The 72,089-nt window shown below is 33.6% G+C and overlaps 4 protein-coding genes across 9 annotated transcripts; 3 read left to right on the forward strand and 1 right to left on the reverse strand.

The window, feature by feature from the left end:
- Positions 1–259: 259 nt before the first annotated feature.
- LOC113081526 (mitotic checkpoint serine/threonine-protein kinase BUB1 beta-like) lies at positions 260–3,681 on the forward strand (the record flags this gene model as incomplete). The annotated part of the gene is made up of 6 exons (XM_026253603.1): positions 260–348; positions 1,580–1,738; positions 1,823–1,959; positions 2,036–2,171; positions 3,015–3,130; positions 3,319–3,681. Coding segments are annotated over 6 exons (749 nt in total), but the record flags the coding sequence as incomplete, so codon positions are not given.
- Positions 3,682–10,078: 6,397 nt separating this feature from the next.
- Positions 10,079–29,104, forward strand: LOC113081516 (serine/threonine-protein kinase PAK 6-like). Of its 5 annotated transcripts, none has more exons than XM_026253586.1 (11): positions 10,079–10,313; positions 10,452–10,511; positions 11,778–11,870; positions 14,569–14,796; positions 17,153–17,620; positions 18,533–18,889; positions 19,751–19,884; positions 20,801–20,927; positions 22,627–22,752; positions 26,582–26,716; positions 28,570–29,104. In XM_026253586.1, the coding sequence occupies exons 4-11, from the start codon at positions 14,581–14,583 to the stop codon at positions 28,735–28,737; spliced, it is 1,731 nt and encodes a 576-aa protein (XP_026109371.1). In that variant the 5' UTR covers positions 10,079–10,313; positions 10,452–10,511; positions 11,778–11,870; positions 14,569–14,580; the 3' UTR covers positions 28,738–29,104. The 5 variants fall into 5 exon arrangements, with proteins under 5 accessions (XP_026109371.1, XP_026109372.1, XP_026109373.1 ...); XM_026253587.1 differs by having other exon boundaries at positions 14,572–14,796; XM_026253588.1 differs by having other exon boundaries at positions 11,781–11,870.
- A 3,340-nt stretch (positions 29,105–32,444) lies between these two features.
- LOC113081515 (myosin-6) lies at positions 32,445–38,843 on the forward strand. The gene has a single exon (XM_074559896.1). The coding sequence runs from the start codon at positions 32,534–32,536 to the stop codon at positions 38,342–38,344; it is 5,811 nt and encodes a 1,936-aa protein (XP_074415997.1). The 5' UTR covers positions 32,445–32,533; the 3' UTR covers positions 38,345–38,843.
- A 97-nt stretch (positions 38,844–38,940) lies between these two features.
- Positions 38,941–48,280, reverse strand: LOC113081517 (mitochondrial basic amino acids transporter-like). Of its 2 annotated transcripts, XM_026253591.1 has the most exons (5): positions 47,570–48,280; positions 45,432–45,592; positions 43,467–43,510; positions 42,877–42,960; positions 38,941–41,607 (listed from the first exon to the last, which is right to left on the reverse strand). In XM_026253591.1, the coding sequence occupies exon 5, from the start codon at positions 41,605–41,607 to the stop codon at positions 40,837–40,839; it is 771 nt and encodes a 256-aa protein (XP_026109376.1). In that variant the 5' UTR covers positions 42,877–42,960; positions 43,467–43,510; positions 45,432–45,592; positions 47,570–48,280; the 3' UTR covers positions 38,941–40,836. The 2 variants fall into 2 exon arrangements, with proteins under 2 accessions (XP_026109376.1, XP_026109374.1); XM_026253589.1 differs by lacking the exon at positions 45,432–45,592 and having other exon boundaries at positions 47,570–48,278.
- Positions 48,281–72,089: the final 23,809 nt, after the last annotated feature.

Consider the following 72,089-nt stretch of genomic DNA (forward strand, 5'->3'; position numbering starts at 1 on the left):
TCTCTCCCCCTCCCCCCCTCTCTCTCTCAGCAGTCAGTGAGTCGGAGCAGGTGTGTGGTCTGGGCGTCAGATCCCGCTTGTATCACCAGACAGACGTGTCGTGCTTCTGTAACCTCCAGCTGAACTCGAGTGGGTCTGCCGGACGCCAGCGGAGTGGATGACCTGTGTCTGGGTATCCTGCTCCTCTTCACGTCTCAGTCGTGTGTTTAGTGTCTCGTGGTCTGAGTAATGTCTAATACTGTCCTCCACACACTCTCAGACGGAGAGGTGTTGGTGTACCGCAGGACGCTGGAGACGCTGGAGGACTTCACCCTGTACTCGTCTGGAGACGCTGCTGTCTTTCTGAAGGTGACGCACGTGTGTTTAGGGCCCTAGGTAGTGCTCGACAGCTGATAATGACAAAAAAGATGTACACAAAAACTGCTGAAAATTGTTATTTTAGTATGATTATACACTTTTACTGTACTTGATATTTTGAATTATCGTTTTAATTTACACTAGCAGTCAAAAGTTTGAGATCAGTAAGATTTTTAATGTTTTTTTTATTATAAAGTCTCTTTTGCTCAGCAAGCGTGCATTTATATGATCAGAAAAATACAGCAAAATTGTGAAATATTTTTACTGTTTATAATAACTAATATCTATGTGAATCTGTGTTAAAGTGTAATTTATTTCTGTGATGCTCCGCTGTATTTTCAGCATCATTCCTCCAGTCTTCAGTGTCACATGATCTTCAGAAATCATGAAAATATGATGATTACTATTTCTGATTATTATCATTGTTGAAAACATTTGTGCTGCGCAATATTTTTGTGGAAACAGTGCTACTTTAAATGTTTCCTTTTTTTATTATTATGTTGAAAACAGCTACATTGTCTGAAAGATACATTTTTTTGATCAAGTGATGTAATATTAGAAATCACTTTTGATCAATTTAAAGCATCCTTGCAAAATTAAAATATTAATTTCTATAATTTCTTTCCCCCAAAAAGTGAGATTAACTCCAAGCTTTGAAATGGGAGAGTGTATAATGTTACAAAAGCTTTTATTTCACATAAATGCTGATCTTTTGATCTTTCTATTCATCAAAGAATCAGCAAATTGTATTCAACTGTTTTAAATATTAATAATATAATAATATTATTATAATTATAAATATAAATTTTTCTTGAGCAGTAAATCATCATATTATTCTGATTTCTGAGAATACAGCGGAGCATCACAGAAATACATTAGACTTTAACACAGATTCACATAGATATTATTTATTATAAACAGTAAAAATATTTCACAATTTTACTGCATTTGCTGTATTTTTCTGATCAAATAAAAGCACGCTTGCTGAGCAGAAGACACTTCTTAAAAAAATAAAAAATCTTTTTACTGCTAGTAATTTCAGTATTTAAATTTAAGGTTAGATTTTAGTAATTATGCTTTTATATATATATATATATATATATATATATATATTCCGTTCCATATATTCTGTTGTATAACCTTTATCTCAGTTTGATTAACTTCAGTCAGTTTTAGTTTAGCGTGTGATTCCCAGTTTGTCCTGTGATGGTGTTCCTGACAGGTGGAGCGCTCCGGAGTGCCGTGGGATTTCTTCATCAGCTCTCAGCTCCGGTGTCGCCGGTCCGGTGTCGAGCCGAAGCGTGAGGTTCAGATCTGCTGTCATGTGTTCGAGGACGGCTGCTTGACTCTCTGGAGGATTCCTCACGGAGAAACCCTTCAGGTTCGTCTCGCTGCGTCCCCGTCTCATCCTCCTCATCCGCTCGTCCTCTCTCAAACCTCTCTGTCTCCATCGCTCCTCCTCCAGGATCTTCTCGCTGAACCCGTTGCTCCAGACGATGTTTCTCTGATAGTCGTTCTGCTGCTGGAGCTGGTGAAAGAGTTTCATTCCTGTCGAGTGGTTCACGGAGGCCTGAAGCCAGAGTCGCTCTACTTTTATCACACGTATGTGAATATAACATGCATGGCTTCTGTACTGATGCTTGTTTCTGAGCTGATCGTCCTGTGTTTGTGTCTGCAGGGGCATCACAGCACTAGATTTCTCAGACTCGGTGGATCTGCAGCTCCAGACTGACGTCACAACAGCACGAGATCTTCCTTCTGCTCAGAAATACATCCAGCAGGGTCTCCTGTCGCCTTCTGACTCGCCCTATCACGTACATTCAGCCTCTAGTCATCTATTTTAATTCATAGAAAATTTTATATAATTATATTTATTTATTTTTAAATATATAATTATTTATATTTAATTATTTTTGTATTATTATTATTATTATTATTATTATTATTATTATTATTATTATTATTATTATTATTGAAAAAAAAAATTATATATAATTTTTTTTTTTCAAATGTAAAATCATGTCCCAGTCAAATTTTCTTGGTTAAATAAAATAAATTGCACTATTACAAACAGAAAACAATTCTATTATTTATTTTATTTTGTACATTTACAATGCAATCAATATTCTGCTTATTAAAGCCAAATATGAATCTCATCATGTTAATGTTTTTAAGGATTTTACATTTTATTCCAAAATAACGATATATATATATATATATATATTGCTTGTTTTATATAATTTTTATTATTCTTACGTATTTATATTGATTTTGTATTTATTAAAATGTGTATTTGTTTACATTTGTTTATACGCATTTAATTTTTTAATTTGTATTTATCTATTGCATAAATTTTTTTATTATAGTCATTTAATTATAATTTATTATACTAACTTATTTATTAGTCCGTTTTTGTTTTGATTTATTTTCAGTTACTTTAATTTTTTTATAATTTTTATATTCAGTCTCCTGAGGGTTCGCCATTATTTTATGCTGAATATCGTTTCACTGTGAAATATCACGTTAAATAAGTTTCACGGCGAATTTAAAACGCAGAAGTGAATCATCTTTAGAGCAGGAGAAAAGTCAAATGCTTAAAGTGTGTAAAAGCAGTATTGCATTTAACTTGTGCGGTTGTTTGTGCTCTCGTGCGACAGGTCGATCTGATCGGCGTCGCAGAAGTCGTTCACATGCTGCTGTTTAATCGGCCGATGAAAGTGACTCAGGAAAACTCGGCCTGGAGTTTAGATGAAGGATCCGGATCCCAGCACACGTAAGAACATCATCTCTGTGTAGAAATACATGTTAAAGACATGCTTCACCCCAAAACCAGCCTTTAACTTCTGCAAATGATATGTCACAGTTATGTTATATTAATAATGTGGTGCATGCGATGAAATGTGATGTTTTTGTGAGTTTAACCCATGCATGCACGTGACACGAGCTGTTCATGTTTCCCAGCGTTCCTGTCGAGGCTTTATGGAAGGACTTTTTCCACATGATTCTGAATCCAGAGGGAAAGTCTCCGGAGCTGGTTTTGTCCGAACTCATCCGTAACGTGAAGAACAACTGATGAAGTCAAGCTGCACTCATTCGTTGTACAGTAATGCCATTAGTTAAACAACAGCTCTGATTATGAATTGGTGGCTGTGAAATTAATGTTATATATATATTGTTTTTTACATGTTAATAAACTATTTTCACATCGTAATCTTAAAGAGTTTTTTGAATTAAGAGCGTCTGAAAGCGTTAGTCTTTGTATTAAAGAATGACTGAAGCTATGAGAGCTTGTTATATAATGAATAAAGGGTGTATGACACTAAATAATATCAGTATCTTTTGCTTTTTATGAAATTGCTGCTACATGATTAAAACATTTGTATTAATTTCATTGTATTAAGAAAATATTTAGATAATGATATTCAAAAACTATATATCATAAAAATAAATGTTTAGCCGTCCACCAGGTGGAGATGCAATCTAAGGTTTTCATTGGCGAGCACTACTCCAAGCTCTTCTTAGTTTAGTTTTTTGTCCTCAGGAGACCTGTATTTTGGGTTCAGATTATTAGACTGTTTTGAATCTCTCCAGTTTTCTTTGGGAACCTGAAAATCAATGCACAGATCACCTAAATGAGAGTGATTCTGCTGTATGGCAGTGATATTACAGCAGTTATCATTCAGTTCATTTAAACTCTTCATGTTTTCATCATTGCATTCTTTGATTGCACGTTACAATGAGTTCTTGCTTATTAACATTAGTTAAAACTAGAAATAGCAATGAGAAACTTTAATAACAATGTGTGTGTGTCTGAGTTTGAGCTGTGTGTGTGTGTCTGTCTGTCTGATGCGTGTGCATCTGTGTTTGTGTGTGTGTGAGAGCGAGAGTATGTATATCTGTGTGTGTGTGTGTGTGTGTGTGTGTATGTAAGAAAGAGAGAGTCTGTCTGTCCGTGTGTGAGAGAGAGAGAGAGAGAGTGTGTCTATCTATTTGTGTGTGTGTGAGTGAGTGTGTGTTTGTGTGTGTGACCAGAGTCTTGCAGCCATGAACTAGCTCACATTACAGCTAACAGCCAAAACATTAGCACTAACACCTTGCATGAAAAACACCGGACACACAATAAACATAACTGAACTTTGATGAGTTTAATTACAAAGCAGGGACTTATAAAAGTATAAATAGTTGCTTTCTTCTGCCACAGGGCTCTGCTTCCTCACATATGGAAAAAGAGCTAAACTGAGGATGTGTGAAGTCTATCAGGTGATGTGTAACTTGTTCCTTATTTGAGAGACTGGAAGTGTTACATCTGACAAATTACTATAAAGAGGAGCATTTTACTAAATATGTTAGTGCCTAAAGTGGACACGTTAGTACCTAAAAGACATGTTAGTACCTTAAGTGGACACGTTAGTACCTTAAGTGGACACGTTAGTGCCTAAAGTGGACACGTTAGTACCTAATAGACATGTTAGTACCTTAAGTGGACACGTTAGTGCCTAAAGTGGAGACGTTAGTACCTTAAGTGGACACGTTAGTACCTTAAGTGGACACGTTAGTACCTAATAGACATGTTAGTACCTTAAGTGGACACGTTAGTACCTAATAGACATGTTAGTACCTTAAGTGGACACGTTAGTGCCTAAAGTGGACACGTTAGTACCTTAAGTGGACACGTTAGTGCCTAAAGTGGACACGTTAGTACCTTAAGTGGACACGTTAGTACCTAATAGACATGTTAGTACCTTAAGTGGACACGTTAGTACCTAATAGACATGTTAGTACCTTAAGTGGACACGTTAGTGCCTAAAGTGGAGACGTTAGTGCCTAAAGTGGACACGTTAGTACCTTAAGTGGACACGTTAGTGCCTAAAGTGGAGACGTTAGTACCTTAAGTGGACACGTTAGTACCTAATAGACATGTTAGTCCCTTAAGTGGACACGTTAGTACCTAATAGACATGTTAGTACCTTAAGTGGACACGTTAGTGCCTAAAGTGGAGACGTTAGTACCTTAAGTGGACACGTTAGTGCCTAAAGTGGAGACGTTAGTACCTTAAGTGGACACGTTAGTGCCTAAAGTGGACACGTTAGTACCTTAAGTGGACACGTTAGTACCTTAAGTGGACACGTTAGTACCTAATAGACATGTTAGTACCTTAAGTGGACACGTTAGTGCCTAAAGTGGACACGTTAGTACCTTAAGTGGACACGTTAGTGCCTAAAGTGGACACGTTAGTGCCTAAAGTGGACACGTTAGTACCTTAAGTGGACACGTTAGTGCCTAAAGTGGACACGTTAGTACCTAATAGACATGTTAGTACCTTAAGTGGACACGTTAGTGCCTAAAGTGGAGACGTTAGTACCTTAAGTGGACACGTTAGTACCTTAAGTGGACACGTTAGTGCCTAAGTGGACACGTTAGTGCCTAAAGTGGAGACGTTAGTACCTCAAGTGGACACGTTAGTGCCTAAAGTGGAGACGTTAGTACCTTAAGTGGACACGTTTGTGCCTAAAGTGGACACGTTAGTACCTTAAGTGGACACGTTAGTACCTTAAGTGGACACGTTAGTACCTAATAGACATGTTAGTACCTTAAGTGGACACGTTAGTGCCTAAAGTGGACACGTTAGTACCTTAAGTGGACACGTTAGTGCCTAAAGTGGACACGTTAGTACCTTAAGTGGACACGTTAGTACCTAATAGACATGTTAGTACCTTAAGTGGACACGTTAGTGCCTAAAGTGGACACGTTAGTACCTTAAGTGGACACGTTAGTGCCTAAAGTGGACACGTTAGTACCTTAAGTGGACACGTTAGTACCTAATAGACATGTTAGTACCTTAAGTGGACACGTTAGTACCTAATAGACATGTTAGTACCTTAAGTGGACACGTTAGTGCCTAAAGTGGACACGTTAGTGCCTAAAGTGGAGACGTTAGTACCTTAAGTGGACACGTTAGTGCCTAAAGTGGACACGTTAGTGCCTAAAGTGGACACGTTAGTACCTAATAGACATGTTAGTACCTTAAGTGGACACGTTAGTGCCTAAAGTGGAGACGTTAGTACCTTAAGTGGACACGTTAGTGCCTAAAGTGGACACGTTAGTACCTTAAGTGGACACGTTAGTACCTAATAGACATGTTAGTACCTTAAGTGGACACGTTAGTGCCTAAAGTGGACACGTTAGTACCTTAAGTGGACACGTTAGTGCCTAAAGTGGACACGTTAGTACCTAATAGACATGTTAGTACCTTAAGTGGACACGTTAGTACCTAATAGACATGTTAGTACCTTAAGTGGACACGTTAGTACCTTAAGTGGACACGTTAGTGCCTAAAGTGGACACGTTAGTGCCTAAAGTGGACACGTTAGTACCTTAAGTGGACACGTTAGTGCCTAAAGTGGACACGTTAGTACCTTAAGTGGACACGTTAGTGCCTAAAGTGGACACGTTAGTACCTTAAGTGGACACGTTAGTGCCTAAAGTGGACACGTTAGTACCTTAAGTTGACACGTTAGTGCCTAAAGTGGACACGTTAGTGCCTTAAGTGGACACATTAGTACCTTAAGTGGAAATGTTAGCACCTTAAGTGGACATGTTAGTGCCTTAAGAGTACACGTTAGTTCCTAAAATGGACATGTTAGAGCCTACAGTGGAGTTTGACTTCTAACCCTATGGCTGAGGGATCGAATCTTGGGACGGCAATACCACGACTGAGGTGCCCTTGAGCAAGGCATCGAACCCCCAACTGCTCCTCGGGCACCGCAGCATAAATGATGCCCACTGCTCTGGGTGTGTGCGCTTTGGATGGGTTGAATGCAAAGCACGAATTCTGAGTATGGGTCACTATACTTGGCTGAATGTCACGTCACTATCACTAAAGTGGACATGTAACCTCAGTGAAAGCTTTTGTCCTTTTTTTTTCTGAGAGTGAAATAAACAATTATTTATGACTGTAAATAGTTCTCAAGTTGGAAAAGACATTTAGTTCCCAGCCAACCTTAGTTCCCAGGACATCTACAAAATGGATTGAAATGCTGATCAAGACGAGAGGAGGTGAGACCTAAACACATGACCGTGTGACCGAAATGTTAAAGTGTTAAAACATGCAAAACGTTTATACTTTAGCACATGCGATTGATTTTTTACAATTTTCTCTGGAATAAAACAGTATTGCATGATCGTATCAACCATTATCTTAAACGGCACCAACAAAATGGTACCAAAACATTGTCATGAAGCAGAATGTGATGAACACACAGATGTCCGGACTCCCATGGATCTCATGTACTGTGTGTGTGTTAATGTTTGACCTCCAGTGGGAGGAGTTTGCAGATCTTTTGCTAGTTAAATGACTTCTGTCTGTAGTACAGGAAAGATTGTGACGAGGAGTTATTCTTGTTGACCAGACTCACACTCCTGATGGGTAAGTGGCTTGTGTTAAGAATGAATTCACAATAGCACTTCCATATATCTTGTAATAAGTTACATAAATGTTAGAACAAAATGTTCTTAAAGCAATGTTCTGATGACTTTATTACTATCTGATACAAGTAATGTGGAGGAAAATCTTTCTGCGATCAACTGAGAAGCTTATAATAACCTGAACATTGGTGTGGACAATAATGAGTTATTATAAATCAATAATAGAGTTGTTTTAGTAGTTTATTCTCTTGTTTGACAGTGAATTAGTGAGTGTGGACAGCTGAGCAGCTCTGTTTTTTTTCTCCATATTCTCGCAATAAGAGCCATAAAAGCCTGATGTATCAAATATGATTTTCAACAAAATACATAAATGCACACTTTTTAAAGATTCTGTAAACTGGTCCATGAAAAAAAATAAAAAAAAATGCCATCCCCTATCGAAATATTCTTTTACCTTTACAGTGAATATTTGATAGTTATCATGTGCTTCTTGGGAAAACTCGGTCAGTTGTGTAAATATTTGTATAATATCTATAAAAACCGTGTGACTGTACATTGTCTCTCATAAGAACCCAACAGCAAACTTCACTTTTTTATTTTTTATTAAATCCATTCATCGTTGCTGTTTTGGGGAGTAAATAGACATTAGCTGATAAACAGTAATATAATTAATGTCTTGTTTCTTCAGGAACCAAACAAAAATGAATGACCTACTAAGAGTTGCCTTTTTTTTTTTTTTTTTTGGACCCAGAACAGCACAAGTGTAAAAAAAAAAACTTGGGTTGGGGTGGTAATTTTAGAAATAAAAAAAGATAATGTTTTTAAAAATAATTACACTTAATTTAACACATTGGTAGTTAATTAATTAATTAATATATTTTTTTGGAAATTTTTAACCTTGTGTCAGCAAAGTCACAAAGTTTTAGTCCAGTGTAATAACATAAATTAACATTTTCATTTTTCAATAAGACTGAATCCAATATTTGGTGATAATATCTCATATAAAAAGGTTTACAAACGATTTTTAAAAGGTCAGTTTTTTTTTTCTTTAATAATAATAATAATAATAGAAAATCGTTTTTTAAATAATTACAATTAAATTACCAAATTTGTAGTTAATTAATTAATTAATTAATACATTTTATGGAAGGTTGTCAACCATGTGAGAGCAAAGTCACAAAGTTTTAGTCCAAACGTGATCATGTTAACTAGTATTTCATAAAACGTTAGAAAACAATATTTGGTGATAATATCGCATATAAAGAGGTTTACAAATTATACATTTCTTTGGAAGTTTGTCAACCTTGTGTCAGTTTTAGTCCAGTGTAATAACATAAATGACCATTTCCATTTTCAAAAAGACTGAATCCATGATTTGGTGATAATATCTCATCATGACGTATTAGCAAGGAATTCTGAGCGGGAAGGCCAGGTTTGATGAAGGACTTCCTCTAGTAGCTCCTGATGAAGATGATGATGATGATGAAGAGACTAAAGCGCTGTGTGTCTGTCTGCTTTAACGGCCCGCAGCACACTAGAAGTCTGTCATGAGAGTGACTCGGAGAAGATAGAGACGCTCCCAAACCCTCAGAACATGCAGCAGCACGCAGATCTGTGTGTGTGTGTGTGTGTGTGTGTGTGTGTGTGTGTGTGTGTGTGTGCGTGTGCTGCGATCCTCAGGTAGGACCCTTCTCTCGTTCTGATCTCTCAACTCATCTTGATCCTCTTTCATCCCAGAAACGAAATGAATAAATGGTTTAAAGAACTGGAAATATGTTTTAGGATCATCGAGATCAATGTGGTTATTAAGTTTATTACTGTAATGATGTTATGATTGCATCTATACAGTGCTATTTCAGTGTCATTGATATACAATTATAGTTTTTGTTAATATTCAGAATTTGTTGTAATTTTATATTTTCTGTTTTCGTTTCATTAGATATTTTTAAAAAGTCTATATAGTTCTTCTTGCAGTTTCTGTTTTAGTTTTTTCAGCACCTAAAATTTAACTTTGTTTAAGATTTAGTTTTTTTTTTTAATCTTTATAAAAGTTTTTCTTTTTAAATGTGCTTATATTGTTTTGTCTTTTTTGTTTTGGTTTTATTTTTAGTTATTTTACTACCTACCTTTTTATTTAATGTTTACTTAATCTCAAGTAACAAATATATATGTATATATATATAAGTTATTAATTTATATTTATATTTTATAATTTATATTTATTATTATATTTATTTATAATTAATAATATATTAAATATAATAACCCTATTTAGAATTTGCTGTACTGATATTAATTTATAGTGAGTTAAATAAACATTATTTAACAGTATTTAGTTTATGAATAACAATAAATAAATTGCAGTAATTAAAATAAGAGGGAAAAAACCTCAAAAGCAGAACGTCCAGTGTTGAGAATATTGAGGAAAAAATGTGATTTACTTTTTCATAATGCATAAATGATAATTCTTGTCTTTTCTTTTGTTTCTGACGTGATCCAGATGTTTTAATGAGATGAGTAGTGCGTGTAAAGTAAGTATATTCAGCTGCTGAATCACTCATAGCATTGAAATGTTATGAATTATTGTTTAATGTTCTTGAACTCAATCGCTTGTGTCTTGCTCCAAACCAGCAGGAGTTGTGTTAAAGATCTTTTGCTTGTCTAAACAGAGCGTGACGTTCCTGGACCTGGGTTTTGCATGAACTTAAGCTCGATGAAGAGGAGAAACGGTGATTTCTAAAGCTTTCTTTATCTGTATGACAAAAATATATCAGCTATATTGAATGTAACTGGTGTACAAACACATATTACTATCTCTCTGGACGCCTCGTGTCAACACGTTTCCTGTAATTCCATCATTTGTGAATTTATATTCTGCAGTTGCATCTCAAAATCTATGAATGTTGAGTTTATTTCTCATAACTGGATTGATTTATGAATATTATGCCTAAAAGATGACGCGAATTCAACTAGTCATGTGACCGGGGTCATATGATGTTGCATTTATGTGGTTTAAGGTTCAAAAAACACATTATTTTCCACATAATCTACATTATTGCTGTTGTTTTATATATCATTCATGGAAAGTATTTCTGAAACATGTCAGATGACGCTCAGCGACTTCTTTCAAACTTCTTTTATTGATTGAAATGTTGCTACGTTGTCTCAGAACTCTCAGAACGTTCAAATGTAACATTGAGTGTTTGAAAAGTTACAGATTCTTCACTAAACATTTGCATACGACTCAGAAAAATACGCTTAAAAGCATTTAAAAAAAGGAGGTTTTGAACATTCAGATAACATTTAGAAATAACATTTTCATAACTCACTGGGAATATTAGCGAAATGTATTTTAGGACGAATTTTGCACATCTCAGAACTTTCCCAAAAGAGTTTTCTTCCAGTAACATTAATAGAACATTCCTACAGAGTTATCTGGTGTTTAATAATGTTCTCAAAAAGTTGGCATACAAATATTATTTGTATAAATATTCACGGACTGTCAGTGGGATGTTCGTCGAACATGTTATATGGCTTGTTTATGAGAAAACATTCAAATGTAACATTTCCACAATGTTTGCAAAGTGATACAATGGAATGTTCTCTTAAGATACATTTGTACAATGTTTAAAATAAAGAAAGAAACGGGATGTTTTCATTGTAACTCACTGGGAATGTTATCAGAATGTTCATTAAACGCATATTTCGCAGCTGGACACATGTAGTTTCTCAAGCTTCTTCTGAAGGATAAGACTGAGTCAACAGAAGGGTGTTCCTGTCCTGTTTAATGTAGTGTACAGGCATGCATTTCAGCCCAAACTAAAAGTGGAAAGTCTGGTTTTCTAGCTAAATACGCTCCTGCTGTAATAGCATGTGTGCGCTGGTATCTGATCTGTCCCGGTGTGATCAGATGTAGGTCAGGCTCTTTCTGTGACGTGTAACTCTCTGACTCTTCATCTGTCATGTGTTTGCCTCCACACCCGCTGATCAAACAGCAGCGAGCAGCGGATGAAGATAACAGGACAGCCTTTCAGTTCCTCGTGTCCGGAGCCGAAGATGAAGTGAGGGCAATCAGACACAATCCACAGGTAAGACACGGGTGAGAGAAACAGGAGTCAGGTTCAGTTGATTTATACTGACATTTATTTACTGCTTCGACAGTATATATATATATATATTACACACTAGCAGTCGAAAGTTTTTAAACAGTGAGATTAAATAAAAAAAAAGATCTTCTGCTCACCACGCCTGCATTTATTTGATTAGAAATACAGGAAAAGCAGTAAAAATTAGAAATATTATTCTAAAATAAATCATCTGTTTTCTGTGTGAATCTGTGTTAAAGTGTAATTTATTTCTGTGATGCTCCGCTGTATTTTCAGCATCATTCCTCCAGTCTTCAGGGTCACATGATCTTTTACTGCTCGAGAAACATTTATTATTAGTTATATATGTATATAGTTATATATAATGATATGATCAGTAAGTCATGGCAACTTGTGTTTTTGTTTGAAAATATATATAAAATATATATTTTTTGAATTATGGGATTCATTTAGTCAGGTTTATTTAATTTAAGTAGAAATGACTTGATTAAGTTGATGATTATACTTAAAAAATGAAGTTTTTAAGTTGAAATAGATGGAGATTTTTACTGTGATATATATATATATATATATATATATATATATATATATATATATATATATATATATATAAATATAATACAATAAAAACAAAAAAATATATTTTTTAAATATTTTTATATAAATATTTAGATGCATTATTTTTTTTAAAGTGTGGAGCCCTGAACGACATACTAGAAAAATCTATTAATTGTGTGCACGATTTAATAATTAATAATGTGCATGATTTATTTTACTGCATATTAAAGCATGTGTATTTCTATATTTTAATATCCAATATACACTTTTTATATTTAAATATAACATAAAAACAAGAGAACAGAAATGACATGCTTCACCTTTCAATATTAATATTTGAGGAAAGTGCCAGAAATTCTGGAACTATTTTATAGTTATTAATTGCCTTTTTTTAAAGTAAGACTTTATGCATAAACGTACTGAATAGAAAAGCCTCCTGCGGAATGCAAGCGATGCATGTGCGTGTCTAATCTTGTTGTGTGGTTTATTTATTGCTCACTGTGAGCAAATATTGATTGACAGCTTTCACAAGCTCTGTGTGGTTTAGGGAGATCCTGTGGCTTGTGTTTGTGCAGCTTTACTTCATGTACAGTATGTACAGTATGTTTACAGCGCACGCTCACTACTGTATTAGATGAGTCTGCTAAAGCAGGTCTGAATTAAATATCAGAGATGATTTGACTGACCACACGAGGAAGCGCAGGCTTTTATGGGTTAACAACAGTCGAGGAACATCTACTGTAAGATAAAGAGAGTCATCATAAATATGCATGTTGTTTTTATTTGATATCTGCAATGACACACAGTGTATCATATTCAGGACTAAAGAAAAAACAGCATCTTTTATTACGTGCATTAATTGTGCGAGGGTTTCGTTTGCGTCATGCATCAGGACGAACAGCGAGGGTCACAGACGGACTCGAGGACAAACCGAACTGTGAACCTTTCAGTCGATGTGCATCTGTTAGAAACACACGGCCTCGAGCTGATGGTGATCCACATTACTGTCATGATCATTAACACACACTCAGAGTCACTACAGCCAAAGAAGAGAGACATACACTTCAGACAAAAGCTAGAATCAAATCTGCAGATGGTTTTTGTTGGGAATCATATTTGATACATTAGGCTCTCATGGCTCATATAATCATATATAAGGGAAAAACAGCTCGGTAAAAACATGCATTTGATGCAGAGCAAATACATAAGGCAAAATAAATAATTAGTAGTCTTTTTGCAATTATATTTTAACATTATGTAATTATTATATGTATATTTAAAAATCACAGGCAAAAAATATAGAGAGCTGATATTAGTGTAAAGCATTTCACTGCATATATTCCTGTAAAACACTAATATTTTTTAACATTATTATGTAATTATTATATAAAGTCACTAGGTGCCTAAATCTAAAAAAATAAATAAAAAAAAATCATAATGTACTGCAAAAAAAAAAAAAAAAAAAAAAAAAAAAAAAAAAAACAGTACATATATATATATATGTTTATGTATATATTATTTATTTTTTTGTGACACTTTATATGGCCTAAGAGTTTGATAACTTCCAATGTAAGTCACTGAGATCAGATGAGACAGTGTAGCATACTGACACACAATTATAGAAACATCAGTTTTGGCATATAATGCAATGATTGAGAGATTCAGTTCAGTTATTCTGACCTTTACTTGATCAAAACCAGTCAAGATTTGACACGTGAAGCTCGAGCTGAAGCTGTTACACTAAAAGAGCTTTGAGTTTAACAAAAGATTTAGAAGAGATTGAGTGTGAAACAGCAACGAGGCTTTAGGAAACCTAATACAGTGGTTTTATCGGTTTAGAAACATCTCTTTATGGGTTTCTCCTTCTCAGAAACATCTGATCACTTCTACAGCAAGATCGATCCTCTCACTAGATTGGTTCCCACGGTTCATTAGTGAAGAACCGGTCCGGCCTCGGTCTGTCTCTGTGTTTAAGTGTGAAAGGGGCGTGTCCTCGGGTGTCTGATTGACAGCTCCGCCCCTCTCCGCTCTGGTTTTGACAGCTCTTGTGTTGTGTGTTCTCCAGAGCGGACTCATGGCTCTGCTGTCGTCTCATGATGACGGGACTCTCTCTTGTTTCCAGCAGGCTCTCAGGATGTTCCAGAGGAAGAAGAAGAAGAAGAAGAAGAGGCGGCTGGAGATCTCCACACCGAGGAACTTCGAGCACAGGGTGCACACGTCCTTCGACCCGGTGCAGGGCTGTTTCGTGGGTCTGCCACCTCAATGGCAAAGCATTATAGACACGCTCCGGAGACCCAAACCTGTGGTGGACCCCTGCAGCTTCACACAGGTGCAGCTCAGGCCCCAGAGGGTAAACATGTGTGTGTGTGTGTGTGTGTGTTTTTTATCAGTGCTATGTTGTTGTGCATCTGTTAAATGCATGCACTCATGTTATTGTTAAGTAGAGCTGATGTTATAGTGCGATGCATTTTACTGCAGGAGTATTCACAGTAATGAAGGACTATTGTATCATTCTGTAACTGTTCAAATTTAGTAGCATTATTTTTATGAATGTTTATGAAAGCAAAACTATAAAGCAAAAAAAAATTACAAGCATTCCACTGAATAATAGGTTTTATTATATAATTATTTATTAAAACTTGTCCAAATTCAAAAAATAATCATATAATATATATATATATATATATATATATATATATATATATATATATATATATATATATATATATATATATATATATAAATATTGAATTGTTTGCAGAACTTAATGACATTATTTTTATGAAAATTAAGCAAACATATAATTAAAATATATATATATATATATATATATATATATATATATATATATATATATATATATATACAGATTTCATATTATAATGCATAGCATTTCACTGCAGGGATATATTGTATATTCTAGTAATACAATTATATTATTAAGATTATTATGTAATTATTATATAGTCTCTAGGTAGGTGAATCTCATAAAAACATTTTCAGATCATATTTCACTCTATAAACTATTTTTAGATATTGCTTAAGGAAAGCGATGTGTTTTTTCAAGTTTTTTGCATAATTTTATGAAAAATAAGGAAACAATTTAGTATAGCCAAAGAACAATACATTGCATTTGGAATGTTGAAATTCCTGTAATATATTTCTGTAAAATTCTTGTACACACACACACACACACACACACGCATATATATAGCATTTACTTTTTTGCATCATTCGCAAAACTAAAACAAAAAATTATTATGTAAAAATCTGTATTTTATCTTCTGATTTCACCGTGAAATGGAGGCATATTCCTGTGATTTCTTGACAGTCGTCACAGAAACTCAATCTTTCATCGAGAACGTGTGTGTGGTTGTTAAACAGGTTCGTGTTTCCCCAGGGTTCTCACGTGTCAGCAACACTATTCAGATCATGAGCTGACAGACCTGCTCCACGCCGCTCTTATATAACCACCATCTTCATCTTCATCTTCATCATCTAGATTGCTTTCTCATGCCCAGTCCCTGATTAAAATATCTCATGCATATTGATTCATGCAGTTTCAGTATGAATTTGTTTCATACTCTATTTTTAGGAGAAAACGTCCGATTTATTATTTTATGAATATAGTCACAAGATGAATCTCAAAAACATACCTAGGACATATTTCAATTCAAAAAGAAAAAAATTTGAAATGTATTTCTTGCAGAAAATGTTATATATATATATATATATTTTTTAATGTATTTATTTATTTATTTATTTTATTTTTTATTATTTTATTCTGCATTATTTTCACTGAGTAACATTGTTTAAATGTAAAAACAAAACAAAAAAAAACGTGTATATATATATATATATATATATAATTTTGCAATATTTGGGAAACTGACATTATTTTGACAATTAAGTAATGAATATTATTCCAGTAATGCAATGCTATTTTTATCATTACTATGTATTTATTATATGGTCACTATGTGAATCTCCCCCAAAACATTTCCAGATCATATTTTATGTATGCATAATAAATAAATGAAATAAATAACATTGCTTAAAGAAATTGTTATATTTTATGAATGATTTGCATAACAATCCATTATTTTTCTTATGTTATTTTTATGATAATTAAGCAGAAATATTAGACAAGCAGTATATAGTTAATATTAAATTGCAAATAAAAATGTCACTGCATAGATATACAGTATATTCCAGTAATACAGCATTATTTTTTTTACATAATGTAATAATAACACGTAATTATAATTTAAATAGTTAAATAGTCAATAGTTCCCAATCATATTTCACTCTAGAAATATATTTTGCATTACAAAATCAATATTTTTGGCATTATTTCCAAATATTATTGACATTAATTTTGTAAACAACATGCAAAACTTATAATGCATATAATTTTACTGCATAGATATTTTGTATATTCCAGTAATAGAATACAGCATCTTATCACTGATCCTCTTATTATTAAAATATAATAGTAGTGACATCATTAATGAAGACGGTTCTAGATGTTACAAATAAAAAGGTGCTTAGGAAAAACATCTAGATCTGTCAGCTGTCAATCAAACTGGATTTTTGGGAGTCAAGGGATGAAGCTCGGTCTTTCTAGCAGCTGTTTGGACTCTCCTTCTGACGGCACCCATTCACTTGCAGAGGAGTTCTGATGACTTGTTTGATTTGTCTTCTAGAGCATTGTTCGCGGCAGCTTCATCGGACACGAGGACTACATTTCTGCGGCGATCGCCGAGATGAGTCGACTCTCTGTGTCCAGCTCGAACTCGTTGAGGAGAACCAGCCCGTCTTTAAGGAAACGAGCGCGGTCTCTGGGTCGTCTGGGGGAGGAAGCTGAAGGAGAGACTTACGAATATCAGGAGCTCAATGAGGCTGATCAGAGAAACGTCCAGTCGGTGTCAGACAGGAGCTCCAGATCCAGAGCGATCCAGAGCGAGAGCGGATCCTCCACACGACCCCGAGCCAGGTCCGTGTTCATGGGACAGACGGCGCTGATGCCCCGGGACATCTCACTGGTGTCTAACCCTGACCGTGAAGGACCCGGGGTCTCTGAACCCGAGCAGACGGCCGTCTGGAGTCATGATGGAGACAGACTGAACTCAGATCAGCTCCAGAGGAGACCGCAGTCCACTTCTGACCTCACCGTGTGTAGAAACACTCTCTCAGAACGCTTAGAAACATTCTCTTTTTAAACCATTTCAAAACTCCGGCAACATTCCGTTTTATAGAATTTAGAACATTTGTTACATTTGAACGTTCTAGGAATGTTTTCGAAACAAGGAGTTACATTTAAAAAAAGAATTGACACATTTTTGACTAATTCTAATGTATATTATAATTAAAATAATTATATATAATTAGTATAATAAATAAAAATGTTTTTTAATATATATATATATATATGTTATTTTTTACTCACATTTTTAATTTGCTTTTTGTTTTATATTTTCAGTTCACAGTTTAATCTTAGTTTAGGCTTTTATGTGCTTTTGTCCGTTTTTTTTTTGTTTTTTTTTTGTTCTATTAGTTTTAAATGTTTTCAAAAAATAGTTTTTTAATTTTAATTATTTCACCATGATAATTTTTTTTTTTTGTTTACAATTGATTTATTTTTCATTACTTAAGCTTACTTTCTTTTTTATTTGGCTATGCAACATTTCTCATTTTCATTAACAATATATATATATATACACAGAACCTTTCACAAATATTAGCACACCTTGGTAAATATGATATATATATATATATATATAATTTAAATTGAATGTATGCATTTAGCAGATGCTTTTATCCAAAGTGACTTACAGTGCATTCAGGCTATCAGTTTTTACCTATCATATATATATAGTTAATTTTATTTCAGCTGTTTTTTTTTTATAACTTCTATTTGCTCTCAAGGAAATCTATTTTTAATGTTTCTATAGTAATAGTTTTAATTATCAATAACAACACTGCCCAGCTCGACTTTTTTTGGTAATTAAAAACTACTTAAATGAATTCAAATAGAACGCACTTCCTAGGTTTATCTGAAGAACTCATGTTTCCTCTGATTACAGGTGAATTCATCGGGATTCCCAGCCATTTCCAAACCCAATGGCACTAGCAGTCCCAAACCAGGCCTTGTGACGCCGAGCGGTGACCCGAGAGCACGGCGTTCCTCTTCTCCCGTCAGATCCCCGGTGACTCCGAGTCCCAGCGGACACACACCCGTCACACACACACAGTTCAGAGCCGCGCTGCAGATGGTGGTGGACCCCGGAGACCCTCGCCCCTCTCTGGAGAACTTCGTGAAGATCGGCGAGGGCTCCACGGGTGTAGTGTGCATCGCCCGAGAGAAGCAGAGCGGGCGGCAGGTCGCCGTCAAGATGATGGACCTCCGCAAACAGCAGAGGAGAGAACTGCTCTTCAACGAGGTGTGAGCGTCCCCAAACGAAACATTTCACCCGACACAATCTGCATGAGATTCATCACAATCACACAATCACACAATCACACAATCACACAATCACACAATCACACAATCACACAATCACATGCTGTAAATGTTAGCTTTAAAAGACTCAAATCATTCATGAACAGGGAACATTAGTCTCTCAGTGACTCCATGAAACATATACAGACATAAATACAGCATCCTCAACTAATATAAATACTCTTGGTAAATATGAGCAAAACGTTTTTTTTAGCTGTGAAAAAAAAATATTTTTTTGATTATTTTTGATATTTCATTAAAACAAAAATTCTAAATTCTAACCTTTTATTGAAGTAAAATAATGGAAATTGGGTGGGAAATCTCATCATTAAATTCATTAATTACTTAATTTATAAAAATATATTGTGCATATGTATATGTGTGTGTATAAATTAAAAACATTTTAGTTACTTGACAAAATAAACATTAACCTTGAAATAGAATAAAAATAGATTTAAAATGAAATAGAATATAAGAAATAAGAAAGAATATATATATATATATATATATATATATATATATATATATATATATATATATATATATATATATATATATAAATCACAAAACAGTAAAAATTACAAAAACACACAACTAAATTGCTAAAGCTAACAAAATGGAATTTTAAAAAATAAAATAAACAAAAAATATTAACAAAAACTATTATAGTATATCAGTGTTAAAAAATAACCCTCATAAATTTGTACAAAAATAAAAATATAAATACTTCTAATATTTATATATATTTATATATCATTAAAAAAAAAGTAATACTAAGTGTTTTGTGTCTGTGTCCACACAGGTGGTGATCATGCGAGACTACAGACACAGAAGCGTGGTGGAGATGTTCCGGAGCGCTCTGGTGGGTGAAGAGCTGTGGGTGATCATGGAGTACCTGCAGGGCGGCGCTCTCACCAACATCGTCTCACAGACCAGGTGACAAACACTGTCTAACAGATCATGGACACGGATGATTCCTCAAACCATGTGTTACTGATGACAGGATGTGTATTAATGTGCACTGTTTCCACCTGAAATCATGCTGATGTTGTTCAGACGTAGAAACCTTCACTAAAGCACCAGCGACTCGCTCAAGTGAGGAAAGAGTTACAGAACAAGCTGGAAACTGGTTTGTTTTGACACTGTTTGCACAGCAGCTCTTTGTTGATGTTCACACATCCTTCGTTCTGAGCCTCTTTCATCCTCGACCGCAGACTTGTGTAATAGTTCATGCAATACTTTATGCAAGAAATTGAAATGCAGTGCATTAGATGCACATTCACAATCACAATGTGCTCCAAAGTTTGCGGTCAGTAAGATTTTTTGAATGCATTGCATTTATTTGATCACAAATACAGTAAAAATTGTGAAATATTATTACGATTCAAAATATATGTTTTCCGTGTGAATATTTATTAACATGTAATTTATTTCTGTGATGCTCCGCTGTATTTTCAGCATCATTCCTCCAGTCTTCAGTGTCACATGATCTTCAGAAATCATGAAAATATGATGATTTACTGCTGGAGAAACATTTCTGATTATTATCAATGTTGTAAACAGTTAATATGTTTGTGGAAACTGTGATGCATTTCATTTTTCAGAATTCACAGATGAACAGAAAGTTCAAAATTTATTTGAAATATATATATATTTGATCAATTTAATGCATCCTCAATTAATACAAGTATTAATTTCATTTGAAAAAAGTCAGAATGACCCAAACTTTTGAACAGTAGCGCACTAAACATGCATCAGAGGGAGCGATGGAGGTGTGTTATCATTCCTGAGGAGTGTAAAGAGGCACAGCCCGTGTTTATCTTTCATTATGTGTGTGTGTGTGTGTGTTTAGGCTAACAGAGGAGCAGATTGCTACAGTGTGTGAAGCTGTTCTTCAGGCTCTCTGTTATCTTCACGCTCAGGGCGTCATACACAGAGACATCAAGAGCGACTCGATCTTACTGACGCTGGACGGCCGGGTGAGACACGGTTTAATTAGGACAAGAAGCACGAACTGCATAGACTTGACAATACTCTATCTCAAATTATTAACATGCATTAGACATTTACTAGGGTTTTTTCAGATGTTTAAGAATGTACTTTTCTACACTGTAAAGATTTTTTTTTCTTTTTTTGAAGTTGTAAATAAAACAAAATACTACAATAATTAGCAATTTTTTTGTGAAAATTGTTTCTACACCAGTTCGGTTTTCCCTTGTTTACCACGGTTACACTTAAATAGATAAAAAAAAAAAGAAAAACGTTTTCTTTATCTGAAATAAAAATAAATCATAAACCAAACTAAACTAAAATATTTTGTAAAAATTAAACTTATTTTATTTCAGTCCACTGCCAAGGCAATTTAAATGAAAATACAATATATATATAAAAATATTAAAATATTTAAAAAGAAATAAAGTAATAAAATTGCAACAACTTTATCTAAAATGAAAATGAAAACTGATAGTATAAAATAAAAACTAAATAGAAAAATTTTTAAAACTCAAAAACTAAATACCAAAACTTTGACTAAAGTTAAAATGAAAACAGAAAATATTAAAATTACAGTTATATAGAAATTTTTTAAAATAAAAAATAAAAATAAAATCAATAATATTTCTAAAAGTCAAATTAAATGAAAAATATAAAATATTTAGAACAGTTTGAAAAGAACTAATAAAAATAAAAACATAATATAATTACTAAAACTAACTAAACTTAAAATGAAAATGGATAATATATAAATAAAAATGAGATAGAAATCTAAAAAACTAATAAAAATAATCACAACTAAATTAGTAAAATTAACTAAAGTTAAAATTAAGACAGAAAATATTAAAATTACAATTATATAGAAATTAAAAAAGTAATAAAAACATAGTAAAATTACTAAAACTAACTAAATTTAAAATGAAAATGGATAATATAAAAATAAAAATGAGAATGAAATATAAAAAAATGAATTAAAATAATCACTGTTAAATTACTAAAATTTTAACTAAATTCTAAATGAAAACAGAATCATATTAAACTTATGATAATGTTGAAATGTTTTAAAAGAAATAAAAATGAATAAATATAAAACACAGTAAAATTACTAAAACTAACTTAACTTAAAATCAAAACAGAAAAACTAAAAATCACAATAATATAGAAGTTTTAAAAGAACCAAAAACGAATAAAAATAAAAACACAATAAAATTACTAAAACTAACTAAACTTAAAATGAAAATGGATAATATAAAAAATAAAAATGAGACCGAAATATATAAAAAAAATCAAATTAAGTTAAAATTAAAACAGAAAATATATAAATATAAATTATATAGAAATGTTTTAAAAGAAACAACAACTAATAAAAAAGACAAAGACATAACAAAATTACTAAAACTAACTAAAATGAGATCAAATATAACAAATAATAAAAATAATCCCAGCTAAATTACTAAAACTTTAAACTTAAAATCAAAACAGAAAATAAAAAAATAAAATCTATATACAAATACTTTAAAGGAAACAAAAACTAACATAAAACTGACCAAAACGCACACAAAATGAACTAAATCTGGAAAACGGAAAATATAGAACATGCATTTATTGCAGTAGACATGTATGATGGAAATGCGACTGGTTTTAGTTTTAGGAAGCAGGATTGATGTGTGATTCTCTGTTTTACAGGTCAAACTGTCCGACTTTGGATTCTGTGCTCAGATCAGTAAAGACATCCCGAAGCGGAAGTCTTTAGTCGGGACTCCGTACTGGATGGCGCCCGAAGTGGTTTCAAAGAAGCTGTACGGCACCGAGGTGAACGAACCACATCCATCATGCATGCACAGAAAAAACTAATCTAGCCTTTAATTTAATCAGATAATACAGTTTTATACTAACATCTATATGAATATGATTTATAATGCTAATTTCTGTCCAATAGGTTTATTAAATGTAGACCTAAAAGTGCTAACAAAGTAGGCAAAGACACTTTTAATCCTCACTTTAAATGGATGCATGACGGAATTCAATATTTGGCCCTAATTTAGAGAATATTATGAGTTTTAATCACTTTATTTAAGTTTATGCGACAGATGAATATAACAAAGAAGCCACAGTTTGATTCTGGTTCATGTCACACCAAATGTTTATATGATTTAATGCTGTAATTAAGGCCTTTTAATGGAAAGAATGGGAGTCAATAAATGATATTTGAATAGAGATGAAGCTGTTAACATCATCTCAACATGTTCTTCTAAGAACATTTAGCTAACGTTCCCATTTTGTTGTGAAAATGTTATTTCTGAAGGTTAAAAACTTCCCGTTTTTAGAGTGTTTGAAATCTTTAGTTTTTATTGCAAGTGAAACAAAGAACATTCCATTTTAGAATTCTGGCAAATGTTACGGGAAAGGTTAGTTTCGAATGTTCTCTGACAGAAATGGTAACATTTAAAAAACTGCTACATGAAAGTCCAAAAGAGAAAATTCTATGAATGATGTGGAGATGTGTAAATTGTGTTTATTTTATTTTTGAGAGACAAAAACTTTATTTATCGTGACTTCCAGCTTTACGATTTTTTGCAAATCGTTTACATTCACGAAGCTGCATTACACACTGCATGAAAGACAGTTTTTAAAAATCCATGTTGGGCACTTTAAAAGATATATATATTTTTGATCATATAAACATTGATGGAACATTACATTGTATCATTTTTGGGAGATTAATGGAATGCAACTTTTGAATGTTCTGAAACAATAATATAAAATAAAAACATTAGGCCGGGTTCACACCGCAAGTTTCAGCAGAGCAGAAGCAGCGCGTTAACAGCAGGTAGGCAGAGCAGAAGCAGCGTGCGCCTATTTTGCTTTCACACCGACAGCGGAGGCAGCGCGCAACTGAACAGCAGATTTTGGTCAGAGTGCTCTATAATGGGTACGTTCGCATTGCTTTATTTCCCATTTAAAATACATTTAAATAAAAAGACTAGGCAAGAAGCTTTTTTAATTAATAATTTAATTGTTACTTTTGTTGGATCTTTGTTTTGCTGTCTTTGTTTTCCGTGCAGTACGTGTTGTTGATAGAAGAAAGGCCATCGCGCTATATTTGTTATTAAGGAGACTAAAAAGACCCAGACTTTGGGTTCATCCCATTAACCGACGTAGGAGAGAACATGGTGCATATTACCATCTTGTCACTGGGTTTGTTTGCAATCAAATTTACCAAAAAACACCCTGAAAACCAATTTAATAAACGGTTTTAAATTATGTGTATTGTAGATGGTTCACAGCCTTGACTTCCTGCTCATCTTGAAATCAGCATTTACTTGTTTATTATATATGCATGTATCACCTGCTTTTGTTATTTGTGTGCTTATGTGTAATTTAGAAATTGTAAATAAATGGTTCCAATTGAATCAATTTTGAATCAAATATTGAGTTGCTTGCTCGTGTGCCAGCGAAAGCGTCAAAAACACTATAAAATTAATTACCATCTGCAATAAGAGCCGCTGCAACTTCATCCTATGCTTTTTCCTTCTCCTGCAAGTCTTTATAAAGTACATTGTGTGGATCATAAAGAACTTGATATTTCTCAACTTCCACGATGAGACGAGTGTCGTCCATTATTGTCTTTCCAGGTGCACTCTGAAGACCACCGCCTGTGACACCACGTGCTGTTGTTTATGATTGTTAGCACGACATCCGTTCTTCTGCCAATACATAGGCCTAGTTATTAAAAGAATACTACTAATAATAAATAAATCTCCAAGGCTAAGCTAGCAATATAAATTATTTAAAGTTGTTTTTGTATTTCGGCAAAAAAAAAGTCTATTTTTGGATAGAACTGTAAGTACTTTAACAGATTTTGTAAAAAAAAAAAAAAAAAAAAAATATATATATATATATATATATATATATATATATATATATATATATATATTAAAAATAAAATTATAATAAAAAATATAAAAATATGTGGTTTTAAATATCATACATTTTTTATGAAATTTGCTAAGAACACAGTAGATATCATTAATGCAAATTTTGGGCAAATTTTCGTTTAAGTACATGTGTATTTTGGCCATGATCATGATCATTTTGGCCATGGTCACTTTATCTTCTATACATATTTTTTATATTAATTTCCTTTTCGTAACATACTCTAGTTCTTGTTAAAACACCCTAGAGGTGCTTTTTTTGTGCAGTTAGAGCACTTTTTGTGTGAAATCATATTTATTTTGTCCATCAAAGGTGTACTTTCACTTTAACTGAGCGTCAGCAGCGCTGCAAAAATAGACCCAGCGCCGAAACGATCGCGGCACTGCTGCTTCTGCTCTGCTTCTGCAACGCTCTGCCGCGCAGCTTCTGCGTGCGGTGTGAACGCTCTCATCTGTTAACATGGGCACCGAAAAAAATACGCGCTGCTTCTGCTCTGCTGCAGCTTGCGGTGTGAACCCGGCCTTAGACAAACAACAGAATAAAGCAAAACTACAATTTTAAAAATCAAAACTGATGATATAAAATAAAAACTCTATAGAAATATACAAAAACATAACTTAAAAAATAAACACACAAACTAAATCACAAAAACTTTAACTGAAAATAGAAAAATATATAAAAATATTCTAAAAGACACAAAATATAATAAAAATAAACAACAGTTACTAAAACTTAAACTAAAATAAAAAATTAAAACTATATAGAAATGTTTAAAAATAAACAACAACAAATAAAAAAACAAAGACACAACAGAATTACTAAAACAATAAAAATGGATAATATAAAAATAAAAACTATATAGAAATGTAAAAATAAACTAAATTCCAAAATGTTTTACTAAAATTAAAAATTACAATATAAACATTACATTATATAGAAATGTTTTTGAAGAAACTAAAACTGTAAAAAAAAATTTTTTTAAATTACAAAAACTAACTTAAAAAGAAAAACAACGTAAACCTTCACAGAAAATTTTATAAAACAACTTATTTAAGCGACTCAGAGTCAATTCTTTCTTTTGAAAAGAAAGAGTCAATTCTTTCTTCTCACTTTTTTTTGTAAGTGATACAAACGTTAAAGGAACATTCCATTGTATCATTTTCAAGATTATGGGAATGTAACGTTTAAATGTTCTCTTAACATTCTGAAATAAATACTAACATAAAAAAAAATGTTAGACAGACATCCGAATAAAGCTTTTCAGAAAAAAACAATCCGTGAACGACCGTGGGATGTGAATAACATCTTTGTGCTTCAAGGCAATGTTCTGAGAGTGTTCTCTGTTATCTGGATGTTACTGGAGGTATTTTAGTCTCAACAGATACTGGAAGGACACAATCTCATGCACCTAAAATATATGCACCGCATCAGTGATGATATATGCTGGCAAAACTCATTTAGACATTCACTTCTATTTCTATTGCCTTCCAACTTCTTCTTGCTGTGCATTATCTCCTGTTTTTGTGGTTTTGTGTCTGTTGTGTTGACCTTTTGTTTGTATCAGCTGTTATGACACGCATAATGAAAACCAATACAAAATTTATATCCAAAAAGGAAAAGAATGAATGGAAATGTCATGGAGAAAGCCTTGAGAAACCTATATTTATTACAAAATGTAAATATGAATGTTTTGTGGTGATTGTAGGTGGACGTGTGGTCTCTGGGGATCATGGTGGTGGAGATGATCGATGGAGAACCTCCGTATTTCAGCGAGACGCCGATAGCAGCGATGAAGAGACTGAGGGACGAGCCGGCGCCGACCGCAAGAAACATCAGCACGGTGAAGCAGAGGATCACTGAAAACATAACTAGAGAAGAGAAACTGCCAAGGAAATAAAAATGATTGAAAACTAGATAGACATGAAAAGAAAAAGTGAAAAAAAAAATACAAAAAACACACAACAAAATGACCTAAACTTTAACTAAAATTAAAATGTAAACTGAATATATAAAAACAAAAACTTTCACAGAATACTACAAAGTCATATTTTACAATAAAGCTGAATCTGAAATCATAACATGTAAAATTTATAACATTATTTTTTTTTTTGGCGAAATGTAAAGTTATAATTGTGAGAAATAAAGTCAGAAATGGGAGAATTTTTCTTTGTTGTGAGATATAAAGTCAGAATTACAAGAAAAAAAAAATAATTGTGAGATATAAAGTCAGAATAGAAAACAAGAAAAGAAAAAAATCAGAATTGCAGGAAAAAAAATTTGTAAAGTTAGAATTTTAGGAGAAAAAGTCAGAATTGTTAGAAATAAGGTCCGAAATGGGAGATATATATTATGAGAAAAAAGTCAGAATGGCAAGAAAAATGTAAATAAAATTAAAATAAAAAATAAATAAAAATGAATTGTGTTTAAACTCATAATTGCAAAATAAAATAAAAATATTCCAAGATATAAAGTCAGTATTGAAAAAAAAACTGAATTGTGAAATATAAACTCTGAATTGCGAGAAATATTTTTAATTGCAAAACATAGTCAGAATTGTTTATTTCAGCTATTTGCAAAGGAAATACAAATGAATAAAAACTAGATAGACATGAAAATAAAAAGTACAAATTACAAAACACACAACAAATTGACTAAAATTAAATTGGAAAACTGAATATATAAAAACAAAAACCTTCACAAAATATGAATAAAAACTATATGTAACCCAGTCATACTAAAATAACACTGAATGTGAAATCTTAACATGCATGTACATTTTTTTGCACATTTAAATCAATGCTGTTATTATGCACTAAAATTATTTAAATAAATATCAATTATTGATTGAAATTAAGCTGAAATAAAATACAATACAAATATTAGATGAAAAAAAATTATACAAGTTTAAAAAGTAAAACGATTAATAAATACAAAAATAAAGCTAAATAGAACTTTATAAACATGGCAAAAGCAAATAAAACTGCTAATAATAAAATAGTAAAAAAAATACTAATACAAATCTAAAATATAAAGATAAAAGCCTGTTCAAAATAATAACAAATGCTGTAAATAAAATATAAATAATACTAAAACATCAATGAATACACTCAGAAAAAAAAAGATTAAAATGTATATTCATTAATAAAAAAGCCTAAATGGAATAAAATAAAATAAACATTAGATTAAACCCTTAAACTTAAAAAAGAAAGTTCTGCGCTTTCTAAAACTAAATACAAGTATATACTGTAAAACATAAAAATACAAATGACAAAAACATTACAAAACAGTAAAATTACTAAACTTAAAACTGTAAAAAATAAAAGCTAAAATAAATGCATAATATAATTATAAAATAGTAAAACAGTTAATAAAAATGCTATAAATAGTTTATGAACAATAAAATAATATAACATAAAACGCTTAATTTAAAAAATGAATATGATAAATGTCGAATAGTACTACACTAAACTGAAAAATAAATTGGAAATAGCTAAATAGAAATATAAAAATGACAAAAGCATGACAAAATTATAAAAAAAACTTAAAATTGTACAAATAAAAGCTAATACACACACATATATATATATACACCAAAAATAATAGCAAATACTGTTATGAATAATACTAAAAAAAGACTTTTATCATGTTATTATGATGTTAATTGGATAATAATGTTAATAATCCTGTGATCAGATCTCTCCGGTCCTGAGGGACTTTCTGGACTCGATGTTGACCCGTGATCCTCTGAAGCGAGCGAGCGCTAGAGATCTGCTCCAGCATCCCTTCATGCTTCAGGCCACTTCTCCTCGCTGTCTGGTGCCTCTAGTGGAGCAGCACCGCAAGCGCATGTCCCACTGCTGACCTGCGGCTCCCACATCAGCACTGTGGACTGGGAATGTTCCTGATCTGCTGAAACACTTCCCTCTGGAGACTCGCAGGAACAATTCATCCCAAACCCATCATCCTGTCGGCATCCATTCAGCTTATTCTAATGCATCTGCACAGAAACTTTGACATTGTGTTGTGTGTAATATAGACTGAGCTGCTGGGTTTATTAAAGCCGTCTGATGATCCTTCACAATATGCTGCAGGACAATGAATTAAAAGGTAATTTGTGTCCTTATTTCTCGCAATTCTGAGAAAAAAAAAATCATAATTGTGAAACGTTAACTTACAATTGCAAGACAATAAAAAAAGGTAATTAAAAAAAAAAGTCAGAATTGTGAGATATATACCAGAATTACAGTAAAAATGTAATTGTGAGAAATAAGTCAGAATTCTGAAAAAAATGTCAGAATTGTAGGAAAAAAATTGGAATTGGGGAAAAGTGAAGTTAGAATTGTTGGAGAAAGTCAGAATTGTCAGATATAAAGTTAGAAATTGGAGAAAAAATATTTATATTGAGAGAAAAAAGTCAGAAAAAATAGAAATGTGAGATTTGACATTAGAATTGCAAAAAAAGGGACTGTTAGGAAAACAAAGTGGAATTGCGAATAAAAAGAAGCCGGAATTGCAAGAGAAAAAATGTAATTGCCAGATTTAAACTCAGTATTGCAAAAAAAAAAATAAAATAAAATAAAATTGTAATAAAGTCAGAATTGCAAGAAGAAAAATTTAATTGTGAAATATAGTCAGAATTTAGGGAAAAAAAAATTATTTTAAGATACAAAGTCAGAATTGTAAGAAACAAATAGAATTGTGAGATTTAAACTTAGAATTGCAAAATAAATAAAAAATGTATTCTAAGATATAAAGTCACATTGCATTTTTTTTTTAGAAAATATAAATAAAAAATAAAATAATTGGGAAATATGAAGTCAAAATTGCAAGAAAAAAAAGTGAATAGTGAGATATAGTCAGAATTGCGAGAAATGAATTAGAATTGTGAGATATAAACACTAAACTCTGAACTAAAAAAGTCACAATTACCTTGTTTTATTTTTTATCCCCTGGCAGAAATAAGTGACCAGTGCGATGAAACCAGAAACATAATTTATAAATCATGTTTACATTAAAATGTAACTTTTACTGTTGTACAGCTTTGGATAAAAGCATCTGCTAAATAATATTAAATGTTATGATTAATGTGTCCAGGAAACTGAACTGGAGCTCTTCTGTAAACCAGCAGGCTGTGGAGAAGCTCAATGCTGTTTTTATTTTGTATTCCAAGACTTTAAAATGATTTTTATAATTCATAAACTGTCTGCAATTGTGTTGTCAAATCTGCTTCACATTTTTAATCAAGCATTAAATTTACAAAATGCATTGGAGGTACTATATAAAGCACTGACTGCATTGAATGCATGGTTTAACCACAGCACAGGACGCTTTTAAAGCATGTCTGATGATTGATCGCTGTTTAATAAGAGGCCACACACTGATTATATCAGCCGTTGTGTAGTGAACACGTGTTTTTAACATCGAGCGAATGAGCACGAACACTTCTGTCTGCTAATCTACTTCCTGATAAGCTCGTTATTTACTTAAGCAGCACTTAAACACTTGTGAGAGGACATTTCTGACACTGACAAATATTTCAAGTGTTCTTACTCGAGCTCAATTTAAATAAATAAATAAAACTAAATAGAAATATAAAGTAAAAATGATAAAATGACAAAAACTTAACATGCATCTTAAGTCTTTTTTTTGCACATTTCATGAAGTGCTGTTATTGAAATAAATATAATTTTTGTGAACTCAGGCAAAGCTGAAATTAAATTCAATATAAATGAAACTTAAAAATGTAAACGAAAATTATAAATGTTTAAAATTTTTACTATTACTAAAACTAAAAAATAAAGCTAAATAGATATATAAATACAAAAAAAAAAAAGCCCGTCAAATTGACTAAACTTGTTTCAGTAAAAATTGAATAATATAAATCTATATACATCTCGTTGACTAAAACTATTAAAATATTTTTGTTCATTGAAATACGTGAAATAAATATAAAATTTAAATATTAGATAAATATGTATTGTAAACGTTGCCTTAGCAGCTAACTGAAATAAGTTATATATATATATATATATATATATATATATATATATATATAAAGGAAACTAAAATAACACTGAATTTGAAACATTTTACTTATAAAAATAAAAGCTATATCATAATGTTAAGCAATAGCATACAAAAACCAAATACAGATGATACTAAACCAACGCTGATCTCATGCATTAAATAAAATCACTTCATTACATCCTGACCATGAACACCTCACTCCATTGTAATAATTCTGCACAAATTCAGCTTAATGAGATTTCAATTAAAGTTTGCATAAAGAAAACACTTGATGATTTTATTAGGAACACTGGGCCTCATTCGTGAAACAGAAGTCATTCATAAAGCCACTCTTACAGATGTTTTGCATTGAATTGCATGCATGCATACATTTATAAGAATGGATTTAGAGATGAGTTTCAGAGAGTGTTTTCCTCGTTTCATGAATGAGGCTCAGTGACAGTACAGAGAGAGACAGATGATCACAGAAGAGGCACAGCCTTCTTTTCATTCCTGTTCTATTTCAGGGGTGTTTCTGAGCGAGGATGAGTCGGGACGTCCTTCACTGTCGGGATCTCAGAGGCGTCTGCAGCATCTATCAGAGGAGCACTGATAAAGTCACAGCCGAACAAAGATAACACAGATTCCTGAGTCTCAGCTCCCATAAGAGCACAATAGCTTTGTCCTACTTAACTCAAACATTATATAAACTGTTTTCGGTTTAGTGTTTCCAATGCAATATTTTCCTAAATTATTATTTTATTATATTAATTTCCCAAATATGGTTTGGGAACTGTAAGAGTTATAGTATATATATATATATATATATAGTCTCTTTTGCTCACCAAGGCTACATTTATTGTACATAAATACAGTAAAAAACATTAATGTTGTGAAATATTATTAAGATTTAATAGCTGTTTTCTCTTTGAATGGATTGTAAACTTTAATTTATTTCTGTGATGCTCCGCTGTATTTTCAGCATCATTCCTCCAGTCTTCAGTGTCACATGATCTCCAGAAATCATGAAAATATGATGATTTACTGCTCAAGAAACATTTCTGATTATTATCAATATTAAAAATAGTCTAATATTTAAAACATAAACCTTTTTTTTTCAGGATTCTTTGATGAATAGAAAGCATTTAATTAAAATGGAAATCTTTCGTAACATTATAAATGTCTTTATTGCTTCTTTGCTGAATAAAAATATACATTTATGAAGTTACTTTTGATCAATTAAATGTGCCCTTACTAAATACAAACATTAATTGCTAAAAAACAAAAAACAAAACGTATATATGAACATACATCTATATATATATATGTGAGTGTGTGTGTGTGTGTGTGTGTGAAGGTCATGCTTATTGCTAGAGGTATGTGTAATATTTCTAAAGGGTGGAAACAATCAGAGAGGTGTTTGTTGTCTATATAAGGATCTCAACCACTAAAAGGTCTTGTTACTGACCCCACACCGCTTTTAACTCTTGATAAAAAACCCTGTCCCCTGTGTTCTTTCCTTTCACATCCTTATTTGGATCTCAGTAACTCTCTATAAAAACCCATCACTAGTGGTTTGTGTCACTGAAGTTTCCTCAGCCGAGGTGTGCTCATCAACTCTCAGTGTAGCTGGAAATCTGAAGCAGTCACTATGGGTGATGCTATGATGGCAGAGTTCGGAAAGGCTGCTCCCTTCTTGAGGAAGTCGGATAAAGAACGTCTGGAAGCTCAGACAAGAGCCTTTGACATCAAGACCGAATGCTTTGTTGTTGATGATAAGGTGGAGTTTGTGAAGGGGAAAATTGTCAACAAGGAAGGAGGGAAAGTCACTGTAAAGACTGATGATGGGAGGACAGTGACTGTCAAGGATGGAGACGTCCATCCCCAGAACCCGCCTAAATTCGATAAAATCGAAGACATGGCGATGCTTACTTTCCTTCACGAGCCTGCAGTGCTGTTCAACCTCAAAGAGCGTTATGCAGCCTGGATGATCTACACCTACTCTGGGCTGTTCTGTGTTACCGTCAACCCTTACAAGTGGTTACCCGTGTACGACTCAGAAGTAGTCGCTGCTTACAGAGGTAAGAAGAGATCAGAGGCCCCGCCTCACATCTTTTCTATCTCTGATAACGCTTATCAATACATGCTAACTGACCGGGAGAACCAGTCCATCCTTATCACCGGAGAATCCGGTGCTGGGAAGACTGTCAACACCAAGAGAGTCATCCAGTATTTTGCAAGCATTGCTGCCGCTGGTGGAGCAGCTGGAAAGAAAGACTCCAGCAAGGGAACCCTGGAGGATCAGATCATTCAGGCTAACCCTGCACTTGAGGCTTTTGGCAATGCTAAAACCGTGAGAAATGACAACTCCTCTCGCTTTGGGAAATTCATCCGCATTCATTTTGGGACAAGCGGTAAACTCTCCTCTGCTGATATAGAAACGTACCTGCTAGAGAAGTCTCGGGTGACCTTCCAACTAAAATCTGAGAGGAACTACCATATCTTCTTCCAAATACTGTCCAATGAAAAGCCCGAACTACTGGACATGATGTTAATAACCAATAATCCATATGACTACTCTTACATCTCCCAAGGAGAAGTAACCGTCGCGTCCATCAATGACAATGAAGAGCTGGTTGCTACTGACAAAGCATTTGATGTACTTGGCTTCACGACCGAAGAAAAGATGGGAGTCTACAAGCTGACAGGTGCTATCATGCACTATGGCAATATGAAGTTCAAGCAGAAACAGCGTGAAGAGCAGGCAGAGTCTGACGGTACTGAAGATGCAGATAAGGCAGCTTATCTAATGGGGCTGAACTCTGCTGACCTGCTCAAAGGACTCTGCCATCCCAGAGTCAAGGTAGGCAATGAGTACGTCACAAAAGGACAGAGTGTGGACCAAGTGTATTACTCAATTGGTGCACTGGCAAAGTCAGTGTATGAGAAAATGTTCAACTGGATGGTGGTAAGAATTAACCACTCTCTTGACACAAAGCAACATCGCCAGCATTTCATTGGTGTACTAGACATTGCTGGCTTTGAGATCTTTGATTTCAACACGTTTGAACAACTCTGCATCAATTTCACAAATGAAAAGCTGCAGCAGTTTTTCAATCACCACATGTTCGTTCTGGAACAAGAGGAATACAAAAAAGAGGGGATTGACTGGGAGTTCATTGACTTCGGGATGGATCTGCAATCCTGCATTGATCTGATTGAGAAACCCCTAGGGATCATGTCCATTCTGGAGGAAGAGTGCATGTTTCCAAAGGCCAGTGATCAGACATTCAAAGCAAAGCTATACGACAACCATCTGGGAAAGACAAACATTTTCCAAAAGCCACGAGTTGTGAAGGGAAAGGCAGAAGCACACTTTGCCTTATCCCATTATGCAGGTACTGTGGACTATAATATTTCTGGCTGGTTGGTGAAGAACAAAGACCCATTGAATGAAACTGTAGTTGGTCTCTATCAGAAATCCTCTTTGAAGTTGTTGAGTCATCTATTCTCAACCTATGCAGCAGGAGATGCAGCAGAAAAGTCAGGTGGGAAAGGGGCCAAGAAAAAGGGGTCATCTTTTCAGACCGTGTCCGCCCTGCACAGAGAAAACCTTAACAAATTAATGACCAATCTGAAAACCACAAACCCACACTTTGTCCGTTGTCTGATTCCAAATGAGAGCAAAACTCCTGGAATCATGGACAACTGTCTGGTCATGCACCAGCTTCGCTGCAACGGTGTACTGGAGGGTATCAGGATTTGCAGGAAAGGTTTCCCAAACAGGATCCTCTATGGTGATTTCAAACAGAGGTACAGAATCCTAAATGCATCTGCCATCCCTGAAGGACAGTTCATCGAAAACAAGAAAAGTGCTGAGAAGCTGTTAGGCTCACTAGACATCGATCACACGCAATACAAATTTGGCCACACAAAAGTCTTTTTTAAAGCGGGCCTGCTTGGTACGTTAGAAGAGATGCGAGATGACCAACTCGCTCGTATCCTCACTAGGATCCAGTCTTATGCTCGTGGATTACTGATGAGAGTTGAGTTTCAGAAACTTGTGGAACGTAGAGATGCCCTCATGGTCATCCAGTGGAACCTTCGTTCTTTCCTTGGTGTGAAAAACTGGCCATGGATGAAACTGTTCTTTAAGATAAAACCTTTGCTAAGGAGTGCTGAGTCTGAAAAGGAGATGGCAAACATGAAGGATGAATTCAATACGTTAAAAGAAGCTTTGGAGAAATCTGAGGCCAGGAGGAAAGAGTTAGAAGAGAAAATGGTCACTCTTCTTCAAGAGAAGAATGATTTACTTCTTCAGGTGCAATCAGAGCAGGACACGCTAATGGATTCCGAAGAACGATGTGAACAGCTCATAAAAAGCAAAATCCAGCTAGAGGCTAAAGTCAAAGAGCTGGCAGAACGTATAGAGGATGAGGAAGAGATAAATGCAGACCTCACAGCCAAGAAACGCAAGTTGGAGGATGAATGTTCTGAGCTCAAGAAAGATATAGATGACCTGGAGCTGACATTGGCCAAGGTGGAAAAGGAAAAGCATGCCACTGAGAACAAAGTGAAGAATCTAACAGAGGAAATGTCATCCCTTGATGAAAACATAATGAAACTCACCAAAGAGAAAAAAGCTCTACAAGAGGCTCAGCAGCAAACACTGGATGACCTTCAAAGTGAGGAGGACAAAGTAAATATATTGACAAAAGCAAAAGCTAAGCTTGAACAACAGGTGGATGATCTTGAGGGCTCATTGGAACAAGAAAAAAAAGTTAGGATGGACTTGGAGCGTATCAAGAGAAAGATGGAAGGAGATGTGAAACTGACTCAGGAGAGTGTAATGGACTTGGAGAATGACAAACAGCAACTAGAAGAAAAACTTAAAAAGAAAGACTTTGAAATTAATCAGCTGAACGGAAAGATTGAAGATGAGCAAACGGCTTCAGTACAGTTGCAAAAAAAACTAAAAGAAAACCAAGCTCGAATTGAAGAACTGGAGGAGGAGCTGGATGCGGAGCGTGCGGCTCGTGCAAAGGTGGAGAAACAACGATCTGAAATTTCTAGAGAACTGGAGGACATCAGTGAGCGCCTAGAGGAGGCAGGTGGGGCCACATGTGCTCAGGTAGAACTCAATAAAAAAAGGGAAGCAGAGTTTCAAAAGTTGCGCAGGGACCTTGAGGAAGCCACTCTTCATCATGAGGCCACCACTGCCTCCCTTCGGAAGAAGCATGCAGACAGTGTGGCAGAACTAGGGGAACAGATTGACAATTTGCAAAGGGTCAAACAGAAGTTAGAGAAAGAAAAAGTTGAATTCAAGTTGGAATTGGATGACCTTTCCTCGAACATGGAGAGTGTGGTAAAGGCCAAGGTAAATCTTGAAAAGATGTGCCGCTCCCTGGAAGATCAGATGAATGAGCATAGGTCAAAAGCTGAAGAAGCCCAGAGAGCACTGAATGATACGTCCACCCAGAAAGCCAAGTTGCTGACTGAAAATGGGGAACTTGGACGACAATTGGAGGAGAAGGAATGTCTAATCTCCCAACTCACTAGAGGAAAGACCTCATACACCCAGCAACTTGAAGACTTGAAAAGACAACTTGAGGAAGAGGTGAAAGCAAAGAGTGCTCTTGCTCATGCTGTACAGTCAGCCCGCCATGATTGTGACTTACTAAGAGAGCAATTTGAAGAGGAGCAAGAAGCAAAAGCTGAGCTCCAACGGGCATTATCCAAAGCCAATACAGAGGTAGCAACATGGAGGGCAAGGTATGAGACTGATGGAATCCAGAGAACGGAGGAACTGGAGGAAGCCAAGAAGAAACTTGTACAAAAATTGCAAGAAGCAGAGGAAGCAGTGGAAGCAGTGAATGCAAAGTGTTCTTCTCTTGAGAAAACAAAACATCGCCTGCAAAATGAGATTGAAGATCTGATGCTGGATCTTGAACGGTCAAATGCAGCATCTGCGGCCCTGGACAAAAAACAGAGATCCTTTGACAAAGTCATTGCAGAGTGGAAACAAAAATATGAAGAGTCACAGTGTGAGCTTGAGGGAGCACAAAAGGAAGCCCGTAGCTTAAGTACAGAGCTCTTTAAACTGAAGAACTCTTATGAAGAAACGCTAGATCACCTTGAGACCATCAAAAGGGAAAACAAGAATCTTCAGGAGGAGATCTCAGACTTAACAGATCAAGTGGGTGAAGGACGAAAGAGTATTCACGAGTTAGAAAAACTGAGGAAACAGCTGGAACAGGAGAAAGCAGAGTTGCAGTCAGCACTTGAAGAAGCTGATGCTTCAGTCGAGCACGAAGAAGGTAAGATTCTACGAACTCAGCTGGAATTCAACCAGTTGAAGGCAGATGTTGAGCGCAAGATGGCTGAGAAGGATGAGGAAATGGAACAAGCAAAAAGAAACTACCAGCGTATGGTTGAATCCTTGCAGGCGTCTCTTGAGGCAGAGAATAGAAGCCGCAACGAGGCCTTAAGAGTAAAAAAGAAGATGGAGGGAGACCTTAATGAAATGGAAATTCAATTAAGCCAGGCCAACAGACAGGCAGCTGATGCCCAGAAGCAGCTGAAGATGATCCAGTCATGCTTAAAGGACACTCAACTCCAGCTGGACGAGACACTTCACAGTAATGATGATCTCAAAGAAAACATTTCCCTGTTGGAGCGCAGAAACAACCTGATTCAAGCAGAACTAGAAGAACTGAGAGCAGTGCTGGAACAAACAGAGAGGTGTCGCAAACTAGCTGAACATGAACTTACTGAAGCAACTGAGAGGATGCAACTCTTGCACTCCCAAAACACTAGCCTCATCAATCAAAAGAAAAAGCAAGAATCTGATCTGCTTCAGTTGCAGAATGAAATTGAGGAGTTAGTGCAAGAGAATCGCAATGCAGATGAAAAGGCAAAGAAAGCCATTACTGATGCAGCTATGATGGCCGAAGAGTTAAAGAAGGAACAAGACACTAGTGCACACCTTGAAAGGATGAAAAAGAACATGGAACAGACCATCAAGGACCTACAGCACCGTCTAGATGAAGCAGAGCAAGTAGCAATGAAAGGAGGGAAAAAGCAGCTACAAAAAATGGAGGCACGTATCCGTGACCTTGAGAATGAGTTAGATGCAGAGCAAAAGCGAGGTTCAGAGTCCATTAAAAGTGTGAGAAAGTATGAACGACGCATAAAGGAGCTGACTTATCAGACAGACGAGGATCGCAAGAACCTGGCAAGACTGCAAGACTTAGTGGACAAGCTACAGCTGAAAGTAAAATCTTACAAACGTTCTGCTGAAGAAGCCGAGGAACAGGCAAATGCCAACCTGGCCAAATTACGAAAACTGCAGCACGAGCTGGAAGAGGCAGAGGAGCGGGCGGATATTGCAGAATCTCAAGTAAACAAGCTGCGTGCTAAAACTAGAGATGGTGTACCCGGAAAGAAATCCCAGGATGAGTAATGTGTCTTGAGTAGTTGTGTAATCTCACCTAGATTTGTTTGTTCACTAGTTTGAAGATAAGTACCAGGAATCCCTCTAAAAGATTAAACATTAGTCAAACCATAAATGTGTCCCTAGGCCACAAAACCAAAGTCTTAAGTCTCTGGGGTATATTTGTAGCAAATGCCAAAAATACATTGTATGGGTCAAAATTATAGATTATTATTATGATTATTAATATGCAGTTCTAGATTTTTTTGCTCCCTAAGATTTCAGATTTTCAAATAGTTGTATCTCAGCCAAATACCATCCTCCAAACAAACCATACATCAATGGAAAGATTAATATTATTCAGGTTCCAGATTGTGTAAAATTGATTCTTATGACTGGTTTTGTGGTCCAGGGTGCAGGGTCAAAATTATCACTAAAAAACAACATGGAGGCAAAACTAAGTAATGAATATTTGGCTAATAATTTGAAATGCAATGAAAACTGAAATAAAATACAGTACTTTTAAATTACAGAATCTCATTTTTGTGTTTAACGCACCACATGACATGTCAACATCAATTGACAACAAGTTATATATATATATAAATAAAGACAAAAAACAAGACTTATTAGTTATCCCATTTATTTTCACATATTTTAGATGACCAAAAACAATTGGTAAATTGTTTGAGGCCAACCACTTGGGAGCAGCACAGAACAGTTTTTTATACAAAAATAGGACGAACATTTTATTCGATTCAGTACAGTTCAATCTGTTCAGCAACGGCAGTAACAACGAACATGAAAAAGAAAGAAAACTAATCAAATTAAAACCACTTTAGTACTTCTGCAACCAATCTAGCTCCATAACATACAGTTTATTTACATCTCTCACAGACATCACACACAACATATTTAGTTTTCAATGAATCTATCTAAACTTCCCTTTTTAATGAAATACTACATATTTACATTTAATACAACAAACAATCTGTAACCGTTACAGAAACATCTTCTGTCTGTTATACACTCCTATCCCACGTGTATGTTTTAGTCTCTTACATTCAGTACTTTGAAATCTAACATATGCAAATCCATTAATTTCTGTATGCTGAGAAAATTCCAGCGTCGATACACACGATCATAAAATATATTGATCTTACAGTATAACTCAAGAGACAACCCACATGCGTCAGTCAATCAAAAGATGTTACTTGAACACAGCAGGTCATTTAAAACTCTAATAGCAGTATAGATATAGATACAGTGGACCTCCAATGGGGCCGATACAACTTGTATCCCAACACTTTAATAAGTTACAGAAAACATGCAAATACTTCATTAATTTTATAGATAATAAACCATAAGTCTAGGGCAGAAGACTTACACTGAGGGGACAGAATTTGATTTGTCAGACAAAAAAAACTTTGGTTCATTCTCTTTTCAGTACACCAGCAACAAGGTAATACATTTTGAAGTAGACAATATCAACAGTTCCTCATACATCACAATAGTGATTTAGAAACTTCGGAACATTGGTGTCTACTATATTCATTACACAGCTTTAAAAGTGGGCCAAGATATTGTAACCTTTTAGGCAATTTCACCAGCAGCTTCCACTAAAAGGAGGTTCTCACTCCTCAGATTAAAACATCATAATAACAAAGACTATATTCTCCAGGGCCAGAATCATATTAGTCCAAGTCTTGGTGGAGTTGACCTTACAAATTGTATCTTATGTCCGGGGCTTTAACTTAGTCAGGGTAGAGACCATGTTAGATTAGATGCAAACAAAAACAAGGCTGAGAAGGACCTTGGTAACTACCTTTCCAAAAATGAATTTACAGTTGACCAGAAACCTCTGGAAATAACTATAACCTTAAGAAGGCACAACCTACATCCACACGTCTACACATTACAGCCTCTTTTCATTCACATCAATTGGTGTCCAGCCTAGCTAAACTTGATATATGCTTTGGAGGATTTGTTTAGACACTGGTTTCTCTTCAGTGTAGCAATAATTTGCAATGTCGAAGCAAGTTTTTCTAGTTTTCCCCAAGTAACAACAAAAGTAGTTGACTACATCAACATGCAAATTCTTACTTTCAGAGGTCGGATTCTTTCATCTCTCATAAGGCAGACACAGGGAAGTGTTTGTTAAATTTACATTTATGCATTTAGCAGACGCTTTTATCTTAAGCGACTTACATTGCATTCAGTCTAACAACTTTTCCTAACATGTGTTCCCCGGGATTCAAACTCCCAACCTTGCGCTTGCTACGCAATGCTCTACCACTTGAGCCACAGGGACACTATAATTATATATATATATTGAATTGAATATAAAAAAAATATTTACAAATGCAAAGCTCAAGTCAGTGTACAGATAGAAGTTGTGCAATTCCATTTACAGTGGACAGATGTGCTCACTGCACAGCAACTGTTCGTTTAGTAACAGGTCAGCCATGATTTGGGAAGTGCTACGCGTCAAGCTAGTTGATATCCCAGAGAGATGAGGTTACTCACAGACTGGATGGTTGCACTTGTTGCTGCAATGGCGCGTGATGTGTACCTGGAGCAGCTTCGCAATCTTTCGGAGCGTCATCCGAACGTACGTACAAAAGGAAGAGGGTGACCGTTGCGAAAGTGGCTGCGTTAACTGGAAAAGCCCGTAGAAGAGTGGAAGTAAGTCCGCGTGTGAAAACACGCCAACCTTCGCGCTGGATGCTCTTCCTCGTGCAGTCCATGATGCTACTGTACTGGTACTTTCCTCCGACCCCGTCGGCCTGAAGCCGGGATTTTATCACATCCACCGGGTACGTCGAAAGCCAAGATGCGATTCCCGACATCCCGCCGGCGAACAGCAGTTTGGGAATCATGTACGGATCTTCCGGCTCGCATCCCAGCGAACGCGTCAGGAGGTCGTACGTGAGGAAATAAACGCCGAAGCCCGGTGTCTCCCGGATAAGAGTTGTAACCATTCCTCGGTTGACTCCTCGCAAACCCTCGCGCTGGTAAATGCGAGCTAGGCAATCCAGTGAGTTTTTGTAGACCTTCCGAGAGGACGACTTCTTCTCGCCTGTTCCTTGCATCTGCATTCGGGTCTTGGCCAGTTCCATCGGGCAGCAGATCACACACTGGATGGCGCCAGCCGCCGCTCCGGCTAGGAACTGGTTCATAGGTGTATCCTTGCTTAACATACGCATGGTGTTGCCCTGAACACCAAAGACGATGGCGTTGATGAACGTAAGGCCCATCATGGGCGACCCAATGCCTTTATAAAGACCAAGCATCTGCAGAAAAGGTGAAGCAAAGTGATCCAAGCTGCATTTATGTACATGTGTAAATGCAAAGATATCAAAGAGATGTCAAATATTTGAGTAATTGTTGCCATATCAGCATCAACGACTCAAGAATGATAAAATATACAAGTCTTAAGAACTATAATTCAATGACTTGTATAAAATAATTTAACAATATTTTACAAACTGTAAAAAAGTAATGAAATAATTTATTTAAATAATAAGTATTAATAAAGTACAATATAAAATGACTACAATATTAATAAAATCAAAGTTAAATATTAATTTAAATATTACTGTAGTTTTACTATAAACACTACTATAGTTTAAAAAAAATCGATTGTTATAATTTATTCATCCCTCATCTTTTGAACAATTATACTTTTTTCTAATAATTGAGAAGTGTTTAAGAATAGCAATGAAGTTAATTAAAATATTTGTCAAATTATTAAATTTAATAAATAGTAACAAAATAAATAATGTAAAAAGTATTTTTATTTTATTTTTAAAAGTAAGATTTTTTATATAAAGTATACATTGTCTACATTTTTTACTGTTTTCATTGACCAGCTAATATATATATATATATTTTCAGTATTTATCTGGCGCAAAAATAATGGAGATCTCGATGAATGTGAAGCATTAAACTTAAAAAGATAAATTCAAATTAAATAAATAAATAAAAATGTAATAAAAACAGCAGCATTAAAAATATTAATTAAATTAATTAAATTATAAAATAAGAAAAAATATCAAATTATTAAATAAATTTACCAATTTATTGTGTGTATGTTCGTGTACACACACACACACTTTTCATCAAAAAGTACTAAAATCAGAAAATCTCCAAAGAACAACTAAAGTATAATTACATTTTACTTCTTAGTCAGACGCTGATAAGGTTCACGTTTAAATATTCATTTGAACAACCTTAAAACAAATCTAAATAGTTTACATGGGCAAGCATAGGGAAATCAAATTAAATTTATTTATATAGTCCTTTTCACAATATGACTATTCAAAGCAGATTTACTGAAAATCATGATGTTAATGATTATAATATCTGAATATCTTCATGCCTTACAGTTGCATTAAGTAGATTAGATCTGGCTGATAGTATAGTTATATTTTGTGACAAAAATATAAATAAAACCATCAGCTAGTTGAGATATGCTCTAAAAATATATGGCTTTATGTGAGTGTAGGTGTTTGTGATGCAGTTAAAGAGAAGAATATAAAACCACTGAAGTTTTCACTCACTGATTCTTGACGTATGATGGACTGGAAACAATGAAAAGTGCCTCGGTAAAGTGGTTTATCAACACTCTGGACCTGAAGACGAACCTACAGGACAGACAACATGATTACTACAAGCCCATGATATAAAGAGCTCGTACTTCAGAGTTTCTTTTGAATATGGAAACAGATGAACTGCCATTGTGGTTAAATGATTGAAAACCATCAATTGCAATGTATGGCCTAAATATTCAAGACCGTAAACAGAATACATTTTTTTTTATTAATAATAATAATATAAATAAACATAGTTAATAGCGTCACTACTAAGTTATTATTTACCCTGTAACCACAGGACTAGTATGATGTGCTTACACAGGAGTAATTTTTAAGTCACAGGGTTCAGCATGAAATGGATAGGATGGAGTAAAGTGTCACGACACAAACAAGCTCCCTGCGTTAAACATCAGCCAAAAATAGCAATGATAAGTGTTTGCTCGTTTGTTTTAAGAGAGTTCCTAAGAAATCAACAGCCGGTTCAGATGACAGATTTGCTCAACCTACGTGCAGCAAAAGCACTGACACTCGAACAACACGAGTCAATGATTACTAACCTTAACTGTGTCGAAAGGATGTCCGACGAGGACCCCGGCAGCACCTGGACAGAAAAGAGAAATTATATGAGTTTGTAATGCTTAACTATTGAGCAATATACTCTGTATACCGTATTTCTCGGACTATAAGTCGGACCTAAGTATAAGTCACATCAGTCCAAAAATACATCATGACAAGGAAAAAAAACATATATAAGTCGCACTGGACTATAAGTCACATTTATTTAGAACTAAGAACCAAAAGAAAACATTACCGTCTCCAGCCGCGAGAAGGCGCTCTATGATTTCAGTGTAGACTACAGGAGAACTGAGCAACATAGAGCGCCCTCTCGCAGCTGTAGACGGTAATGTTTTTTCTTGGTTTATGTCTAATAAATTTTGATAAATAAGTTGCACCTGACTATGAGTCGCAGAACCAGCCAAACTATGAAAAAAAGTGTGACTTCTAGTCTGGAAAATACGGTACCTAAAGAAACCTGTTTGTGTCACCTAAAAAAAAAAATTCTTAAAGGTAATTGCATATTTTCTTAAAATTGTGACCTTTTCTCAGAATTCTTAGTTTACGACTTGCAAATCTGAGTTTGTATCTTTTTTCTCCAAAAACATCTTGCTTAATTCAGAGTTTACGACTCGCTATCCAGAGGTTACGACTCACTAAACACTTGCTATCCATAGATTATGACTCGCTATTCATAGTTTACGACTCGCTATCTAGAGTTTACCACTCGCTATTCAGAGTTTATGGATCGCTATTTAGTTTACCACTCGCTATTCAAAGTTTACCACTCGCTATCCATAGTTTATGACTCTCTATTCATAGTTTACGAATCGCTATCTAGAGTTTACTACTCGCTATCTAGAGTTTACCACTCGCTATTCAGAGTTTATGGATCACTATTCAGTTTACCACTCGCTATTCAGAGTTTACCACTCGCTATCCATAGTTTACGACTCTCTATTCATAGTTTACGACTCGCTATCTAGAGTTTACTACTCGCTATCTAGAGTTTACCACTCGCTATTCAGAATTTATGGATCGCTATTCAGTTTACCACTCGCTATTCAGAGTTTACGACTCGCTATTCATAGTGTACGACTCGCTATTCATAGTTTACGACTCGCTATTCATAGTGTACGACTCGCTATTCATAGTTTACGACTCGCTATTCATAGTTTACGACTCGCTATCCAGAGTTTACGACTCGCTATCCAGAGTTTACGACTCGCTATCCAGGGTTTACGACTCGCTATCCAGGGTTTACGACTCGCTATCCAGGGTTTACGACTCGCTATCCAGGGTTTACGACTCGCTATTCAGGGTTTACGACTCGCTATTCAGGGTTTACGACTTGCTATTCAGGGTTTACGACTCGCTATTCAGGGTTTACGACTCGCTATTCAGGGTTTTACGACTAGCTATCCAGAGTTTTACGACTAGCTATTCAGAGTTTTACGACTCGCTATTCAGGGTTTACGACTCGCTATTCAGGGTTTACGACTCGCTATTCAGAGTTTACGACTCGCTATTCAGAGTTTACGACTCACTATTCAGAGTTTACGACTCGCTATTCAGAGTCTACGACTCGCTATTCAGAGTCTATCTCTCGCTATTCATAGTTTACCACTCGCTATCTAGAGTTTACCACTCGCTATTCAGAGTTATTACTCGCTATCCAGAGTTTACCACTCGCTGTCCAGAGTTTACAACTCGTGTGAGAAAAAAAAAAATAATTCCTACATTTGTATGCTATATTGCCCCATGACCACATTTAGTGCTAAATTTAGCATAAAATGGTTGTAAGCACAGCTGTATATGAACAACAGAGTCAATTCTAGGATCGTCAGTGTTTTATTTCCATCTTTTTAGATTCAGAACAACAACAAAGTCAGTCATTGATTGGCAGACACTGAAAGATGCTAATGTAGGACTGGAAATCTCACAGGAGATCTATCTGAGAATCTCACAGGGTATTACATATCAGCGGTTACTGCTCCATGCCAAGGAGACCAATGACTCCTCAGGGATCCACATGGCTGGACGCACATGGCCTCGGGTCGATGGGAGTCAGCCTAGACCGAAGGCGTTGGTCCATCCTGACCAATCAAAACATGTCCTTTGCTACAAACTCAAGTCGTCAAATGGGGACAAGAGCTGACTTAAGAAAAGATACAGTAAAGGAAAAATTACATAAACACTATTTTTCAATATATTTGCAGTTGACAAAAATTTGACTTCATAAAATTTGTAATTCTGAAAGTGTTCACACAGATATTTTAATAGTCAATAAGTTTGATTAGATCACTGTTAATTATTAAATATTGTTACATTGGCGCACATAAAAAAGATTAAATACCACTATTACTTGTGTTGTTCATTTAGAGAAAAACAGCAAGCAAAACATGCCTTTTTATTAACTGATTTAAAAATGTATGTTTAAACCAGTTTAAACAAATTGAAACAAATATATGTATAACATTTATATTTGTTTATATATATATATATAAACATACATATTAGTACATGCATCTATTTGATTTATTATTGAGTGTGTGTGTATATACACTCACACTCATAATAAATGACCAAGTAATAATGAATTAGTATATTTTTTATAGATCTATATAGACATATTAGTGAAGGAAAAAATACTTCAGTTCTATTTCTAGGTCTAGTTCAATTAATATTGAAAAAATGACGAGCCACATTATCAATCATTCATCAGTAAACAAAGGGAAACATAAACTGGGCTCATAATGACACCTGTGATCCAACTTTTATGAAGCACTGTGTCTTCACATCTGTAATATGAAACACGAGCCGGGAGGGGCTTTGAGAGAGATGTGACCCCGTCCTGTGGCTGGGATTGGCTCCCGCAGGGGTGTGTGGGATGCCTCTGCTTTTGACAGGACATGGACAGGCGTATGGGAGGGGGTTATTCTGGGCTCTTCCGGGAAACACATTTCACAGCAGCTCATGCACGACTGTTATTCTCATAAGAGAATAGGATGACTTCAAGGAGAATCCAGACTATTACACTGAATACAGATAAGCACGCTATTATGACCACATTTGCATTACAGTGGAATTTATAACGAAAGCTGAATAATTAATGAATCCCAAATTCTGTCTTGTGCAAGCGAAACCTATTCAAATTAGATGTAGAAAACATGTGTAGGCTACTCCATAAATACTGCAACTTCATCTGTTAATCAATCAAAAATGTGATTAAGGCCTAAACTGGTTTCCTCCACAGGCTAAAAAATAAATTAATAAACAGGTAATTGTGGCTCTCACAACTTTTCCCACATATAATTTATACATAATCTCAAATTTGTGGTATATAAACACAGTTTTAAGAAGAAATATCAGAATTGTGAGATATAAACTCACAACACTGAGATAAATAAATAAATATATATATATATATTTATTTTTATTTTTTAATTAGAATTAAAAGCCAGAAAGAAAGAAAAGAAAGAAAAACGAAAGCAAGACGTTATAAAAAAATTATCAATTACTTTCTAAATAAGCTTTTCCACCACAAAGGAAAATGTTGCCGATTTAACCCAATTTAGAACACGTCAATCATTCAGAAGCAGTCAATCAGTCACAATGTAACATTCTTTACTTCAAAGGCGGCAGAGTAGAACTCCGTCACGTGACTCACCCACCTCAACACACAGCTCACTAACAACAAACTGAATATCAAACCAAAAGCGAAAAAAAGAGTTGCAGAAATAGATTTGAAATTATTGCTCATTAAAGCACATTAAAAATATAGATTTAGCATGAGTATTTAACAGAATTCAATAAAACCAAACTCTTTTCACGTGTCCAGCGTGATGTGGCTTCCTGCTACAAATAATTCAGCACGTGTGAATCGATCTGACCGTGTGAATTACATCAACTCACTTCAAAATAAACTCCACACATATGCATGACAGACTACTGAATCTGAATGTACAAATACAAGCTATATTTGATCAACACGCTGACTGTGCGTGGGTTAGACCCTCTTAACGAGCTTAACTAAGTCCTAATCGAGCACACACGGATTTACTGTACTCTACTGTACTCTACTGTACTGGTAGAGATGCCTTACCTCCTATGCATCCAGCAAGGAAGTCCATCACTGCTTGAAGCTGTGTTCGTTTAGATGAGATGAGCTCAAACCTGCTTTAGTTCCTCGGGCCTGTCCTGTGCTGAATGTCTGTGAGGAGGTGATGCGGTGTAGCGGTAACGCAGCAGGGAGCTCGAGTCTGCGCCAGCTGTAAGTCACTAATCGGGTCGTAGTGGAAAATTTCACCTCCTAGCTTGTCTGGCACCTGCTGGGTGCACCGGCTCTGCTTGTGCAGCGGGTTCTGGGTGGATAATAGATGATGGATGGGTGTTGGTGAGGAGGAGGTGTGTTGTGCACGCGCCCAATCGCGACCCGCGGATTTAAAAAGGATTTCTGTTCCTCTTTGCTCTCGGATTTTATTACTGCGAAGACTCGTTCACGAGGCATTAGGATGGTTACCAAGAAGGTCATTTTTTAAATATTCAGTAGTCTAGCTAAGCCATAGGCGGTTGAGCTAATTAATATTCATGACGTGCCTTCGCGTCGGGGAGTCCGACTCGTTGAAGTGAATCGGTTCGTTCCGATGAATTGATTCGATCGCACAGCTCTTTACTCAGCAAACCCAGAGCACATCTTCAAGATGTCTGTTAAAGTTAAAGAACACATCTGCTGTGAACATACATCTGATAGACGTCTTAAAGATGTCGGTTTTACATCACAAACATCTTACAGATGTATTATGAGCAATCACTTTAAAAAAATAAGTCTTTAATATGTAAATCCAGACGTGATATATGTTTGCTATCAGGGATATTGCGATTTTAAATTTAACCTTGATTTATTATTTATATTGAAGAGATACTTACAATAAACAAATCTGGGCTACTGTGTGATTTGGCTTCATGTTCCATTATTATGTGTGAATCCTATCCATCTAAACTTGTAAATGACATTAGTAACATAAAACAAAATTACTCCTTTTATTTTTATTTTTTTAGATAGACTAAATAATTATTTGGCACAGTACTGTGGTCGCCGCTGTATTTTCAAGATTAACCGTCAGTGACTCGCGAATCGACTCAATAGAATCTTTCAAAAGGAATCGGGTCGAAAAAGATTCATTGCACTCGTAATTTCTCTTCCGCGTTGCATCATCCTGTTTGTGCCGACGATCCAAACGCGAATGCTGCAATGCGCGTGCTGTTAAACTCCCTCATCAATCCGAGCTAATGAAATAAAGCTTTATTCATCAAAAACGACGAGTTATAACGTCACACAGAGACGATCAAATGCACACCTCGTGATAAGCACGCACTGGTGGCAATGAAAATAAAGTAGCTTTTTAATAAGAGCATGCATTATCGAGCTGCAGATGCACAAGAACCACGTGAGGATGAGGGACTAGATCAGAAACACTGGAGCACCTCAGTGTTGCACTGTGTAATTAATAATTAAATACTGTATAATAATGTCATGGGCGTTTAGAATGAATAGACGATGCATTTCGCCGACTAACTTACAGTACAGTTCAAAACGTGTTGTTTGTTTATTTATTTATTTTTGTAGAGAGATTTGAGAGAAGACCTAAGCTATACAGTATTTTTTTTTTTTTTTTTTTTGCATAAAAGCAAATTAGTGCATATCAGTAGTATGTTTATATATAAAATCTAAATGTTATATATTTTTTTAATTATAAAAACAGCTAAATTGTAGGTCTTCATTGGATACAAACCTTTCGTTGAATGGAGCACAGCATTAATTTTGTTTTTTAAAGTCAATTTTAACTGGAAAAGAAATTTACTATTAAGAAAAGAAAAAATGCATTAAAATGAATAAAATCTAATGATTAATCTCTTGATTTAATAATGATAGATCTTCATGCCAAATCCTTGTGTTGAATGGAGCACTACATTTAAAAAAGTCAATTTTAATTAAAAATAAATAAATGTATTAATAAGAAAAAATTAAATAAAAAATACAATTTTTACTTTAAAAATACTTTTTAATTAATCTCTTAATTTAATTAGAAAAACAGTGATGTTAGGTAATTATATATATATATATATATATATATATAATTATGTCACACATTTATTTCTGTATTGCTCAGAATTGTTAGTTTGTATCTCAAAAGTTTGTCTTTAAGTATATATATATATATATATATATATATATATATATATATATATATATATAATTATAATGATTAATTATTAAATTCATATTTTAATAAATCCATCATGAAAATTTGTTTTTATTACTGCCACTGTTTAAATACTGTATTTGCAGAAGCAATTACAGTAAAATACATTATATCAATATTTATATGCAACCCTGATTCTGAGTCTTTGATTATTAAATAAATTTGTTTATTAAAATGTAACATTAGAATGATTTCTGAAGGATCACGTGACACTGAAGACTGGTGCTGAAAATTCAGCTTTGGTCACAGAAATAAATACAATTTTACTATATATTCACCTATTTTCAATTGTAATAAAAATGTTTTCATCACTTTACATGCATGTTTTATTAATAATCATAAGTGTTTCTTGGTTTAAAATACTTTTTTTATTCTTTCTGCTTTAATTCAGAGTCGCTGTTCCTTACCATTGTTTTTTTTCCAGTGGCTGTAGAGATAATAGCACTATATTATAATGGGAAAATATTGAAATATATGAGTTTCTCAATGAAATAATGCAGTTTACATACAAACCATGTTTCATACAAAATAATAAAAACTGTTACACAGGTCTACTTTAATGATTACAAATGTATCAGACTCTATACTGATAATCAATGCTGTTCTTCATTGCTACAGTATTAATCTGCTGGTGAACAGCGCCATCTAGTGGCAGCAGTACTGAACTGTTCAGATCTCTCAGGGAAGGATTGACGCACTTCAGCGGCGTTTGTGTGAAATTGACCTACTTTATCACTGGATTTATTAAACACTAATAACTGCTTATGAAAGTGGCTTTTGTTGAGCTGAGGGCAGGAATCAGACATTAAATCTTAATCTCCAGAGTTAAACAGATCAAAATCTAACCCAATAAATCCCAAACACGAAAAGAATCCAATTAGAGCTTTTACACATTCAATATTATTATGCATAACACCTTTGTGCTCATCAGTGTGCATCATAAAGCATTTTTTATTTTTATATATATCCGGTTTCATTTAACTTTTTTTTTTTTTTAGGACTAGTTTTTGTGGTTTGTGTGTGTGTGTGTGTTTTAATTTGCGTGTGTTTTAATTAGCTTTTTATATATTTGTCTATGTAGTTTTTTTATGTCATATTATATTATGAAATAATTTACATTTAGAATAATTTGTAATTATATTTTTACATCAATTTTACATTTTCTAAAAACAATTTATTTAGAATTAATTTAGTTATTATTAATATTTTCATTTCTTTTATATTGTATTTTTATTAAATGAGAATATATATAATTTCTATTTTTATCATTTTTAGTACACACACACACACACACACACACACAATTAATTACCAGCTCTAATATATATATATATAAATTAATTAAAATAAATGCAAACGGTGTAATTAAGATTCAGTGCTGAGGTTTGAACTTGGTAAAGCGCGATGGCTTTTCACAAACGATGACTATAACAATATACTGTCAGATTAATCTGTTTTATGATCTTCTGCAGTTCATTCAAGTTGATTATTTCAGATGTTGATGTCCATGTTGCTTTTATAAAACCAAATGAATACTTTTGTTCATCAAGGATGCATTAAATTGACGAAAAGTGACATTTATAATGTTACAATAGATTTATTTTTTAAAATTTCTTTTCATCTGTGAATTCTGAAAAATTAAATGCATCACATATTTATGTTTTCAACACTGATAATAATCAGAAATGTTTCTTGAGCAGTAAATCATCATATTTTCATGATTTCTGAAGATCATGTGACACTGAAGACTGGAGGAATGATGCTGAAAATACAGCGGAGCATCACAGAAATACATTACACTTTAACACAGATTCACACAGAACACAGATGATTTAAATAACAATAATATTTCACAATTTTTACTGTATTTTTGATCATTTAAATGCAGAGACTTTCTTCACTTTTTGCTGAAACACAATCAGTGCCGGTTTATGTTTTATTGGTGTTCTATTTAGAATTTTAATATTTTGTTTTCATTTGAATTTGAAAGTTTAAGTTTTCACTATTCATTTTATTTATTTATTAATTTAAAAAAGTGTTTTACATGTTTAGGGTCGGTTTAAAAAAGTTTATTATTATTAACTATTTAAATGTATCTTTTATTCAGTTTTAGTTTTTTTATTTCATTATCATTTTAGTATTTTAACTTAGTTATTTCATGTAATTTGTATATTTTATTTTATTTTATTCCAAAAAAAAAATATATATATTTTTTATAGTTTTTATAATTTGTTTTGAAATAGCTTTTATCATGTATTTTTTAGTTTAAATTTTAAGTTTATTTAATTTTGTTTTTCTTTTTTTTATTAACAAATGTATATATATATATATATATATATATATATATATATATATATATATATATATATATATATATATATATATATATTCTTTTTTTTTTAATTAAATAAAAAAATACTAACTAGAAGCAAATATAAATTAAATGAAATAAAATAAATCAAACAGTAATAATAATATTTAAAATAAAAAATACAAACAATAAACAAATAAATTAATGAAAAATAAAAATATAGCGATAAAAGCTGTAATAAAAACTATAATAGAATATAAAGAATACCAAAATAACAAATAAACTATACTCATACATACACAGAAATATTAATGTAAAAATATTGGCTGAAAATCTGAAACTACGAGAATATCAGAATTGTTGCATTGTAATAAATTAAATAAGTTTAAGTACCTGGAAATAAATAAATGTAACCTAAATAGTAATATTTAATTTGATAATTTAATTTAATAATATTTAAATGCTAAAATATTTAATAATAGTAATAAAAAATAAAACTAATAAGACATTAATATTAGAATCCATGACAATGTTTGGGCTTCATATCAATATTTATTTCATTTTATTATTTTAGTATAAATTATATATTATTATAGTTTTTATTAATATTAATATTAGTATTGTTTTTTTATTTTTTTATTTTAATAAAAATGTTATCATCTTACCATCACTTTAAATTTAAGTGTTAGTAATCTGATTAGTGTTTATGTTATTATTATTATTATTATTATTAATTAATTAATTATATTTATATATATGTGTATATATTTATTTCAGTTTTAGTTATTTTAGTACATCAGGTTAAACTAAATGAAAATGACAAATGAAATAAAAATGAAATAATATAAATGTTAGTCAAAAAATATATAAATGAAAAACTGAAGCTAAACTAAAATATGTAATATTGAAATATTGCCTAAATAAAATAAATTTAATCTCAAGCAGTAAAATTACTAACCAGGAATAAATTCAACGTAAAAAGTAAAATAAAGCTGAAAATATTAATATAAAAACTATTAATATAATTACTAAAAATTTTAATATATATATATATATATATATATATATTTATATATATTTATATATATATATAATACAAATAAAATATTAGATGAAAAACTTTAAATGAAAAATAGAAATTAAATATGTTTACTAAAATTACTAATTGGAAATAAATATAAACTAAAAAAAAATTATATTTAGTTTAGGATTTTTTAAAATTATTTATATAGTTTAAATTCAAGTTTATTTAAAATAACAAAAAGTTTATGCTTTTAGATTTAGTAAAGTATAATAACCCTGTGTTAGTACATTATATGCAGTAATACAGAAATATTGATTTATTTACTTACACATCACACCCATAGCTGATATGACGACTGATATTATGATGTTTTCACAAAACAATCGAATATTACTTGTTTCAAACATAGTGCACAGAAAAGATGATGTTTAATATTAACTGATGCATACAGCACAACGTGAATCTTTAACATGAAATCATAAATAAGTGTAGCTTTGGTGCTGGAGTCAATAACGCGGGTCATTCACCCAGAAAACATGGGTTTAGCTCAGCTCAGCTTTCAGGCTCCTAGACTCCTACAAGGACGAGGACGAGCGTATCATCACATATCACTAACAGTACACTAGATATTTATTATATTATACTTGTGGACTTCTATATGTGAAACATGTATGCTTAAGTAACAGACAGAGTTTGGGGAATGTTACTTTTTTAAGTAATGCATTACAATGTTGCGTTACTCCATAAAAATGTAACTAATTATGTGTCTTGTTACTTTTGTCTTTTTGATGTTTTTTTTTTTTTTTTTTGTTTTTTTTTATATGGACAGGGCTTGCTTGTTTTTAAAATAAAAAAGTTCTGTTTTTGGCCGATATTAAAGCCTGTTCACACCAGAAGTGAATAATAATACAAAATAATAATTATAATAATAATAATTTTATATATATATATATATATATATATATAATTCTTTTTTTTTTTACATATAGTTTGTTTAGTTTAATTTTAAGTACTAAAATAACTAAAACAAGTCATTTAAAAATCAATGCAAACCTAATTGGACATTTTAAAAATAATAATAAAAATTACAAAAACAAACAACGAAATTAATAAACCTTTATAACAAATTAAAACGTTAATAAAAACTACAGTGTACTGTAATGTGGAAAAAAAATGTATGTATACTACAATATATAAAGATATAATGTAATGGAATTATATTTCCATGTTATTCTCGAACAAACAAAACAAGTGTTTCCATTAACTCTTGCACAAATGCCCAGAACAGAAACGGATCAATTTAACCGTTCGTGTGCTTTAACCCATGAAGCTGTAAAGTGCACCGACAGCAGATCTGCTGGGTTGGGTTTGTGACCCGCTGTGACCCGAGGCGAGGTCAGATTGGGGGAAAAGTGTCCCATCAGCACAAGGAAGCGTCTTCAAACAGGTAAAGGTTAACCGCTGTGTGTTCGTGACATCGAGTGGTTTATGGATTTGACGTTAGCCTTTGATCTGTGCACAAGAACAGACAGTTCTCTGGCTTTAGAACATATATATACACACAAATCAGGAATTATTATATGATAAATCGCTTTCAGACGAAAATATATTAAAAGCAAAAATTATTTAAGGGTAAATCTTTATTATATTTGTTTTGAATTTCATTTCAAGACAACAAATTAATATTTTTAAGAAAGAAAATTAAGTTTTTGCATTGGAGCAGTTTTTTCATGATATTCACGATCGCAAGCTGAAAAAAAAAATTGTATGCTATAATATTTTACACATACATCTAACTAAAATAATAATAAAAAAACTGATTTAAAATGAATTATAATAAAATAAAAAAATGTTATGCAGCCACACAAGAGAACATTTCTTATTTTTGTTTAGTATCACTTTAAATCTAAAATAACTAAAAACTAAAATTAGAATGAAAAAAAACAAAATGTGCAATTAAAATTAATAATAAAAAAAGAATAATTTATGTATACTGTAATATTTTAAATACATTTTTCATATATTATTTCATGAACAATAACATTGTTACTTGAAATAAACTAAATGTCTACTGAATAATAATATTAAATATATATTTTTTTTATTTGAATTTCACATGAGTTTGATGACCTTTAATTTTCAGCACTAAAATAACTCAAAAAAATAATATATATTGTAATTTTTATTCATATTTTGAATTAAATTTAATTTGGATATTTTGTGGTTTTATTTTAATTTCAGTTTTATTTTAATTTCAGTTTTAGTAATTTTGTTGTGTTCTTTTGTCATTTTTTCTTTTTTATGTCTATACATATTATATATATATATATATATATATATATATATATATATATATATATATATTTAGACATAAAAAAGCAATAAAAAATGACCAAAGCACACAACAAAATTACTAAAACTGAAATTAAAATAAAACCACAAAATATCCAAATTAAATTTAATTCAAAATATGAATAAAAATTACAATATATATTATTAATGCTATGTAAATATACATCATGAAATCAGGGTTATTATAGTTAACTAAAATAAAATCATTTAAAAAGAAAACATTTCTGTTACTTGAAATAAAATACTAGATTAGATAGATAGATTAAAATAAATAAATAAATAAATAAACAAATGCATTAATTAATTAATTTTCAGCTAGTTGCCAAGGCCTCATTTCTAATTTTTGTTTAGTTGCATTTTGAGTACTAAAATAACTAAAAACCAATAAAGTAGAAATTAATAAAACTATATACACTATATAGAATAAAATTACATATACACATGATATTTATACTAAATACACAAAGATAAAAACCTAATGAAAATGACAAAAACAGAAAGTTTTATTTTTATTCTGTATAAAAATGAACTAAATTAGTTTATTGAGCTGCTTAACATGTAAAACTGATTTTGCTTAACATTTGATGATTTTTCATTTTTTATTTATTTTAACTTTATATCGACGTTAAATATATATGTTAAAATAATAATAAAAATAAAAAACTAATTAAAAAAACATAAACAAACAACAGCATTTTTAATTATTGTTTGATTTTGTTTTGTATTTTTACTGGAAAATTAATAACCTTTTTTATAACCTTTGTGTTTTGTGTTGTATTTTTCCTCTGAAATCAATAATTAATATAATTATTATCTGAACTCTTATTTTATACAAAATGTCATTAAACAGTAAAATTTAAATCTTATGTTAGTAAATGTTAACTAGTAAAATTTTAATAAATAAATATGTGAATTAATTAATTTTCAGCTAGTTGTGAAAGACTTGCATTTAAAACCAATAAAGTAGAAATACATAAAACTATACAGACATGTTAAAACTAAAAAACTAATAAAAATGACATAAACAAACAACAACAAAAAATAAAATGAAAATGTACTTTTTCCTTTTATAAATTATAATGAATATAATTGCTATCTGAACTATTTATTATCTTATACTATGTGTTATACTAATAGTAGTACAGCTTTAGTGTATCCTTACAAGTACAATTTTTTTGCTGGATTATTTGTTTCCCTTCAAAAATAGTTCTCGAGATATTTTATGTTTATGCCGTTGTAGCGAAGTAATGTGGAGTAATAAATGAACATCAGAGATCCTGAGCTCCTTACAAACAAACAAATCATCAGACTGAGGAAAAACTCTCCTGGTGTGCCTTCGCGGGCTAATAATAGCACCGCTGTTCAAAGTTAACAGAGGACTCGCATTTACATTCATGTGACACTGAAGACTGGAGGAATGATGCTGAAAATACACCTGTGCATCACAGAAATAAATTATACCTTAACACAGATTCACACAGAAAACAGATGTTTTAGATTACAAAACTATTTCGCAATTTTTACTGTATTTTTGATCAAACAAATGCAGCCTTTATGAGCAGAAGATATTTTTGGGTGTTTTCGTGTTCTCACCTGTTACATTGATTCACTCGCTTCTCAAATCACACACATGGTTTAAAGAAATATTTATGAATTGTGAGGTTTTATTTTATAATTTTTTTTGTTTTTTAGAAGCAAAAAAAAAAAAAAAATCATCCGCTCAAACTTTATTTAACAAAATAATATTCTTCAACTCTTTAGCTTCTGTCTCTGATCAACTCGAAGCTCTTTTAGTGTAACTCTCTCCTGATTGTGATCAAGTAAAGGTCAGAATAAGGTCAGTAATATCTCCAGATGAACTCCTCCTGGACTGAAGCAGCTCAGCTTTACTTGATTCTCCATCAATCATGTTTTAGAGTCTCAAATCTGATCCTCAGGATCTTTTGAGGAGCTTTACTTTCACTGTTCCTCAGCGGAGGAGTGATCTTCACAAGCCTCCAGAACATCTCACATCTTCTGAGGAGCCTTCATTCCTTCAGCTCTCAGTCACTTTACATTTTTTTGATTTGTCAGGCTGTCCAAGGTTAATATTTTGTCTAATATATTCAATCATATTACATGGCTCAATGCAATGCTGCAACACAGAAACGATTCCTGGCGACACAAAGATACATCCTCGTTATCAGGAAAAGATGAACGCGCTCCTCTCACACATTCATTCAGTTTGTTAGCGTAAGCAAAGACAAGCGTTCACAGATGCACATCGTCTGAACACACAAATCCCTTCGGGGACGCTGATATAATCTGTATTTCATGGCCATCAGATATTACTCAAAGCACCATTAGGTGAAGTTGTTGCGCAAGCTCAAGCATAAACTACTTTAAAACATCTCTGTACAAGTGACGAAAATCGAGGCCGCTCAGATGTTCTGCCCTTCCCGCATAAATAAATAAAGCCCCATCTGATGTCTATCTAATAATTCCAAACCCCATTTTTATTCGGTTAAGCATAAATATGACAGACTGGCGTCTGAGGGGCTAAACGAGGACAACTTTGAAGTTTTGGAGGTTAAATATGGTGTACCAAATGGATGACAATAAAGCAAATAAAATTAGTTAATATTATAATATCTTGCACAGTAGAAAATCACCTTACATTTTTTTTCAAATTAATTAATTATTTATCCTTAAAAAAAAAACGTAGTTTTTTTAACTTTGAATATTTGTTTATTTTTTTATTTAAAAAAATATAACTACTTAAAAGTGTGTGTGTGTGTGTGTATATATATATATATGATCTTAAAAACCCAATCTTCCTACATTTGGTTGTTGCAACAACAATAATGCAAGTTCTTTAAATAAGAAAAAAACAATAGATAATAAAACTACAATAAAACTAAATAGTCATCAGCCGTGAGACATTAGTCCAAGTAACTTTTTTACATTATTGCCAATTTACACAACATTCTCTAATAATAATGTTAACAAAGATATCACGAAAATATCTCTGATATTGCAACGGCCTATATAATATAATACAAAATTTTTTACATATTATTTGCTTCCAAAAAAAATATTTTGTAGACTTATATATAATAATAATAATAATATATTATATATATATATATATATATATATATATATATATATATATATATATATATATATATATATATATATATATATATATAATAAAATATAATATATCAACATGACTTGACTACAAAATAATAATATAATTAATAAAAATAAAAATAATTATTACTAACACTACTAAATAAAAAATACAAAATAAAAAACAAACATTGCAATATAATAATATAACACTTTTTTTAAACATTACAACTGTAAGATTAAATATTATTATTTATGGCTGTCTTAATTTCTTCATTTTCAAACATAAAACCATCAAGCTTGGTGGAAAAACCCAGGGAGTGCATCATTTCAGATTCACCCATCATGTAAAAACAAACATGAGTTTATAAGACTCTTCTGCGTTGGCCAGTTGTGTTATTATGGATTACAGACTCTATGTCTTCGAGTTAGAATCATCTTAATGCTGGATGTGTTTCAGGTTTTGTCTTCTCCAGATGTTCACTGATGGACTGTGGATTATTGTGATATTTTTATCAGACTCTCATTCTGACGGCACCCAGAGATGCAATGCTACTTTTCCCCAAACCTGATGAGGAAACAAACTCATCTACATCTCAGATAGCCTGAGGGTGAGCACATGTTCAGCAAATGTTCATTTCTGGCACAGCACACCGGTGGAAGTGAACTGTGACCGCTGGCATAACGTTTACATATTTGCATGCTTTCAGTCACACTTATATGCATTATCGCATTCTGTGCATGCAGTGTTTCAGCGCTTCAAACTTCAATCACACTGTAAAACTGGCATCTTTTCTCCAACGATGTCACCGATGATGCAAACATGCTTTCAGGATGAACAATGCAATGCAAAAAATGAGCGAAACCAATGGGACGCATGAAAACAGCCCAAGTGCATTTCTGCATGATGAAAAGCATGTGAGCTCCGAGCAAAATCCAGGTCAAGAGGGGTAAACACAAAGCAATGCTGTGTGCTTTTTGTTTCATTGACCTCCTGGAATGTTCTCTCTTTGGCCGGTTTAAAAAAACGATGCTTGCTTTGCTCCAGTTTGTACATTTCCAGTGCTTTAAATGCTTAGATTCTTCATTCAGAAAGCAGTAGACGTAACGCTGCATTAGGACCGGGTTTGCGTCAGCATCGACTGACCACATGTTTGCTCTGTACAGTTTTCAGGGCCGATGGACGAGCGAGCCTGACCTGAACAGACCCCGTCTCCACCCCTCTTTCCACCCGCTTCCCTTTGTTTTGTCAACAGACCGTTTCGACAGGAATTAAATGCAAGCGTTTTCAATGAAAGAGCAAGTATTTCAGCTCATTATTGAAGAAATGCAACAGAATAATGCACGGTTTTCAGTTCCTCGAATGCCTCCCTGGTGTTTTATACGACCGCAGTAAAAATTGGGCCGCATGGAAGAAATTACTGCAAAAGTACTTAGAGCGAGTCAAGATGTTGTTAGCAATAATAATAATAATAAATAATGTTATTAGTACTACTAATAATATTTATTACTATTCTTATTCTTCATAAAATGTAAACATTTATAAATGAAAAAAGAAATATTACTATTTTATTACTTATAATAGAGCACTTGATGCACTAATATTTATATAATAGTAATAAAATTATATATTAGTTAATATAAATAATAAAAATAATTATTTAAAAATAATTACTTTATTATTCATTATTGCTATAATTACTACTTATAAATCTAAAAATGACTAAATAAAAACAAATAAAAATATAACTTTTGTATTATTACTACCACTAATAATAATAATAATAATAATAATATAAATTATTATTATTAATAATAATCTTCATCATTATCATCATTATTACTTCTACTATGAAACGAAAAAAATAGCAAATATAAAAAAATAGGTATAAATTTTACTGTAGGAAAATAATATATATCCATGCAAATTTTACTGTAGGTTTAAATTTATATATATTTGTTATTCAATTTCTTCTTAATATTAGATCTTCGTAATTTCATATTTTAAAACGTTTCATTTTGACCCATAACTTCTTTATGCTTCTTTTATAAACATCTTTGGGACGTTGAAGTTACTCAAACAAACTTTCTGATTTGATAACCACACGCCGTATTGCAATTTTAGTTTTATTTAATGCATCTGAAAGCTAAACTTTAATACACAGCTTTAATACATGAGTCATTCGCTTTCTAGTTTCCTCCAAAAATTCCCACGGGTTTTCCATAATGGTACTTTTTCGATATGTAAAGTTTGAGAGTACCATCACAGCTCTACATTGTTGTTTTTTAGTTGTAATGAGCTTGACAACTTTCTACATGCAGCAACTAACGTCCTAAAACACATTTGAGGTCTGACTGCATGTAATTTATCCAGCAGACATGAAAGTGTCTTCCAGTAATGTTGACCACGGACTTTCTTTTACTCATAAAACACTAACCGCTATTCAAAAAACCTGGGAAAATCCCAAAAGACTGGTGCATTACAAAAGAAGTCGACGTCAAGTTTAAGCAGCTCAATGCTTCCTATACCCGGTTTTAAACGAAGAACGGCATGAGAATTTATTGCTTATTTATTAATGAATATTTATGCACGTGGAAGCTCTCAGAAAACCTGAAACCGGATCCTGTTTAGTAACTGAAACGAAGCAAAAACAAGCACGACGAGGCGAAGATCTAAAATCCCACACGAACACAATGCACTCCAGACGCGTTCGAGAGCTACAGACGTCAAGCGCCGCGTGAACTATTTGTCACGTTAAACAATCCTGTCCTTTAACAAATAATTTCCCCGCACATGTGGAAGTAATACGCTCTGTGGGCAAAGTTCACACCGCATGAGGTTTCGTCCCTGCTTGTATGTTACAGCTAAATTCACGATCAATCCTTTTGATTTATTAGATCTTCTAGAGGTCACACAGCCCTATTTACACAACTTATGTAAGCTGATATCTATATATACAGCAGTGCAAACCTTAATACAGCGTGCTGGATGGGTTCCAGATGTCCTCAAACAGCACCACATCATAAAAACCTGTATTTCCAGATCTCATACTTCTGCCTGAAACCCGGAGGCTTTTACAACCCTAATTACATCCACTTGATGGTGTTGATAACAAAGTCAGCCAATGATGTCCTGTAATGCACTGCAGTTTTATTATACATGGGAGACTTGTACTTGAAAAATTCCAGCGCTGCTTTAAGACCTAAATATTCCCAAAGCGATGGAGAGCAGTTCATGCAATTCCTGAAAAGAAAAGCTTGCTGCGGTTGCGCCGTCTTTAACATTTGCAATTATGCATCGCATGAATCTTTTATCCAAAGCGCTCACGGTGCATTTATAAGTTATGTGTTTTATAATTACATGCATTGCCCTTAAAACATTTGTGCAACAGAAAAACCTCGAAAGGATCATGTGACACTGAAGAGTAATGATGCTGAAAATCCAGCTTCGATCACTGAAAAAAATTACATATTATAATTTATTCACATAGAAACAGTGATTTTAAATTTTAATAATATTGTTAAATTTTTACTGTATTTTTGATCATTTACGCATTTTAAAAATGCATTTAAGGTACAGTATACATTTTCATTCACACTCATTTTCATTGTGAGCATGCATTCCAAAAAGCAACTACATATTTTCTAGTTTATGGGCCTTTTGGGTCGCAAATAATATTAAAATGTGGATTATTTGAAACCGGGGTTATTAAAGTTCACTAAAACTGAAATCATAAAAAAAGGTTTTGAAATAAAATAAACATTAAAACAAGATTTTAAAAAAATCTGTTAATGTTTAACTAAATTGCGTTATAGATTAGTTATATAAATTAATATAACACTATATAAATTATAGTTATAGAAAAGTTGTATAAAAATAATTAACTGAAACAGAAAATGCAAATAATAACACTCATAACATATATTAATAAAATCTGTACTTAATTACACTAAAATTACACGGCTTGAATCTACATACAAAAAATAATAATAATAAAAAAAACTAGTAAGTTTAGTAAAAAATTATATATTTTTTAATATATTAAGCTAAACTTATTAAAATTAAAAATGCACTTTTTAAATTTTATTTCAAGTAACAAAAACGACTTAAAACGACTTAAAAACGACTACTTTTTAAGACAAAAAATAAATAAATAAATAAAAATCTGATAGTTGTGCTGAATTTTTACATTTTCTCAACATTTGCTTTTTTAAAGTTCATACGGTTATTAGGCTTTAAAGCAAACAACAAACGAGACACGGACGAATAGCAGATTCACAAACCTTACAGACCAAATGTTGATCGTAACTTTGTGATTACAGGCCTGGAGGATATTTATGACTATCATTATTCCAGCTCATATTTACTGCAGGAACAATAATCAAACTTGATGTTTTTACATCCGAGTGTTTTCTTTCTAGGCCTGAGGTTTCGCAGAAGTGTTAAATCCTCAATGAAGACGAGTTCTAGTGCTTGAAATCTTCATCTACAGAATCTCGTGCAGAAAAAACATAAATTTAAGAGGCTTAAAAGCGGCAGTCGAGCTCCCTAATACCAGCCTGAACCTAAAAAAAAAAAACGCTGCTCTCCTCGAGGCCATCGTAAATCAGTCTTGGAAACACAGGGAGAAGAACATCATAAAAACACATCGTGAATATGGCTATTGTCGATGCTTTGACATGTGTGAATGTGAAACATGCCACCCAGAGCTGCGATCTTTCAACAACGTGTCCTGGAACTGGTTTCAGAATAAAAGAGGGAAAAAAGTTGATAGGGCTTTTTTCATCCGAAGCGTCTGGTGAGGTCCTGGGTTTCTATCGCGCAAATTAATGACACCGGCGTCAATAAATCAAGAACGCACACCAGCGGAATATAACTGTTTGTAAGGCAACACAAACAAAGCCACGAGACGGCACACATGGTTATATTTAACAGCTCTGATGTGTGTCAGTTTAGATATTAATCCTAAATGTGTTGAAATGCTTTCTGTCGGCTGATTACACCTGGCTAATAAAATGCGTATAATTTTGGGGTGTGTGAACGAGCCACTCGTTTTGCCCATTCACACGTGCAATTTTAAAGCCAAGGTACATGAAACTCTTACATGCTTGGATTTGCATGTTATCCTGTTCTGATATGCATCAGCGTGCATCATAATGCAAAGAATGTATATGTGCTTGCAATGCATTGACCGAGCTTGTGTGTGTGAGTTTGCATACTATCATGTTTCAGGCCTAAGGGATGCATGCAATAAAACAGTGTGCACTAAAAAAGTGCATTAACTCCTAAAATGCATTAGTTCATCAGACTGATCAAACATTTTAAAAGCATTGATTCAACCCATCTAATGTGTAAATATATTCTGAGAACGTTCCCTGTTAGCTGAGTTAGGTTTAGGGTTAGGGTTAGGGGTTAGGTTTGCGTTGTGCATCAAAACTATTTTTAACTGAGCATCTTTAAAACAAAACAAAATGCTCTCAATAAAAAACTATTCAGAATGTGGCACACGTGTACAACTCCAAATCCTGTATGAACGGCCCTTCAGAAATGACTAACTGGACACATGTTGCTCTGGGTTAAACCACACTCCCATAAAATCCTTGTACAATCCCATCTCCAATGACAATCGCATGCAATTCATCATTCATCTTGCTGGTCAAGTCTTGGACATCACCCAACATAAGTGTTGTTTCATTATCAAATTTTGGGTTTCTGAATATAAAATATGCAAACAACCACCAAGATGCATTCTCCACAAAGCAGTGAAATACAACCAGCACAGAGGAGCCAAGATCATCTGCGGCACAGCGCTGGCAAAACACACGCTCCATCCCTAGAAAGAGGGAGCAGAGTCGTAAAATGTTGGGAAGCTCTGGGAAATCAGTCAAAAAGAAAGATGCAATTAAAGGTCCCGCTGTGATCTTGGGACCCAGCCATACTGGGCCTGCTCTTGTGAAAGCACTGGGAAAGCAAGGCCCCATAAATCTCAATGGATGACACAGAGTACAAAACAATAAATATTTTTCACAACAAAGTGTGTCCTGGAAAGTCTGTGAGGGGCATGCATGCCAAACCTATATGCGTGGAAGCCAAAATGGCATGGATATATGCTGCTTGTGAATACTTCTATAGATTTGGGGCTTTTCCAAGATCCGTCGGGATATTTTCCACAACAAGACTTTTACAGCGCAATTTACTGTGCAGTATTTCCCTTCGCGTTCACATTTTCCAATGGGGTTACCTTTGACCTACTTAAGCATGACACGAGAAGCACAATAAAACTGAACAAGGGGTTCATTTCGGGGCTATTTCATGACTTTTCATATTCTTTCACACTGAACATACTGGACTGAGCGGAGCTATCTTTGCTCAGAATTGATCTCTGCTCAAGAAATGCTGTAAGAATGTATATTTGATCAGATCAGAATTTATTTGGTTTACAGAAAATAAAAGTGTTCCTAACCCTAACCCTAACCCTAACTGTTCCTAACCCTAACCCTAATTGCAGTATGGAGTTTATTGTAAACTGAATCGCTCTGAGACACTAAAATAGCATGGGGTCAGGAGCTGCTCACGTGTAAATAAACACAGTGCCGCGCTTCACATTATGTAATTAAATCACAGCCAGTCATTTTGGTTTATTCTGATAAAATCGAGCAGCCCAATACAAACACTGCTTCATCTTTCTGGACGATCATCAAACCGAAGCATAGACTACTTCAGCGGTCAGTGACTCGCATCCTTCAGCTCATCCAGGAACTGGAATGTGAAGAGGTTTCATTGTTTTCCTAGGCGCTCTATTGAGCATCCATCTGCACAGTCACTATAATACAACTTTCTGAGGAAAATGTTGGTCTGTCTGTGCAAAACTGTGTTCATATGCAGAGTCGGAGGTGTTAAGAGTGAACTGTAAGCATTGCTTAAATAAAATAATAAATGTAACCAGTTCATCTGGAGCACAAATGTTATAAGCTGCAAGCCAAAGTTTAAGGTTAAGCATGAATTTGCACCAATTATTCTTTAAAATCAATATCTTTAGCAGGCTTATCTTAGTTGAATCTGAATGCAAATCCCAGATCTCTGGATCGCTGCAATAACAGCTTTATCAATTCTGGGAAAGAGATGATCAGATTTCTAAGATCCTCGATTATGTGATTTCTCCCATAATCCGGTCATTTTGTCATTCCTTACTTTAAGCTGATGAAAGAGCTACTCAAGACGTGTGACTGACAGCCGGAAAAGCACTTTAAAGAAAGATTATAACTGGCTTTTCTTGTTTGAAAGAGGCCCTTTGACTGCGACAGCACAACAAGATTTTACAGATGAGTTTTTGCTCCATTTTTCTCCAGCTCCGAAGGCTTTCAAATGTTGTAAATCATCCTATAAATACTGTGGTGGATTTTGGCAGACTCCGGCCCGGGATCTGTCTTTTAAAGCAGTTACACCCCTGAAACCTCTTAATAGATGACTGTCTGACCTTACATAACCCGATTTGCACCGCGCTGCAGCGGCGCTCTACCTCATTCTGCGGCGTGGGGTGAATTTAGGTCGCTCTGTGTCAAAATAAAAACGCAGCTTGGTTCCTAGCGTCAGCTCTTTGATATTACGTAATCAACCTTGAGTGAGGACAGCTTCACAGCCTCCGGTGGAGCAGAAACCCTGTTGAGAACGGATCAGATCAGAGCGCGGGAGGATCCTCAGCCAGAACACAGCAAAGGAAAGAAAAGACAACTGCACAAATTGAAAAAAAGAGCCCTGACGGGAGTGTATAATGTTTGCAAGGCTCTGTCCTAAATTGCACTCTGGCGCCGCAGGAGTTCAGAATCTCGCTGAAATCGTCAGTCATCACAGAAAGTCATGATGCTCTCCTTTGAGAAGCGAGTGAGAGTCGAGTTAGACTACTTACTTGGCAATGATGCTAAAAAATGATTTACAGAGCACTTAGAGTATGCATTTTGCCAGTCAATTCTTGGTATTTTATTTTTTTGCTATAAAAGCAAAACTAAGTATTAATGTGGTCGTGGTTAGTGTTATTGTGGTTTAACATTCACTCAACACATTCAGAGACAACCACCCACAGTACTCTAGCAAATGCATAGCAACTCACTAAAACACCTAAACATTAAGGGAGTAACAGTACATGTATTCGTCCCGAACAGTCACGGTTCATGCAGTCAGACGACGAATACAGTCAATCGTAGGTGATCAATCCAAATCCAAAAGGGAGCATACATGGTAATGCGACACTAACTGTCACAACAGGAAGTAGCAGAAGAAGAGACCATCTATGATCCAACCCAAAACAATAATGCTGAGTTAAGATGGCATGGTTTTATTTTGGCTGATCTCTATTCCAGAATTGCAATTGCAATCATTTCCTAAAATGTAATTTGTGTGAAAATTTTATGAGATCTGTAAAGAGGAGAAAATATTGCATACTGTTTTTTTTTCGATGCTCAAAATATTGGAAGAGAAATATGTGTGGGTTTGCATCTCTGAGAGGAGCTGACTGTCTTCAGAAATGCTTTGATGGCATTTTATTTTCACATAATGCAATTAAAAGTAGAGTTTATAAGCGCAGCGCTGCTTTGTTTACAGTGGTAACCAAGGAAACAGTGTATCGCTGCTGTTCCATAAACGCCACCTGTCAGAGAAATACATTTAAATATTTAATAAATAAACAAAGAAAATTAATGTAAAATAAATCTGCCTTTCATTCAGTCCTTCTGCTGTTTTTGTTTTGCGCAGGCTTCTTAAGTAGCCTAATTTCACAAATGTTAAAGTCAGTCCATTATGTTTTTGCAAACACAACTGATTATTCTACATATACACATATTATCTGTTCAAAATAAATGCAAAAATTATTCCTGCTGTACTGAACTCAAATCGTGATTTCTCGAATGGTGATTTCTTTTCCATGCAGTTCGAAAAACTGCATAGTAACACATTAAAAACATTATACGCAACTGCTACATTTTCTTCAGAAAACATAAAGCAAAAAAAGCTTTCAAAGCTATATCTGCAATCATGTGACTCATTCTGACAAATTTTATAATTTGATCGATTCAGTCAATTTGTATCTTTTATTTGAATGTTTAATGGTGGATAACAACACAAATCAGGATCCAAACACATATTTTAAACGGTTTCAGACATGTCCCAAACTTACACAACATACAAACTTCTGCAGTGAGTCATGTGCCAATGACTGGAAAAAAAATCACAAGACGACCACAGTTAGCTCAATTTGTCTAACCTGAGCTTGACACTTTTTATCCCCCTGTACTTTAGCATGGATATGGGATCGAGTTATTGGATTATCTAAACAAGTTTAAAGGAATACTCTAGGGCAATGTTTGCTATGCGTGGAACTGAGCTAATCTAATTAACAGCAACTGAACTCATAATATTAGATAAATTATATTATATTTTAATTACCTTAAAAAAATCTAAATATTTATTATTTAAACAAATGCATTACTTATTATTTGTGAAAAACAACATCTTCAAAAACAAAATACATTTTTTTTTTAATAAAATAAATCTACTTACCTACCTAGTTTTATCAGAATATTTGGTGCCAAATATAATTTGCTAAACGTTTTAAAACTAAATTTTTTTTTAATTAAAATTTTAAATATTTGAAATTTCAACTGAAACAACTTCCCTTAAGTATGACCGCAAAAACATACAGTATTTCTGGTAATCATGTTAACGAGTCGAGATAGATGCCAGAAATAGTTTGTAAGTTAAAAATCATTCTGTCATTTGTAGCCTCAGGAGCTTTAAAACACTTTTATCCGCACCTGTTCATGACAAGATAATACGTTCTGATAAAAGACTGTCGTCCTTCTGTAAAAGGAATATTTCACCATGTAAGAAAGGGGCCATGAGGTGACCATTTAAAGATGTTCATGCCTTTACTTAAAGATGCACAGCTAACTAATATTACATATTCCCAGAGGTTCAAAATGCATCAGTTTAATGATTTAAAGAGAAGGTACGGTGTTATTGGGTTATGCTGAATAAGTTTGGTGCATGTTGACAGTGAACCCCGACGCCCCTGGCTGTCCTGAATTGACTCCTTGAAACTTTCACCATCCCCACTAAAGCACTTCTGGACTTTGCTTTACATAGACAAACAGAATTGTTTCCCTTTAGTTTAACTCGGGGCCACCTGAGGGACAGCGTGGCCTTTCTCTTAAAAAGCGGTTGTTGTAATGACTTGACCTGCATTACGGTCACGCCTGGCTCACAGGAAAAGATGATCCTTGCTTTTTTGATTAATCCGATGTAGTGCACGGCTGTTATGCACGCTGTGTATTGATGACTAAATAATTGATCACATCCAACATTTGAAAATGTGTGTGTAAATTTGTCAACAGATGCATTTACTATTATTCAAAACAATAATGATGTTAACACAAGACATGACAGAAAAGAGCAAAACAAAGGGGTCTCAAGATGCTGTTCAACTACAGTTAATGAAAACGTAACTAAATTACTGTTAAGAAAAAAGTTTCTCATAGAAAAAAATGTGATGCAAAAACCAAAGAGGAAATGCATTTACACAGTTCAGCAAGCAACTTGCTAAGTTTTGGAACAAATCTATCAACATGTTGTTCCCTCAAAACATTTCGTAGTTTGTGTTCAAACTGCGTCAAAACGCATACATTTACTATTAAATGAACTGAACAACGATAACGAATCACTTGGTCATATTTTAGCATTATCATAGCATTCTTCAAACAAATGTATAATTTTAGGGGCCATTTGCAGAGTAAACATACAAATCAGCTGACAGAAAAGAGAAAAATACTTAAGTTCAAGATGCCATTGAACTATATTTAACTAAAAGTAACTGAAATACTTTTAACTAAAAAGTTTCTCATGAAACAAAAACAGGGCACAAAACCAGAAAGGAAATGCATTTACATGAATGAACAAACAATTTGCTAAGTCTTGGAACAGATTTATCAACTCAATATGGCCTTAAGAAGTTTTGTAATTTGTGTTCAAATTGCGTCAATACACATTTACAATTAAATGAACTGAACAATCACAATTCTCTCAGCAGTCTCCTAAAATTATCAGAGCATTCTAATAAGACTTTTATGATTTTTGGGGCCATTAAAAATACAAAACAGCAAGATGGATCATGATGAAAAAGAACAAAACAATGCCATTGAACTTCATTTAATGAAAATTAACCGAACTACTATTAACTAAAATCTTAAAGAACAAATTGGGGCACAAACGCAAGAAAGGAAATGCATTTACATAAACCAACAAGCAATTTACTAAGTTTTGGAACAGATCTATCAACTCAGTGCACCCTTAAAATGCTTCATTATTTGTGTTAGAACTGCGTACATTTACTATTAAATTAACTGAACAACAATAACTTATGTAGTTGTGTCTTAGCATTATCGTAGCATTCTTCTGACACTTCATTGTTAATTTTAGGGGCAATTCATAAAGTGCAAGTACAAAACAGCTAGATGGAGTTTGTTAAGACAGTTTTTTTAGATTTAACTAAAAGTAACTCTGTTAACAAAAAAAGTTTCTCATGAAACGAAATGGAGCACAAAAGCCAAAGAGGAAAGCCATTTACATGGATCAACAAACAACTTCCTAAGTTTTGGAAGAGATCTATCAACTCAATGTCGTCTTAAAACATTTCATAATGTATTTAAACTGTAATCACACATCTCCTACATAACAAACTGAACAATAATGACAATTAACATTTTATCCTAACGTTATCATGGCATTCCTCTAACATTTATAATTTTAGGGATCATTTGCACGGTAAGTGTACAAAACAGCTAAATTGAGCATGACGCAAATGTAGGGGTCTAAAGACGCTACCGAACTATTTTCAACTAAAATTAAATGTAATACTGTTAAATAAAATCAATAAAATATGTTTCTCATGGAACAGGCAGGCCAGGGAGGAATTCATTTATATAAATCATATAAATCAATATAAAGTTTTGCAACAGATATAACAAAATGTTCCCTCAAAATGTTTCGTAATTTGTGTTTAAACATAGTCAACACACGTACATCTACTATTACACCAAATGAACAGCACTTACAATTCACTTGGTCGTGTCTTAGAATAATACATTGTTTTGTAATGCACTTGTCAATTTTAAGACCTTGGGCAATTCGGCTTTTTATGACATGTTGCTTCAGACTAGTGGAAAGGAAACATCCAAAATATGTGTTCATTTTATTGCACTTCGTCTATTTGCATCTGTCGATTTCAATTCTAATACATATCTGTATTAGAAAATCAACTGATTGATTAGCCATTATTTATTTATTGTAGACGTTATTAACAAGCGAAGCAAAATATGTTCAAATATCCACAACATAAAGTTAACAACGCATGGTTTATCTGTCAATCAAAAACGTGTCACGGCTCAAGATGCATTGTTTTAAAAATCAAACAATCTTTGTATAGTAAAAACATTAGTTATGTCGAAATCACAAAAACATGAAGTCGCGATCATGAGAAAACAAATCAATCATAATCAATGGCCTCTTAAGACTTCCTACTGAGGAGTTCGTTCATATATCATTTGCCTGGTTTTATTTGGCCTTAAAGAACAAAACAAAGGGCACAAATAGCAGGAAGGAATGCTTTTACATAAACCAACAAGTAACTTGCTCTGTCTCGGAACAGATCTATCAACAAGATGTTCCCTCAGAAGATTTCGTAATTTGTGTTCAAACTGCGTCAACACACGTACATTTACTATCAGACCAACTGAACAACAGTAACAGATGGCTTAGTCATATGATTCTTAGCGTTATCAGAGTGAGATAAGACTTACAGAAGGTCACAAACAAACACTCACTCACATTTAGGCAAACATATCCAACATTTCAAAACGGACATAACTACAAAAATACAAAAACAAGCATGTCCCTACAAATTCACATGACGCACGCTGATGACTTCAAGCACACGTACTGAGAGCAGAGCGCGGAGGAGGATGGTGGGAGAGCAGTTTGTTCATTAGGACTGACGTTTTGGCGGCGTTTCAAGAGGGAACTCCAATGGCATGGTTGGGCTTAATGCCCACAGGGGAAACACTATCGCTCGCTTTCATCTCACAGCTGCAGGCTGCTATCGCATGCATCACACATTCACCCTCACCCGCCTCCGAAATGATCTAGACAGATGCAGGATGGCATGCATTACAGCAGAAACCTACAGCTGACCATCCAATTCTCAATTAAAATCACAGATGACCGCATTTCTGAAAATAATGATGCATTAAAGGGCTCGGGAATCAAGTAAACTTCATTGCAATAACAAAAATTGCCATCCATGTATCTGCTTTTTAAATGACACACCATCGCCTACTTGTCATGATAATAGTGAGGAAGACACAGGGATGCTGTTGTTATAATTGAAGTGATTTATATAACAATAAAGTGAGACGCCAGAGATGTTTTCACCGATGTGTTGATGCTATCCAGCATTATGCAAAATACAACAACTTTGGAATAAAGATAACTGCGGCATTTCAGCATTATCTA

This window comes from Carassius auratus, unplaced genomic scaffold (genome assembly GCF_003368295.1).
Source record: "Carassius auratus strain Wakin unplaced genomic scaffold, ASM336829v1 scaf_tig00034518, whole genome shotgun sequence".
Lineage (NCBI taxonomy): Eukaryota > Metazoa > Chordata > Actinopteri > Cypriniformes > Cyprinidae > Carassius > Carassius auratus.

Coding starts and splice junctions, on each gene's coding strand:
- LOC113081516 (XM_026253584.1), top strand. CDS start 14,521: ATGGCTCTGCTGTCGTCTCATGATGACGGGACTCTCTCTTGTTTCCAG. Junction 19,885..20,800: donor AACATCGTCTCACAGACCAG/GTGACAAACACT, acceptor GTGTGTGTTTAG/GCTAACAGAGGAGCAGATTG. Junction 20,928..22,626: donor TACTGACGCTGGACGGCCGG/GTGAGACACGGT, acceptor TCTGTTTTACAG/GTCAAACTGTCCGACTTTGG.
- LOC113081515 (XM_074559896.1), top strand. CDS start 32,534: ATGGGTGATGCTATGATGGCAGAGTTCGGAAAGGCTGCTCCCTTCTTG.
- LOC113081517 (XM_026253589.1), bottom strand. CDS start 47,597: ATGGACTTCCTTGCTGGATGCATAGGAG. Junction 43,511..47,569: donor CCTTGCTGGATGCATAGGAG/GTAAGGCATCTC, acceptor TTTTCTGTCCAG/GTGCTGCCGGGGTCCTCGTC. Junction 42,961..43,466: donor ATCCTTTCGACACAGTTAAG/GTTAGTAATCAT, acceptor TCTGTCCTGTAG/GTTCGTCTTCAGGTCCAGAG.